The sequence below is a fragment of the Sciurus carolinensis genome, chromosome 7 (genome assembly GCF_902686445.1).
Source record: "Sciurus carolinensis chromosome 7, mSciCar1.2, whole genome shotgun sequence".
Taxonomy (NCBI): domain Eukaryota; kingdom Metazoa; phylum Chordata; class Mammalia; order Rodentia; family Sciuridae; genus Sciurus; species Sciurus carolinensis.
In genome coordinates, this window is record NC_062219.1 from 108,490,476 (window position 1) to 108,562,564 (window position 72,089).

General features: G+C 37.0%; 1 protein-coding gene across 1 annotated transcript; it reads right to left on the reverse strand.

The window, feature by feature from the left end:
* Positions 1 to 20,286: 20,286 nt before the first annotated feature.
* Opn5 (opsin 5) lies at positions 20,287 to 48,833 on the reverse strand. The gene is made up of 6 exons (XM_047557133.1): positions 48,704 to 48,833; positions 44,617 to 44,736; positions 39,671 to 39,841; positions 36,016 to 36,350; positions 23,797 to 24,038; positions 20,287 to 20,350 (listed from the first exon to the last, which is right to left on the reverse strand). The coding sequence occupies exons 1-6, from the start codon at positions 48,831 to 48,833 to the stop codon at positions 20,287 to 20,289; spliced, it is 1,062 nt and encodes a 353-aa protein (XP_047413089.1).
* Positions 48,834 to 72,089: the final 23,256 nt, after the last annotated feature.

Here is a 72,089-nt window from a genome sequence, read left to right on the forward strand (position 1 = left end):
AAATGTGTGGGTAAAGAGAAACTGACAGAGATGAAAAGAACTAATCCATTTTGTTTTTGTTTTTGTTTTTTTCCCCAGCACAGTAGTCAAATGTGTCTTTCAGTTCAACACATAACTGGGCTAGAACTAATGAGTCAAATGCTAAAACATCTTCTGAATATTCTCATAGAGAGTACTTACAAATGCTGTGTACAAGTTGACTTGACAGATTATGCTTCTAGAAGTTTCCCAGATAATATTCAAAATTCTAACCATCTACGGGGGAAGGACATTTTTACAATGGTAAATGCATCAACTGCTATCACAGCAAATGAAAAGCTTAAGCTACTCTGCATCTTCCCATTGCTCAGGGTGTCCTTTCCATCGTAGGTCACTAGTTTTTAATCACCTATAAGGAGTGAGCACTTAACACATGCACATTATATATTTGTGGTTAAACTTCAATAACAACACTTCAGTTGAATTGACCATGTATTTTCTCAAGCTTAAAAAAAAATAAATACAGATAAACACTACCCTTTTTTCAGCATTTCAAAACATGAACTGGAGCTTGCCACTTAGCTGTGAAGCCCTGGTAAACAGGAGTGGGATTTCAGAATGTAAGTGTATATTTTTTACCACACTCACCAGCATTATTGTGATTCTCTCCACCCATAGCAGGGCTATAACAGGGTAAATCTGGACCTGCTCTGTTTAAGAGAACAACTGCATTTCTGAGACACAACATATTTACTATTTCAGCATCTGTTCAAACAGCTTTCCATACCCGTTCGCAGAGACAGAACAGTGCGGATGCTTTCCAACCCCTGGACCATACTCTCTGGGGCCAGAATTATGCATGGATACTTGGTGGAAATGAGAATTGTTTGGTTTTTGTTTGTTTGTTTGTTTTTGCTTTTGGGGGTGAGGTTTTGGTTTTGTTTTACAGAACAGCAGGTTTAATGCTTACCTTAGGGAACTTCAGATAAACCCTAAAGTTGAAAGTTCAATGGGAAGGAGAGAGTGCTAAAAGAAGTGTCTGAATCCAGTTGAATTTATCACTAGAACAACCTATTGTATTGTACCCCACTAGGAATGTGTAAAGGCAGTCAGCTGCTTTTAAAATAAGAACAATGACCATAGGAAAATGTCCAATTTTCCCATTTCAGAGAACTCCAAAAATAACACAATTATTATTCACCACATATCTTGACAATAAAACAAAAATTTAGGTGGAAGATGACCTATTGTATCCAGGCATACACATGTGTATGTAAAGATTTATATACATACATACATGGATGCATACAAATATAAGTAGATGACTTGATAGATAAATACATAGGTAGGCAGATTAAATAGATAGAGACATAGAAGATAGATAGATGAGTTTTTCTCTCAAATTCTCCCATGAAGTGAACAGATATATTGTATAGCTATAATAGTATTTGCTGTTATACAATTTGGATAGCACGTTTCATGTCAAGAACCCAAAAAAGATTGAAAAAGAAAAGTAACCCTGAAATAGTGGTAAATCCCTCATCGGGTTACATTGAAGTTTCATCTCTGCATAAGAAAATCACCTTTCATTCAGGCCTTCCCAGTACTCTGTCAACTAGACAGAAGGAATAGCATGTCCGGAAGTGGACAGCTACTCCTATCCTGGCCCAACTTGTCCAAATGTGAATCTGCTCCAACCACTCCTCCCTCATTATCCCAGAGAAGGCAAACCACACACATAACAAGCATACTAAGTTCTTGGTTCCTTCATGTACTTATTTTACTTGTTCATCCACTTTTCATCCTTGTTTTCTCTTTCTATGCTCTAGAAGTCAGGACCATGATGGTATACCTTGATTTCCTAACCTTTGCATCATACAACCACGCCACAGTGATGTATGTTAAATGAACTTTAGTAAGAAGAGCTATACTAAGAAAACACAATAGTCAATGTACACAATGTACAACACCATATACATCTCTCTGTTAAGCTCTGTTAAGGAAATGGAGATGGGTTTAGGGAAGAAGTTTGATTGCCTAGCATGTGGGATTCTGCACAGGGTTGTTTTCCTAAAAATACATTCTCCTAGATATGCTTCTCTTGGTGTTTTTTTTTTTACCTCCCCAAGACACTAACCCCAAACCTTTAGTCTAGATTCTTCTAAACTAAGATTCAACAAAGTAAGTTGGTAGTTTTAGATGTCTTATTCTGCTGAAAAGTCTCAAGTACTATGATTCTTTGGTTTCATCTAATATTTTGCCTCTTTTGAATTTTTTCTTATATGTGGTGATAAGAAGTTATATGGAAGGACACATATCATGCCAACAACACTGAGATAAATTGGAAAGAAAATTGATTACCTGCTTTTATACATCTTTGTATATTATTCTAATTTGTCCAGTAAGATTATATTACTCTTTTAATTTGAAAACTTCAAGTATAAGAACTTTTAAAAATGTTTCCTAGTAATTTTTGTAGTGCCTTTCGTCACATTACACTGAATTGAAATCAGCCCGTATTTATTCTTACTTTGACATTAAAACATAAGAGACTCATAATAAGCCACTTTCATTGCTTTAAAAAAAGCATAAGAGGCAAACTTAATTATAGAGGAAATAATTTTCCACCAAGAATTCAATTTGCCATTCAAAATATTTTTAATCTACAGAAGGCTAGCTCTGGAAAAATAACTGGAAATGTTACTTCCGAGGATTTAGCAATGGAAATTCTCAAGTGGTAAGGTCACCTTGCATAGTATGATGCTAACAGAAGGGCAGTTGCCAGAAACAGAATCGCCAGAGCTTATTCTACGGCTAGGAAACCCTCCATTCACTCCCTTCCACCCTAATGTAAGACAGAAATTCCTCACAGTGTCAAATAACTCACTGTTAACTGACTTTTTTTTTAACTCACCTTTTTACCTCCCCACCAAGTTATAAGCTGCATCCTTCCCCTGCTGCTTTCCTGTGTCCCCTGGGACCTATGGGCAAGTAATCTCTTTAGTTTGGGGAAGTTATATACCTTATTTTCCTATATAGAAAGTAATTACTGCAGTCTTTCTCTTTTCTTAAACCACATCCCCACAAATCCCTCTGAAAGCTACCCACAACCTATCACAGACACAGCTACCTACCCTTGCTACTTCTGCCTCCTTTTACCTTACTAATATTATTATTGTAGAATAACAGCCATGCTTGAGATATTTTAATAAATACCCAATTATCTTCCAGGAGATGAGGCAGGTGGGGAAGCCCTGATTCATGAAGTCATCTCTACTCCATCCTTAAACATCTGTGCCGTTTGGGAAGTCTTTGGTGCAGGCCTCTGAGTCTCAGTATCTTCAGGAGGGAACCATGGATACGATGACTGATTTCCTATGGCAAGTGAGTGCACGAGACTTTCATTGATTTCAAAGTTTGGTGTCATCAGGAGTCCCAAGGGACCATGAAACGAGTGTTTTTAAACTCTGGATTATGGCAACCTAATTTAAATCCAACCAGTTCAAATGAGGTTTACTTTTTCACATCACAAAGACCATTGACTACCATTATGCATACTTGAAATAAGAAACCAGATGGCCAGGCCAGAGAAAATTCCTCCTTTCTTTCCTGTTGGTGGCACAGATGTCAAAGTCAGTACTTAATGCATATCTTGGGGTGACACCTGGTATGTGACTGGCTCGTCTGCTTTTCTCTGGCTCCTGTCTCTTGGATTGACTGGCCTTCTCCCTGGTAAAGCCAGGCGATTGCTTCAGGCAGTCCTATCTGGGAGGACCAGTTCTCTTGTTGGCACTTCCAGAGACAACTCTTGCAAGAATTCTTGCCTTTGGTTGGTTCCTTTCTACTCTGGCTTTATTGCTCTCATTTTTAAACCACTATTTTTAATAAACATGTGTTTAGGACTTTGAAAGTCCATATATTATTTGTCTACCAAAAAAAACAAAAAAACAAAATTAAGGATTTACTATTATCTCCATTTTCAAATAAGCAAACCAAAGGCTCAAAGAGACAAAATTTTTTCCTGAGGTCCCACTGTCAAAGTGTAAGAAGTGACTCCCTAAACGTAGTTATCTAATTCCAACATCATTGTCCTCTTCACTATACCATGGCCTCCACATTTTTAGTAGTAAGTTTTAAGTTTATACCTTTCTTCATTATGAGAGTGGATATAATAAACAGTAGAATCATGGTTCTTTATATCTGCCCTCTTTTAATCTCTCCAAAGGCATTTCTCTTTAATTACCTGCAATGAATGATGCTTATTACATAATTTTATGGTCCAGATATATACAGGACAAAAATTTACTGAATTACCCTTGGTAATTATAGCATGTGGAAAAAAACTATCACATTTGCTTACCTTGACCTACTTTAATGAAGTGACAATGTTCGTTATTAGCAGCCTTACATCTAAATGTTCCCTATCTCCACACAAGTCTGTCTCAGTCAGAATAAATGCCCAGTTAATCAGAAGTGTTTAGTTTGCTTGAAAAAGCTCTAATAATGCTGGTGCTTAATTCTCTGTGGCTATTATACAACTGTCCTACTTCCCATGATACATTTGAAAATAATTGCATAATTATTTGTAATTTTTTGCATGATTTGGTACTCAGGGGATAATATACCTAACATGCCATCTAGAAGCAGTACTTTGACCTTGACAAGGAAAGTGAGAGAGATAGCAAATAGCTATTCTTCCCATATTCTATTTTGCCCTCTTCTCAGCTATACCATAGATACCTCCATGAGAGAAAAAAATGAGTGGTTCCAGGGAGGCTCTCTCACCACTGATGGGACATGGACCAGTGTTTCAAAAACAGGGTAGGATTTTCCACGGTCTAAAGGAGTAAAAGGGATGTGAAGGTAGTGCATAGATTGTCTTCAGAAAACTAAAGCTTTCAATTTCTCCTTTCCAAACCTAAAATATGAAAAATATGATGTAGATGCTAACAAAATCACCAGACCCTTTTCTAAAATATTTCAAGAAGAGTATTACCACCAGTGCATTCGCCACTGTCAAGTAATTCTGGGTTAGACAGGGTCCAGCACATCCCCAGTTTACATCAAACAGAACGAACCAAGAATAGGGGCAGATCCCATTCGTCAATGCAATATTCATTGTGCAGTAAAAAGAAAATTACCCTGGCCAGGTGCAGCAGTGCACACCTGTAATCCCAGTAACTTGGGAGGCTGAAGCAGGAGGACTGCAAGTTCAAAGTCAGCCTTAAAACTTTAACAAGACCCTGTCTCAAAAAAAACATAAAGGGCTAAGGATGTAGCTTAATACCTGGATTCAATCCCCAGTACTATAAAAAGAGAGAGAAAAAAAATAATATATTTTTCCTGGACATAAATATCTCAGTTCTAATTCCAGCTCTGTAATGAACTTTTAACCATGGGCAAGATATGTACATTTTCTATGCCTTAAATGCTGAACAGGAAACATTCATCCTCCCCTCTCCAAAGACATTGGAAAGTTGATCTAAGACAATAGAGGAAAGAATAATCCAAAAAATACAACACTCAATGGAAATAAAGGACATATTATTAAAGGAAATCCTTTGCCTAGTGACTTGGACCAAATGTGTTTTGTTGTACCTTTGTTTCCCTCATCACTGTAAGAAATTAGGACAATAATAGGACCACCAAAGGATACTCAGGTCTTTCACTATTGTTAAGACTTCTTTTAAATGCATACGGTGGTGGTTAAGAACTCTAGTTTGCAGTTCACAGGGACCTGGAGTAAATCCTGCACCTGCTCACTTGCTGGGTGACCTTGTCAAGTTATTATATATTTCTGGGCTTCAATTCCTTCTTCTGAAAATGTGGTGACATATTCTTATATAAATTCCACCTAGTAGGATCAATATAAGAATTAAATCCATATGAAAATATTTAACAAAAGAACTTGCATATAGTGAGTACCTGATCAATGTTATAAATAGTGTCTTTTAACATTTCTTCCATAGGATCTAAATAGAATCTTCTGTAAATAAATGGTTCTAGATTCAAGTTTGGAAGATACTGGTTTAAGTTCCCATGTGCAAACTTCTGAGACTCATTCATGTTCTCATGCACAGGACAACTCTTCATAATGAAGAGATGATATCATTTTTCCCAAGGTATTTGTTAATTAGAATCTTTCATTTTTGCAATAACTGTGCAGTACTGAGTTAGGGAGGTTGTGCTTTGGAGAATCTTGCTCTCACAAAGCAGATATTCATAATACTGTGATGAAATCCCAGGATGTTATTCTCTTCAAAATAATGGCAGGTGATGGGAAGGGAAGAAAGTAGGTAACTGCAAATGTGAAAGAAGATAGTTTATATGTTGTTCTTTGTCAAATTTGAGCATGGATGCATAAGACTTGATTATATTATTCTTTTTTGTACATATTTGAAAATTTCTGTTAAGTTTTTAAAAATATATTAAACTAGGAAAAATTGCATGTATACAAACATGATGGCATCTCTTACTACATACAGTAAGGTTTAAGAAAAATGACTAATCTCATGGAGTTTACAAGACTCATTCAAGCAAAGGTAAATTATTTGCTGCTTTCATTAAACTTGGGATGAAATTCTTCCCACACCTCAGAACTAAGAGAGGTCACCAGTGCTGACAGTAGTCAGGAGAATCCAGCTGGGACATTCGGAGGCAAGTATCATAGTCTACTCATAGTCTACTCATAATCTCAACCTTTTCCTCACAAAACCTTTTGCATTTAAAAAATGGAATATAAATTGTATTTGCAATTCAACTTTTTCTCTTATAAACCTGTTAGATGTGCTATTGCGGTCAAAATCAACTAAAATTTTAATTGGAGGAAAAAGAGAACCAGCTCTTGAATAAATAAGAATGGAATATGTGAAACATCCAAGGGACCTGGTGCAATAGTGGACTTAGGGCCTAATGTACTCCTTCATTTTAACTGAGGGAGGGAGGCTGAGGTTTTTTGCTGCCAGGGAATCCTAAGGAATTTGCAGTTGACCTGGAACTCATTTCACTTTCCAAAATTCCTTATTTATTATGTTAAAAGAATTTTTCTCTTCTGATAACAATGAAATCATTGGGCAACTATCACTTTGGGGCTTTTTAGGCAAATTCTCCCTAACTGCTCTTTTACTCTAAATGTCATTATTTTAACAGACCTCATTATTTTTAATTATGCCCAATTCAAGGTACTTGCATATTTGAGTCATGTATTTTGTGCTTTCAATTCACTTTGTGCATTAGCAAAATCCTATTATTGTTCATTTAACCTTTAGAAAGTTCACGGATCGCTAACCTGCCTGTCACCAAGATTTGTGTTCATGCATTAGTCATTTCCCAATTGGACCATTTCACAGTCTCCTGGCAGGCCCTTTCCATTCATCTATTTTGTGTTTACAATCCACTCAAAATTTACAAGGTGCTTCAGTTTGTTTCCATCCTCTAAAGTTCCTGTTTCTGCTCACCCTCTAGTCAGGCATAATGACTTTTTTCTTTACCTAAGAGTTTAAAATAAAGGAAGATGCTTCTTGTTTTATTTCTGTTTGGTAGTTGCAAATAAAATCAAAAATAAAGAAAGATAAAATCCATTGAATTGAGTCATGGGGATGATGTTTCTCCAATCTACTCTTTACCAAAAATGAATTTAGGTGTATCTGGTTTGACTTCATATTCTCCAAAGATTTCCAAAAAGGGGATGTCCCAGGAGTATTACATGAATGGTATGAATCTACATTGTGTACAACCACAGAAACAAAAAGATGTACCCCATTTGTGTACAATGAATCAAAACGCAGGCTGTTAAAAAAAAATTAAAAGAAGTAATTCAGTTGCAAGAATTGGACAGTTTCTGCCCACTTAGAACCCACATCTGGAGCCTGCAGATGGGCTTGGACAATGACTTACACACTAACTGTAAAGAATGAGAATATTTGGGGCATTGAAAGTCCACACTTTCCTCACAGGAACTGTAGCTGGCCTGATAAAATCTCTGGAGGTGCTCAGATATCATGGCAAAACCATCAGATGTAACCCCGGCTCTCTAAACCGATGACCTTATCAGAACATCCCTTGACACTGCTCTGCCAGTCATAAAGAAACATACTTTTGCCAGTCCATACCCACTGCAGCCCAGTATGTCATCTGCAACAGAACAAATCAGATTGCAGATATGGAGTGAAGCCACTGCAGATGGAGACAGCCTGGTTTCCTTTGGTCAAACATTCTAGACCAGCTTTCACAAGTCCCAGTTCAGTAGAAAGTGAGGTCTTTGCGCACTAGACAGAGGTGTGCATTGCAGGACATGGGAAGCATAGGTATAGCACTCTCTAGTTGGTAGCACGACCACCAATCTAGATTGGAACAAGATGATTGAGTTGGATATTGCTAGGGTAAATCATTATTTTGATATTCCTTATTAAAAACTTTTCTCCTGACAGGGTAAATAGGTTGTGGGGGGGAGTCGGAAAACTAACATTTGTAAGCTAACTTATTTGCATGTGCCAGACGACACCCTGTAAGCTCTTCAGTTTTACTCTTCACAACCAGCAATTTTGTTATTCTGATTTTAGAAAAGAAAAAAAAAAAAACAGACTTCAGGGAGAAGCAACACAGCCATAAGTAGCTGTCAAAACTAAATTCAGACCTAAACATACCAGTAGTATAGGAACTGGATGGACGTTATCATTCATCAACCTCCCAGAACTCCCCCATTTTCTCAGATGCAATTGAATTTTGCTTTCCAGCTGCTTCTTGTCCTGCTTCCCCTTATGTACATTTTAATGACCACAATCCTAGTTCAGTTCCCTTTCCTATCTCTAGCACATTTCTCATCTCTCAACACGTTTCTACTCCTAATCATTCTCTAGAATGAAATGCTTTCTTCAAAGAACAACCTGTACAGCTCTCCAGGACCTACTTCCTACTCACCTGCACTCCTTCATTTCCTCCTACGCATCCTTGAATGCATCCAGTATAAACTGTTCTCTGTCTTCTGGCCACGCTTCCACAGGGACCAGACCCTCCACCTCCTCCTACACTTGAAAATCTAACTTATTTTTCAAATTTCTGTTCCAGCAGTATTTTCTCCTTAAAGCCAAACTTTCTCCATTCACTGATTCTGCCTTTCTTGCTAGAGAATAAGCTCCCAGGGGCTAAATTCATGTCTCATTTAATATTATCACCCAGTCACATAGGGGCTGAGGGCACATAATGAACCAGAGGCAGAACCCAGTTCTGATGACTCCCTGAGTCATGTTCTTTTCAATATTCCTGCTGATGGGGCTTTGCTAGAATCACAACAGGGCCTTGGGCTCTTCTCTGGTGCTGCTCAGAATAACCAAAGCAAACTGTATCGTTGAAAGGGTGTCCTCCAAATACATAGAAGGGACCTCTCATACAACTTTTGGAGTCTCTGTGACAGATGAGCTTGTGATATTATGAAGTCTGAGGATTCCATTTGGGGGACTTAATCAACACAAGCGTGGGATGATAAAGACAATCAACAAAATAGCATTTTCTCACAAAAAAAAGAAAAAGAGAAATGTTATGATGTTGGTTTATAAACAGACCATCATAAGCTCTCTGGTGGCCAATCCGCCCACAGAACAGACTCCTTAATTGAACTAAATTTTCCTTCTTGCCAGGCTCCACATCAAATTTAAAATATACTGTCTTATGTGTCAGGCTCTTCATCACAAATATATATAATTATACATTCCAACCAACTATTCTGTACATAGTTTTGAATCTCTAGGGTAGTAAACTGGGTCTCATTTCCAAACTAACTGTCATGTTTCATTTCAGAATGAACACTAAGGAAGTTAATGAGCGAGTGTGTGAATTGACCTAGAAGAAAAGACAGAAAGAGGTAGTTTCAGGTAGGAAAAAAATATTCCCAATCTCATGTCAGTAACTTAAGTCAGAATGTTTTTAATAAGGAACAACATTCCCTTTTCCATTGCTACCCAAACAGAGTTCACATCTAATTAATCACCATCTCTTGTCCATTTTTATTTCAAAAACACTTTTAAATTCCATTGGCCCTTCCTCCACAACCCCCACACCTCTCTTCAGGCCCTTGCTTGGATTAATTTTTCTCCTGTTTCTCCTTAAAGTCTCAAATTGTGGAGTGTATAAGAATCACCTGGATCAGTCATTTAGACACAGACTGATAAGCATGATCCCAGAGTCTGATGCAGGGTATGGCAAGGGGCCAGGTGATCTACAATTTAAATGCGCATCCTGGGCAGCTCTAATACCTGGGCTGCATTTTGATAGGAATAAGGAGTACCTTTACCTCAAAATGTATGATCTAAAATGGAAATCTAAAAGCAATTTACACATTCTAGAGACACATACTTTCCCACATCAAGTAGAAACAATGGAAATCACTGACCATGATAATGCAATTTTCAAAGACATTTATAACCCCTTTCCTTGTCTCCTACCCAACTTGTCAGAGCCTCAGAGACATTTATGCTAACATACATGGTGTACTCTTCCTCACAAAACTCTCTGATTTTGAAGACTCTCTAGAATTTTTTTCCTAACCAACTCTTATCAGGGGATTCTCTCTTCCAGGAATATCCCTGAGTCCCATCCTCTTACCACCCCCATATGATGTCGGGTAGCCCTCTTATGCTCTTACTACTTCCTCTGCAACCTATGGAATATCTTTCCCCAAAATGTACTCATTTTTTCACCACACCGTAGCCTCTTTTCATATAAGAAGTGTGCCCTATTTTTTTGCTTCAGCCTTCTCTATGGGAGTAGTCAATGAATAAAGCCTACTTCAATTTATCCTTAGCTGTGATCCTACCCCCACATAACTGGTTCTTTATCCCATAAGTAAGACTAGGAGTTGATGCACCTGGTCTAGACCTTCTCAGTTCTTAACTTCCTATTCCATTTTTAAAATAAACAGGGAAATAGAGGTATTGTCAGAGACCTAGTGTAGGAATTTAAAGCAAGCAAGAAGATGAAAATCTAAATATGGAATAAATCACTGTTCACCCAGATAGCAGAGCAGTAAGAGGCACAAGTTCTGGAGGACAACTGAGAGAGGGGGAGCCCAGCTCTTCTGTGTACATGCTGTGTGATTTTGAGCCAGCTAAATAAACTCTCTGTGCCTCAATTTCCTAAGAGCAGGCAAAGAATATCCCTTAGGATTGTTAAAACATGTAAAACAGTAAAGCAGATTTTGGCAGTTTTTCTGTGAAGCACAGAAACATGCACATTTTAGGATTTACAAGAGAAACAGTGTCTCATTCAACCACTCAAAAGAACAAGAAGGTATAGACACTGTGGGAACAAAGGGGCATGGTTATATTCCAATAAAACTTCTTTTGCAAAACCCAGCAGTGGGCTGGATTTGACCCAAGTGTTGTAGTTTGCTGACCTCTGCACAAGACCGATGCAGGATGCAGGGCACGTGTGAAGCTGTAATATTATAACAATTATTATTTTTCTTGGAGAAATATCCTTCTTGGCAAGTAACTTCAGCTTTTCATACACACATTAATTATGTTCCCACTATAACAAGAACACATTGTACCTATTTATGTACATTATAATCAATATAAAATGGGCTGCCATCTGAAACTCACCACCTCAGAAGATTTCGCACTATTCTTCATTTATGTTTGTGATCAGAAATAAAACCCCTTGAGTATTTTCTGGGAGAGCATAGCTTCCCCTGAAATTTCAACCCCTCTGAAGCACAGAGCAAGTTTGAAAAGCCCTGTAAGATAGTATAATGGCAAATGGACCAATAGCAACCTGACTGGTGTGAGTGATTTTGCTCACTTCAAAATCATTTATATTAAATGATAAACCGTTAATTAATAATTGTGTTAGATTAAACTCAGACAATGCTGAAAGAAACCAAGCCACTTTTAAACTACTAAATATGGATTGAATCACTCCCTTTCTTCCTTCTAGTATCATAGTTCTGCTTACAGTGCCAAAAAAAAAGAAAATGTCTAACTGGGTGTGGTGTGGTGGTGCACACCTGCAATCATCCCGGTGACTTGGGAGGCTGAGACAGGATAGCTACTTCAGACCCAATCTGGGCAAATTGGCGAGATTCCATTTCAAAAATAAAATTAAAAGAACTGGGCATAGCTTAGTGGTAGAGTGCTTGCCTAGCATGTGTGAGGCTCTGTGTTCAATGCCCAATACCCGCCCCCAACACACACATAAGAAAATCCTAATCCTAGGAATTATTTAGATGTTCTTGGCATGAATGCCCTTACCCAAGAATGGTTGAGACCAAAAACTAGATATTCCAGTTGTGGATCATGTTGTGATTCTAAATTATGGGTACAAAGACTTAACCACTTCTGGAATTTTTCTCTAGGTGATAAAAAAAAAAACATTTTTAAATGACTTCAAAGAAGCCATATCTGGTTCTTCTTTATATCAATTTTTGCAAGCAAACTTTTTTTTTTTTTTTTGCCACATTCATTTAGAAGAAGTTGTTGTTGTCCTCTGCCTGCGGAGTCCTGAGTTATGGGATCCTTCAAATGCCCATCTTGAACTCTGGGGCCTGGATCAGCAGCAACTGCTGCACCCAGAATGAGACAGGAAACACTCTTGCTCATTCATTCTCATCCACTCACATACCCCTCCATAATCTCATTTCTGCTTTATCTGCTCAACCCTATACACTCCAGTCGCTTTAACTCTTGCCATGAGTACTTTTGAGCCAGCCGCTTCTTTGAGGTACCCACCTGGTCTCAGGTAAAGCTGACTGCCGATTGCTAGGCCTGCCCAAGCACTCCATGCAACAATAGTAGGAAATAGCTCAAAAGAAGTGGGTGGGGTTTTCTATCACATTGGAGCATCCTCCCTTCCTTGGAGAGGTATCATCTTTGGGGAGTGCCCTGTTTCATCTCCATCCTTGGTGAAGGGCTTCATCCGTGCCCCACATTCAGGTTCAAATGCAGAATAAGATTATCCTTTGGATGGATGCCCTGCTAATTTCCCACTGGCAGTAAATGCCTGCAAAACACTTATCTTGAGAGTAGTTGTACAGTTTTCAAGCCTGGTCCTATATTTAGAGAAAGGTGGCAACTTATCAGATCTTTGGGAGTGTTGAGAGTTACTTGCTGCTTTAATGCTATTATTTTTCACTTCCAATCCTCTAACACATTTCACCAGCCTGGATTTGCTCCTACATGGATGTAATCTCAAAATGTGTAGGTTCAGATCTAATTCTGGACAGTCTAGATAAATCCCACACGCTTGCTGGCAAATTTGGATCATTTTTTTCAAATGGATCAGATGCTTTGTTTATCCTCTAGCAGGTTAGATTCTGTTCATTTTGTTCATTTGGGTGTGTATGTGGCACAGGTGGGTGTTGGAAGTGGATGCCACTTGAGAAGTAGAAAATATTTAGAAAAGTGTGACTTTAGAGATCAAGAGAAAATATCCTTTCTGAACAAGTTAGGTCTAAGCAAGTTAATTCTTGCTGATATAGCTGAATGTGAAAAGATGCTAATGCACCCGACAGCTTTGTTTCCCCTGCTCTGCTTCCACAGGCAGGTGAATGCACTCTGTCTCCAGTGCTCAGAGTTCTCTCCTGGTGTGCCTGACACCACATTGTCCCTTTGTCCTGATGGTAGAACACACCAAAGTGAGTGTCCTGCTCAGAGGACACTCACATCTCCAGTACCCGGGGACACTTTCAACACCCCCAAGTCCTTACTCATAGTCTGGGTGTTACTACCCAGGCAAGTTCCAATTGTTACCACAATCAGTGGGAAACCATATATAACCATGTTAGTTTTAACAGAACCACGGGCTTAACTAATGGGTATGCCAATTGTTAAATCATAGATTATGGTTCAGGTGTGGAACCTGAGTTCTACACTTCTAACCAGCTCTTGGCACTGAATCCATAGACTACATTTTTTAAGGATTTAAATCACCCTACATACAACAACATCATACATAGACATTAACAGGTTAAAAATCTTGCATAAGCCTTTAAAATGCAAACTTCTCTACTTTAAATACACTCTCCAACCAGGAATCAGAGGTCCAGGTAACTGAGAATTTCTGTAACTATCTCAAACCTCCAAAATAATCTCTGATTCTATCTCCATTTACACAAAGATTTATAGTAGGCAATTATTGAGTTCTTTTCACAGCTGGGAGTCTACTAGAAGACCAGTCATCTTGATACTCCATCAGAGCTAAACAGATAAGTTTCCCTAACCCTCTTCTCCTTCCTGCATGACTCCACTGGAATGGTGGAGACCTCTATTCTCCTTCTAACGCACTCCCTGTCACTCCCAACTATGGCTTAAATGGACAAGAATCTTCTCAAGATTCCAGTTCTAACACTTGTGATTTCCTATAGCAGGGTTACAAATGGCTATTGCCAAAGAATTTTTGTGTGTTTCTCCCCTTCTCAAATAGCTGGAATATCTCCTAGATCTATGGTCATCTTAAGGAACATTCTCCCACCACCTTTAAAAGAGTTCACAGCTGTCACTTCCCATGTGGAATGATTATGTGTGTTCCTCTAATAGTGAAAATAATAATAGCTTCCATTTATTTGTGCTTTCAATGGGCTAGAACTTTCCTAATGCCTTACAGACTTTACATTAATTATTCACAACAAATCTTAATGAGGTAAGACTGTCTCTATTCCGTAGGTCCAACAACTGAGGATGCTGAGAGATTAAGTAACTTTCCCACACAACTGGTGTTATGGTTTGGATGTTAAAAAAAACTCAGGCATGAGACAGTTCAGAGAAGAAATGATTGGGTTGTGAGAGTCTTAACCCAATCAGTGAATTAATCCCCTGATAGCAATTAATCAAGTAGTAACTGAAGTGGTAGCGTGTGGTTGGAGGAGGGGGGACCTGGGGGCATGACATTGGGGTATATATTTGTATCCAGCAAGTGGAGACTTTCTCTTTCTCTCCGCTTCCTGATCACCATGATGTGAGCCTCTTCCCTCCACCACTCTCCTGCCATAATGTTCAGCCTCACCTCAAACCCCAAGAAATGGAGCTAGCCTTCTATTAACTAAGACCTCTGAAATTGTAAGACCCTAAGTATGCCTTTCCTCATCTACAGTTATTCTGGTCAGGTCCTTTTAGACATAACAGTGAAACAGCTGACTGAAACAGCTGCTAAATGACAAAACCCAAGTTGCAGATCAGGTCTGGTTAATTCCAAAACCGTACTCTGAACTTATATGCCGTACTCCCGTGTTCTGGCACTGCTGGGGAGAGAAACATTATCATCTACAGTGCCCCAAACACCTGGAAAATCCCTTTTAATTGTGTCCTGAGGAAGAAAACCTCTCATGAAATTTTTCCTTGCTCAAGTCAGCATTCAGACATCCAGAGATTACAGATCATTGTCCCTGGCAATGAACGAATTCTTCTCTGGACCTTGCAGGAGCCCCTCATTTCTCTCCCCATCTGAAGACCAGAAGCACATATGCAAATACATTTCCCAGGACCTGTCCCAATATTTTGGACTTTCTCCAAATATTCTGTCAAAGCAAAGCCTAATAGAATACATACATCTTCATCTAAAAACTATTAAAATTAAAACCTGTGTGTGTGTGTGTGTGTGTGTGTGTGTGTGTGTGTGGCACCATTTCTTCCAAATTTCTGAGTTCCTAAAGATTTAAAATAAATCCTCCCCTTCTTTATCATCTCCCAAAATATTCAGGATGCTGTGTATTGCCAGCACTTAATAAAATTCCTGAATATAAAGTAAAATGAATGCCTGCAATATTTGCCTACGTAGATTTGGCCAGTGTTTAAAACAAAAATAAAACAAAACCAGTGAAGCACATGTAAATTTAGAATGATTTTTTCTCTCATTTATGTTTTATGTGTTCCAGGGCCTGGGGTGATGCAAGGGCACATTTGGCATGGCTAAGGAACAGATTCAAAGTAATTGAGACAAGTATTTTAAATGTCGATGTTTGTTTTCTGTATAAAATTCAAAATATATTCCACACAGTCCCATAACCTGCTGAATGTATATGTTGAAAGTTGTGCATTTTAAACATCCATGATCACAGTAGTGACACCAAATGTTTTCCTATATGTCATACACTAAAGGCTTGAGACTTTAAGCTCATTTGTTCTAACCAAGGGCATGCTTTTGATTGTGTTCTCTTACCAAGTTTCCTATAACTCTTTTAATTCTTGCCTTTTGCCACATTTTCACAAGAAGAGTACAACACTACTCACAATAACCAAACATGGAATCAACTCTGATGCCCATCAATGGTATGAATAGACAAAGAAAATGTGATATCTACACACAATGGAATATTATTCAGTAATGAACAAAAATGCTATTCTGTCATTTGAATCAAAATGGATGAAACTGGAGGACATTTCATTAAATGAAATAAGCCAGGCACAGGAAGACAAGTATTACTGTTTTTCTTTCCTGTGTGGAAGTTAAAAAAAAAAAAAAAAATGGTGGACCTGAATATAGAATAGTGAAAACTAGAGATTGGAGAAGGAGAGAGAGAGGGTGGATAAAAGAAGGCCGGATTTGATCAGTGCAAAACACATATGTGTATTGATGTGTCCCACTGAATCTCATTAATATGTACAATTAATATACATTAATCAAAAGTAAAAACAGGAATAGAGAATGGTTATCACTTTGTCCTTCTGTACAATAAGGTCTGGCTCCTTCCTCCCAGAATTAATTATTGAATCAAAGACTGATACTGTCTTCACTAAACCTCTAACTGTAATGGCATACTCTCTATAGAATGCGTGTTGAAATTCTGGCAACCTTGAAGACACTTCCTTACACTGGTGTCATGGGTCCCTTAACAGCCAGCTCACCAGTGCTCTCTTGCTCTGTTCCTCTCTTGCTCTCCTCTCCTTTGTCTTTTCTTCCTCATCTACACTAGCTTCATGAAGACGTATCCGCATTCAGGGGTCTGTGGTTCCTATCATGAAAGACCATCAAAGATAGTGGGATGTTTTTCAAGGGAAAATTAAATGGGTCAAAACTTTCAGCTACCATTTCAGTTGTAAATAATCAGCATGTTTGATTCTTGAGAAAACTACATTTTAAGACTCAAATAATTGGATTTCACTGTGAAATATGTTCTTATTGCCTCACCCTACTTGGAAAAAAAATCAAAATATATTTGTATTTTTTTATGATTCTTGAAATCCAACTTTCCGAAAGAATAGGGCATCTCTATTCTTAATTCCCATTTTATAAATTCATTTCTTCATTCATTTATTAATCAGACAGGCCATATTTAAATAACAGTCCATAGAAACAAGGGAGTTTAAAATGAAAAACCAGGGATTGAGGATTTTATATTATCAATTCAATAGTTCATCCCATGTTTCCAAATCTGCCCTGATAGTTGCTTGTTTGATTCCAACCACTTAATTTCCAAGTTCCCTTCACGTGTCACCCATGAAAGCCCAGAGGAGATGCACAATGCCTGCTCAAAGATTTTGTAGTCTCTCTCAAACACCCCCACCAGCACACAAAATGCAATGTCTTCCTTTTTAAAAAAAATCTAAAGCAAACTTAAATCAAAAACTGCAGAAGTGTTTGGTAACTGCACAGAATATCCTTAAATTATCAGATGGCCCAGGGGAAGCATGACTCACTCAGGAAATTATTCACTCACAGCCAGGTAAGTGCAGGCAACCCTCAATGGCTCCTCATTACTTTCTTCCTTCCTTCTATTCCAAGGATCAACTTTCTCTCTCTGTATCAATAATGGCAACAATTCTGTGCCTCCCAGTTCTCAAAGTATTACTCAAATTAAAAATAAAAAAAGATTTAAATTGGATAATTTAAATCGTATGTTTTAAATTGGTAGCAGAAATTAATTCTAGGATCTCCCCCAGAGGATTCGAACTCTCTCTTCCCTTCTGACTATGCTACTTCTGCACAGGCTTTCTTTTAAGCTGAGTAAAAAGCTACATTTCAGTTAAACAGTTAATAAATGAAAAGGTATGTTCTATCTTCATTATCCATATTCATTATATAATATCAATGTCAAATTTTACCTTCTAGACAAATCTACACTAACTTGAATGTTCTTTTCTCCTTCTTCTTCCTTCTAATCTCTCCATCATTCACTTCCACAATTATTGCCTCAAGAAAATGAAAAAAGAATAAAAAACAAAAGTTAAAATTAAAAACTCTTTTTCTTCCTTCAAGTCAATTGAAACCAGCAATTATTCCTTTAACTTTTCTTTTTCTGCCTGACTCTCTAACTTTATAATCTCCATATTATTGGGTATAGCCTCAGATTATGGCTTCAGATTATTTTCAACTATTTTGAATAATTTAACCATGTTGCAAATACCTCGTGTTCAACACATCCAACATATAATTCATTCTCTCTCCCCTCTCTGGAAACTTTCTCCTACAAACACCATTGTCCGCACTATTTCCTGAGTAGCGCCCCCAAGCCATCCTTAACTCTTCTGCCTCCAAGTCATCAATTGCCAAGAACTATGTCTCATACAATATTTTACAGCTCTATTTTCAACTGCATTTCCATTGTCATTCCCTAATTCAGGTCCTCATATATTGCCATTTCTTTAAAGGCTGCCACCAGACTGGTCCTTCTTACCCTTGTCAGCCTACTTTGGAACTGTCACACCTACCTTAAAATTAACAACAGCAATCATCAATGTGCAGGGGATGTTCCTGCTGTTGCAAGCATGGTGCTAAGTGCCTTTTATCTCACCAAAGACTCACAAAAACCCTGTGATACTTCACATTCCTAGTTTACAGGCTTGCCAAAGGACACACTAGGGTGCAAACCCAGGCAGCCTGACTCTGTACTTTACAACTGTGCCCCACTCCACGCCCCTTCATGCCTCTATAATTTACACATCTGCCTTAAAGTCCCTTGCCTTTCTATTCTAATAAAAATTTTGTCTCTTTTCTCAGACTTTGGACAGCAATCCCAAGTCCCATTCAGAGTTAACTTTTGCTTTATTCATAGAGCATGTTTTGTAGCATCTATTTGACACTTATCTTAAACCAATGACAATATCAACCCATTCTTCATCCCATACCCCAACTCTCAAGAAAACGAAAAAAGAACTGAAGGTGCCAAACATAGAGGGCTGAGCCTTGGAAGTGTGTCTGATTCTCCATAACCCTTCAAATGGAAGGATGGAGAGATCATCAATGTCACAAGTGACCACTCTCTTCCCCTTTCCTCTTTCCTCACTAGTAGTTACCAGAAGGTAGAATCGGAATTGATGAGCAAGACTTAAGTTCATAGCAGAAGGTGGAGGTAGATTCAATGAAGGAGCATAGAGAATACCTTCCTGGGATCTAAATTGGAAGAATAGCAATGCAGATGTTCCTGTTCCTCAGATTAAGAGAGAGGATCAGATTGACACCGATTTTACTAATACTATTTGAAGCTAGTATTTACAAGCCTTCCCCTTTCATTAGCTGTGAAGGGACAAAAGTCTGCCTTTCAAATTTTTCTATCTCATTCATAATTGCATCTCTTTATGGATTTCAAAAGGTATTCAATGAAGAAAAGAATGAACAAAGAAAGAACAAAGGTCACAAAGAACAAACAAGGAACAATGATTACATATAACTATTTTCACTAAATTCATTTCTTAAACAACTACAGCTAGTAGTACCATGCTAGATACACTATTTCAGTAACTAGACCCTAATGTGAAAAACCCACCTGGATAACATTACCATCAGTGGGAATTATTTTTGTCCTCAAATTCAGAGATACAAGAGAGTTTTCATTTAGTGATTTCAGACAACACTGATTTCCCTAGAGGACTCCTTTGCAGAATCATTGCCATTGAGTATGACTCTCTATCAGCATGAACAAAGAATAGCTGTGAGAACCAGAAGCATCTACCAGTCAAAGAATCATGGGTCAACACATAGTCCTGATGACCATCCACCTAAAAGAACCCCAGAAACTGCGTGTCAAGAAATGATAATAATGATGATGTAATAAAATTAAATAACAGCCTAAAAAATAAAATATTTGACATTTTTCTTAATATCTCAGACTTATTACTGTTTAGCATGACAATAGGTTTTAAAGCATAATTAAAAAGAAAGTTCCAGGGATGCTCATTCTAACAGTATTCCTTCAAGTAGTATCCTCTCTAGTTTCCATTTGGCTGTTAGAATTTTCCAGCAAACCCTGGCTGAAGGAAAAAGAGAAAAAAGTGTACACAATATAAAAATATAAAGAGAAAATGTGGCCGCAATCAGATGTTAACAGAAGTGGAGAGGTGAATGACTGAATCAGTGTGTCCGTGAGTGATGCTATGTCCATCTTCATACCTCTTGATGGATTTCCAGCACAGCAGAAGACTTCCTAACTGTGGTTACCGTGTGCAGCCTAGACATTGGAAAAGGAAAATGCAAATTAATATACATATATATATATATATATATATATACACTCACGTATCCACATATATGCATATTACATATATATATATAGAGACACTCATGTCACCTTGACTACCTTGAACACCATCTGCCTAAGACTTGAATTAGAAATGAAAAATAATATTTTAATTTAGAATATTCAAAATCAAGGAATCCCTTGGGCAGAGCTTTCCAAAACCAGGATGCTTTTTTTTTTATAGCATGTCTGGACATCTCTAGAACAAAATCCATTGCACATCTACCTATCATTCCTCTGAGCCCTGGGACTGACCTACTAAAAGCGCATTCTTTGGAAACAGAGCACTGCCAACTAAGGTGGTCAAGGGAGATTTAATTACAATAGCTATGCCAGAGTTTGGGGCTTTGTTCTCCCTTGTTCTTTATCTTTACTAAAATACTAGGAATGTGAAATACCTCTGTCCTTCACTGCCCTGCTCCAGTGTGTCTCTTGGACACTTCTTTTCCATCTAAGACTGGTCCAGCATCTGATGTCTCTTTCCTCTGTCACTGTCCACAGGTGGCCTCAATAGTCTTTTTTTTTTTTTAAGGTAGGATTTTATTTATTTATTTATTTATTTTACAGACTGCATTTTGATTCATTGTACACAAAGGGGGTACATCTTTTCATTTCTATGGTTGCACACAATGTAGATTCATACTATTCATGTAATCATACATGTATATAGGCTAATGATGTCTGGTCTCATTCCACCATTTTTCATACCCCCTCCCTCTCATTTCCCTCTACCTGATCTTCATGGAGGTGACATTAAAGACCTACGACCATGAATTGCACAATTTTTCCTTTCTCAGCTTCTGCTGCCTCAACTTTCAACAATGACTATGCATGAGACTCATGTGGGAGAATCAATCAAACAACTGAAGCTCAGGTCCAGTCAGACCAATGAAAAGTTGAATCTCTGCAGCAGCGTTTCAAAATTCCCCAGGTGTTTGGATTACATGGCTGTAGTGAAAACGCATTCTTTGCCTGAGACTACATCTGAACACCTAAGTATGAAAATAATATATTCAAAAAGGGGTCTTGCCATATATTTTCCCTGTGGTTCATCAACTTCCACTAAAATCTCAGGTAATTCAATTTGAGAGTGGGAGTGAGTAGGGAGGGATAAGTTTAACTTTTTATAAACTGTCAAAATTCCTCAAAATTTATTTCCACCATTTCATATTCCATGCATTAGCTTTTTCATTTGAATTCAAAATTATTTCTTTCCCAAGAAGCTTTCCCCTTATAAACAAATGTGTTTCAGAGCTCAGAAAGAGAACAAGTGTATCAGTTAGTCCAGTTCAAATCAACTTAATTACACTAGCAGTAAGTTAGCCATGCTGAATTGCCTTCATATCACTCCATCTCATGCTATGGGTCTCCATAGTACTCACCTGCTTAGCTCCTAACAATTACAAAGATAAACAAGATTCTGTTTTGTTCATTATAAGGATAAAAGTAAGTCTTCTACCTTTCTGCTCTTCTCTGAAGTAGACCCTTCTAATATCTGCCAGTCAGCACGTCTTCCACAACGCCTCCCTGAAGAGGCTTCGGCCTCTAGAAGCTATGGTCTCCCCCATGCTTCAGCACCACTGCCTGCTACTCCAGAGGAAAAGGAAATTCCAGAGCAAGGAAATAGACCTTGCCTCCCTCAGCAGAGCAATTGCTGTATTTCGTATAATAGCTAATGAGAATAAGTGAACTGAGCTGTCTCTTTTCTGGCTGAATTTTCCAAAGGTCTGCTGCCCTAAGTCACTTTCTTCCACATGAATTTCCCTCTTCCCATTGTGGAGTATTGAATATTTATGTGCTGCTCACACTCGTGAGTGAATGTACAGAACACAGAGCCAGTCTGAGGAAAAATTATGAGGCAGGCGAAATTTGCTTCCAGTCATTCCTGTCAAGTTCTCATCTCCTTTAGATGAAGAAGTGCCCCATTATTTTCCCCCTAAACTGTTCTTTTAAAATTATTCTCTGTACATGCATTCATAATGAAGTATCGATAGCTGATAAAGGTAAAGTGTTGTTACTTCTTAAAGAGATGCATTTTAGCATTTGAATTTAACTATTCAAAGTTCAACAGAGAAGGTGTTAACCACTAATATGAAAAAGCCACCAATAATTCTAGGTCTTTTTCATACATCCATTTTGCTTGTTTCAATTTCCTATTCTAATCAGCTCATCCCACTCCTAGGCTCTAGGTAGTTAATTTGCCCCAAAATATAAAACTTTTGTAAACAGCTGTCTTTAACAGTGGTCTTTCATCTCCGAATTGTAGATTCCCTTACCCTGTATCACAACAATGAAAATCCCTTTGTTTATTTGAACATTTTTATAATCTTTTTCATTTAATTATGTACCTACATGATAGGGAAACTAAAGGTTAAGAGATTTGTCATGTGCTCAAGCACAATGACAGAACAAGACAGAAACCATACCTTCCCAAAGTGATTTGACCTTTTTGTTTTTTTTCATTGTTCCCTACTTATTCAAAGAAAGAGATATTGAAAAATATCTGAACATCAAGCAAGAATTAAAAGGGGTTCATAGAACATGGAACCCTTTTCTAGAGCCTTTGTCTCAAACAGTGAATTCAGGTGCCCACATCACTTTTTGTTCTAAGATGGGCCCTGAGTGGACTCAGAAGTCCCCCAGGCTGAGTCACTGATTCAGCCTTCTGGGCCTTTGGGGTAAATGATGATGGATTCCCAAGCCTTCTTATTCACTGTATAGCATAAACAGTGTAGCTAAAAGAGCATATTTTAAATTAAGTCCCCGAATTTAAATCTCTACTCTGCTCCTTCCTGGCTGTGTAACATTAGCTGTTTACTTAACCTTGACCTTACTCAATCTCAGTTTCCTCATATGACAAGCATAAAGAATAACTTGGGCTCTGGTGAACATAAAGTAAAAGAATCTGGCACTGAGCAAAAAAATTATCTCCCTTCTCCCCTTCCGGTGTCTTCCCAACACCTGTGCTCTTAGCTAGCGGTTGTGATGTCCCAAACAAAAGAACCATCTGTTGTGTAAACTAAATTTTGGATCAATGCCAGATGGAACAGTGCTCTTGGAGTAAAACGGACTTGGTCCTAGATAAGAAATTTAAGAGTCACTGACACAGTGACTGCTCCAGTAGACACCGTGTGCATCATCTTGGTTGTTCCAGAATCAAAAGCAGATCACTTTTCTCACTGTCTACCCACATCATTCCAACATATCTGATAACTTGGTTTTAGGAATTTTAATGGACGGAAAATAAAGTTCTTATTCTACTCCTAGGCACTATACTCCAACCTTGAGGAGATAGCACACCCTAGTGGCTTAAACCCCTCCCCCAAAGGATTTGAAACAAAGAATGCATGAATCATTTCTAGCTTCTGAGATTTTACCTGAAGTCTTCCAAAGACTTCTTCTTAGTTGCTTTCAAACCACCAGTTTGGCAACAGGCAAATTTGTAATCAATAACCTGGTAGATGATCGGATTGTACATTGCTGCAGATTTTGCTAGGAGGGTTGGCACCACAGAGAGTTGTATGGGGATGGAGTCTGGCCTTCCAAAAGCTGACCACACAGAGACGACTGCGTAAGGGATCCAGGCAATCAGGAAACCAGCACAAATCAACATCGCCACCTGACAAGAAAGTCAATGAAGAAGAGAATGGAGAAATCTAGTGAGTAATGAGAGTCTAAAATGACGGGTGTGGAGGAGGAACAAGTCACATTTTCACTCCCAGGAAGATGTGTCCACTGTAACCCATTTATCATCTTCATAGGAATCATTTCATATGGACTTCTCCAAAGTTCAGCTAGTAGAAGCTTTATCCCACTTACCACTTCCTGTCCATCCTCCACTCTAGAATTTGAAGATACCCACAGACCCAAAGTACAACCCTTTAACAACTGTCAGGATTTCCCTGCATTTTGAGCAAGAAATCATAATGAAAAAGACATCTGTTCTCCTGAGATTTCCAGACTTTTCGACCCACATTCACTTAAAACTTGACAGAAAATACATTCACCTTGATGAAATTTTAAATCATCCCCATTTGCCTCAGGAAACTGAGAAACTTTATCCAGGTTTGAAATTCTAATGTGCATCTTCTTCAGAGGTTTCTATTAAATGTCATTTCTTTTAACTCAAGTCTTGCTCAAGTTTGAGACATAGAGTGTGGAAATTCACTAAGTATAAAGTAAGACAGAGTCATGGCACTTCAGCCAAAGTGGGACGATTGTACAAAATGAGACTTTTCCAGAAAGCACTTTTCTCTCACACAAAATTTAGGCTGGGGAGATCGCTCAGTCGGTAGAGTGCTTGCCTTGCAAGCACAAGGCCCTGGGTTCGATCCCCAGCACCAAAAAAAAAAATAATAATAATAATAATAATAATAATAAGCAAAATTACGATCACCTGAGGTCTCTTCATTTTCAGACCAAAGAATATTAGAGATACAGTTTAAAACACCCTTGAAAGTTTCTTACCACCTGCAGTTTAGTTCCTTTAATAATGTAGTATAATCAGCGCCCTACAATGACCTACCTGGTTTATATAAGTCATCTCACTCACTTCAACAGGACTTTTTAGCAAACGCTTGGACAAGACACTATGCCAAGTGCTGTGAGGAATACCAGTGTGGTTGTATGCCTGCATTGTCTCCCTCTAGAATACAAATAAATACAGTACAAGGCTAAATATGATCTAAGCTCCAGCTCAAAGGAGAACAAATTGCATCCTATTGGGCAGATTAAGAAGAGTTTCATGAAGGATGTGACATATAACCTGCACTTTGGCAAGTGGAAATAAAAGAAAGAGTGAGACCAGCATGAGCAAAAGCTTGGGAAGAAAGGGTGATGTCTACACTGAAATTACTAAAGAGCTATGGGTACAGTGGTGCACGCCTGGAATCCCAGCAACTTGAGAGACTGAGGCTGGAGGATTACAAGTCTGAGGTCAGCCTCAGCAATTTAGGGAGGGAGGGCCTATCTCAAAACAAAAAATAAAAAGTGCTGGAGTCTTCCAATGGTAGAGCATCCTGAGGTTCAATTACTGGTACCAAAAAGAAAGAAAAAAAAATTGCTAGTGAGCAATTCATTTTGGTATGGAAAAGCAACAAAGGGAGATGTGGCTAGGAAGAAAGATAACATCTATGCATTCTGAGTTTTATGTAACACATTACTGAACTTGCACTTAATTCTTTATGCTTTGAGGCAGCAGTAGGTTTTGAGCAAGAAATACAAGAGCTCTACCTAAGATTAACCTGTAGAATGAAATGTTGCAAGAAGAAAGAGCAGCCTTTGAAGGTTTTGAAGAGAAGATCATTGTTTATTCATTCGATCAACAAGTATTACTGAACATGTTTGTGTAAGGTATACTGCAAAGAACAAAGAAAACCCATCCTGCCCTCATTGAATCTCCACTCTTAGAAAATTGTTGGCAACTGTATGAAAAAGAAATAAAAGGTGATTTACTTAGAATACTAGCACTGGAAAATACAGTCCAAAATTTGTTTTTTGTTTTGTTTGGTTTGGTTTGGTTTTGGTTTTTGTTTTGTTTTGTTTTAATTTGGGGGGAAACTTATTTTTTTAATTATTTATTTACTTTTTATCTTTACAGACTGCATTTTGATTCATTGTACACAAATGGGATACGTCATTTCACTTCTATGGTTTTACACAATGTTGTTTTATTTTTGAAACAGGGTCTCCCTAAGTTGTTCAGACTGACCTTGAACTTTCAATTCTCCTGCCTTGGCCTCCTGAGTAGCTAGAATTATAGGAACACACCACCATTCCCAGCTTTGGGCTTTATTTTAAATTTGAGCTATTTCAGAGAGAGAGAGCTAATTGAGAGAGAGTACACTAACTTCCAAGTATTCCTACACTGTTGTCTACTAGAATAAACTTTCTGTAAGATAATTAAACTATATTTGAAATCAGTCCTCTAATAGACATCTATCTCTTGTCATTTTGTTTGAATATTTTGTCATCATCCCAGTTATCTTCTGCATTAGCATTCCTAGCATCGTTCCATCTCCCGTTTTATAGAATTGCCATCAAAGGCATCAGATGACCCAAATCTGACCAATCAGAGGACTACATGCCCCTGGCTACAATGTTATGAACAGGGAGCTTGATATTCATTTTGAGGGTTTAAAAGTGTATCTTCCTTTTATCTCTGAGTTCCCTAACACCTTGGAATTATGTAAGAAAGGACCTATCTGAAGCTGCTTCACTTCCTCCTTCTCCCTTCCCTTAATTTAAGGGGGGAAAAGTTATGTGAAAAATCATTGATGAGGAGTGAAACACAAAATGTTTCATCAATGATGGTTAAATCAACAGTGTTTTTGGAAGTTTGATCAGAAATATTTTACTTACAACAAAGTCATGCATGTAAGAATTAAGCATGGCAAATGTACTCTGAAGTCACAGACTGAATTTCCACCCCAAAATTTCAAAACTCATCTACAGAAATTAACTGCTGCCAAAAACAAAACAAAACAAAACAAAACCTTAATAATATTCATTTTGCTCCACTTTGCAAATAAGAGAATCTTAATTCCCAAGAGATGAATCAAGTGAACCCATCGTTCCTGTGCATCCTGCAGCCTTGATTTAGTGTCCTACATCAAAGTTCTGGCCTGTGTTTAGCAGTTATAAACGCTTAAGACCTAATGCACACATGTGGCTCCCTCCCCTGTTGAGTTTGCTTTTCTATCAGTTAGCAAAAGCTTATCCAGAAGAAATTTTCATTTGGTTTGGTCTGTCTGACTTTTGTTTGCAAATGGAATGGATGCCTCAAGGCTCACAGTGAGGGCCTTCTTTTTCTAAATCTCCAAATAAACACTAACTATATAAATAAAGCTTGCCTTAGCAGATGTCTAGGGACTTAACATAGCCCCATCCTTGCTTCTCTGGTGAGTCATATGATGTTTCACAGAGTCTCAAAAGCTGTTTTCTATGTTGCTGCCAAGTCATTGACAAAAAATAGATTGGCACTTAGTCCATAATATCTTCTACATTTTACATGTTTTCTACTTTTTTTTTTTTTTGAGTAGTATGCAGTGGAGGAAAGATTTCAAGTATTTGTATTATATTATCTTTTTTAAATGGATATAGGAGAATTAAATATGCACATAATCATAAATAAAAAGCACATAGCAAATGGATCATTGTGGGTTTTCTGGGTTTAGAATAAAGCAGAATGACTACAAATTAAGTTTAAAGACGAAAAGGGGACAAAAGGCTAAATCTAAAAGGAAATGAAGAATGTTATTTGCATTCTGAAGTGAATACAAAGTTAATATAAGGCACATTTGTTTTCTATAACCTTCTCATTTTAAAATATACTCCACAAATTATTAAGTATTTTAATATTAAAACCATTTTATGATATACTCCATAAAAGTTTCTAAAACTTTCATATTGTACTCCACTTTTCCAGATTTTTCTACTTGGCTTCAAATGAGTTTAATCTTTCCATCAGTTTGTTCCTCACCTTCCTCAATTCTAAGTGCACCTTAATTTATATGTTCCAAAATAGACCTCCCAAATATCCTTAAACCAATTCTAACAAAACTATCTGTGCCCGTCAACTTTTCTAAGTTCTTTACTTTGTTTAATTATTTTACTTTCATCTCTGCCTTTTGGTTCACTGGCAAAACAGTAAAACTTCAAATTCCTAAATTAGACAATTCTTGTGGGAGGGAAGTCACAGGATTCCTGTTTAGCTTATCCAAAAGATTCGCACATCTGCAGCCCAGTTCATTTTAAATATATCTTGCTTCATAGGACCAAGGGACAGCAGTGTTTTCCAGCTCTAGTTCAGGCTAGCATTAAGTGTCACAAAAACAAAGTTGTACATCCTCAATTTCAGTGAATTGACCAATTAAAGCAATCATTGAGTAGTGTGGTTGAAAGTAAATTCTCCAAGTTACATATGGCTCTCCCTCTGGGTTCAAAACATCTGAACCTTTCTAACAAACAAGGTTTCTAAGAAGGAAGGTCCTATCCTCTCTCAGTGTGTGAGGCAGTATGGAAGGGCAGAAAAGTCATTGTTTAAGATATTTGGGTCTCTCTACTGACCATCGTAAGTAGGACAAAATTCCTGAAGCTCTTTGAACATCCATTTCAAGAGAGTCCAGTTCCTCCCACCAGGCTCCTTCACCCAGTCATGAGTAAGACTTAAGCTAATGTTAAAGGTTGCAATCTTAAATAATGAAATAGAAGAGGACGGTGGAACTGATGTAAAAATAAAGGCTTACAAGGAGGGTCAAAGAGACGTAAAAAATTCCCCATTGATAACAAGATTTAATTGCATTACGAAGCCAGTTAGACTAGTGATAACAAAGACATTTCAGTGAGTGGGGGGAGATAAGGTGATGAGAAAGGAAATCACCACATCTGTGCACTGAAGGAAGGGGAAGGAGGTGGAGGGTACTAACAGCTTTAGGAAAGAATGTAATTGACAGGAGTACAAGATGAAAAGATTTGAATTTTCTGTCTTGGGTCTAGCTAGCAAGTACATGGATTTGCTGCCAACCAACCAGTAGGAAAATGATACTCAAGGATAGGAATAGGGTAATAAACTCCAGTTCTGAGACTACGGTCTTCCACATGTGGAACTGCCAGTCATTGAGTGATACTATCAATAGCAAGTAGAAGGAGGGGCACTCGACAACCGTGACTTACCTTCTCTGGCCCTCAACACTCTCCTGTATATAAAAATCAGGGTGGTGATGCTTGGTTTTCACATTACCTTTTAAGAAATTAAACAATTCGACAATCTTAGCATGTTTTCCTTGATTTTTGTTTCCTTCCTTCTGTTTAATCCACAGAATGACAATGAAGGCCAACCATCCCAGACCCTCCTCCACAAACTGACGAAGAAAAATTTTCTGAGATTTTTGGTGCACTGCCATATGTTAACCCTGGTTGCAATCCAAGCAGAAAATATGAATTCATCCTTCAAAAAAAAAAAAAAAAAAAAAAGAACTCCACACTTTCCAGATGCAATTTTCTCGAATCTTAAAATAACACAACTCTAAAAACAAGCAAACGCTGGGATTGAAAAGAGAGGAGGCAAACCAGGTCACGGCGGCACTCTGAGCGCCTGTGTTGGGAGTTTTGGTTCAAACTAAACACAATATACCCTGACCAGGCAGTGGTTAGCTTGAAAAAAAAAAAGAGGAAGTAATTTACAAGTGTCTGGTTCAACAAAACAGGGACCCTTCCCTATTCATTGTGTGTGATCCAAGACCCTGAAGTGGGACTGTATTTCTTAGAGGGGAGCAGATATTCACGTTGAGAAACCAGCTGGTTAAAAGCCATCGCCATATACCTTTAAATAATTGAACCAATGTATCCATTTTCACAAAACCTCAGAGTTTTGAAGGCAGTTAAGCTATCATTTAAATCCTCTCCCTCATCCCCTTTCACAGATAAGAAAACTAAGACCCCCAAAGATCTACTGGTTTGCCCAAGGTGACTCTGTCAATATTTCAAGTTGCAAGTAACAGAAATTGATTTTGACTGAGTGAGGCAGAAAGAGAATTTCTTTAAAGGACCTTGGTTATTGCAGACAGCATCACTGCAAAGGTTAATAGGTATCTAGTGAACAGAAATGATACTCAAAACCCTGTGTGTGAACTGGTTTTGATGAAGAAACTATTGCTGCGGCAGCCCTGGGCTCAGGAGAGCAGTCTCTGCCCTTGATTCCCTGTCACAGGGCTCCAGACAGCCTGATCTCTGGTGCTGGAGTCCTTAGCTGTGCTCCAGTAAAAGGGGCATCATAGGAAGCAAATGATTGACTTTTTTCAGTATTTCTTAAGAGTTACATAGCTCCTCCCCTTATCCCCAGCAAGACACAAAAGGTTGGCAATTCCTCAGACACAGAAGGGATTCAACCACTGGGAACCAAAATAAATAACAAATGTCAATTATATAAAACCTCTCAGGCAACTACGGATCAAACTGGAATTGACTGCTAGTTTGCAATTCTTTTCATTATTAAGTCACACTGCTCTAATCCCCCTTTCCTTTAACAAATATATAGTAAGCACTTGCCATATTTGACACATTCTGTCCTCAGGACACAAAGTGATCAGAAAGACTTGGTTTCTCCTGCAGGCCTTATTGACTAGTGATAAAGATGAACATTGATCAAATAAACACAAAAATAAATATGCAGTTTTAACTTAGTTTAAAAACTAACAATTTCCAAGAAGGAAATAGAGAGGTCATAATGAAACATCACAATCCGAAGTCTTGAATTCAATTTTGGAAATGTGTCTCTGGGAAATGATATTTAAGCTAGAATAACCAAGAAGAACAAAGGGAAGCAATTAATTATTTGGTTTTAAAAAAACAAGCAATACAGTTCAGCTTTCCCACAAACTGCCCTGTGTCCACACCAGGGAGTAACCTGAACCTGAACCCTGGTTGATAAATAACATTCGAGGAGCAATAAAGGTGAGGAGTTCTGTAGTTTAAGAGCTTTATAAAGGCTTCACAGTCAATGGGAGAGAAACAGAAAAACAAAATGTCCTATCAGGTTTAAAAGGAACAGAGGCACTCCAGCCAGGGGTCAAGAGACCTCTTAGCAGTCATCAAGGTGATTAGATTAAATTGATTTATTCACTTAGGTATTCATTCAAGCAATCTTGATTAAAGGTCTAGCAGGTGGCAGGCCATAGGGTGCAGAAGCAAATAGAATATGTAGCATTCGTCTTCACCTCATATCCTATCTTGCTTAAAAGAGCGACAGACGCATGATTTGGTTAACAAGTGAGGCGTAAGGAAGGGCTCTGATGACCCATAGCAGGAGGACTTTCCAGTAGAAATAAGAGATACCAAGAGAAATCCAGGTGCCCACAAGTTCTGGATACCAAGGCTCTGGATGTCTAGGTGACCAACGTACGTTAAATGAATGAACATGAAGTAGAAACACACATGGCATAACAATATTGGGAAAAATTGATCTATACTTCTGGTATTGCCTTCCTGTCACTCCACCATTCCCCTCATTAAATCAGCAGCAAGAATGTTCACTGCATTGTGTGAATATTTTTACAAGCAGAAATACCGAAAGAAATAAAGCATTCATTTCTCAACTTCTCAGTTTCAGAATAGAAATTTGAAACTTACAGAGAGAAAATAAGAGTAAAGGGTTTTGAGCATGATGGGGATTGGGAGAAATGACTTTTGAGTAACCACAGTCAAAGTTCTTAAGGACTCTGGGTGTTACTCGTGAACAATTTAGAGGATGAGCCTGTAAAAGTCAGTTTTCCACTCTGACAGCAGAAAAGAGTCTACAGCTCAGAAGGATAACATCGGAAAAACTGGTAACTGATTTTTAGATGGTGTCCTTAATCCACCATACTGAGCTAAGCACCAAGTTAATATGTGACAACAACCAGACCAGGACCCCCAAATCGTTGGCACCGTGAAAAATCTCCCTGGAGCTTACAGATTGCCGTGGGAAGAAAGGGACATCCCTGGGTGTGCGGGCGTATATGTGTGTGTGTATCCATGTGTGTGCGTGTGTGTGTGCAGAACACTTCTATTTTTGGTCTGTGAAATTTCAGACTGCTACAAGTTTAATGAAACTATCATTCTTTAAGCATTAATTAGAAGGAAACTACAAAGTAGAGAAAGGTTTGTAGATGAATGCCAATTTTTAGCTTGACAAGATCAGACCAGCAGAAAGCAGTCCCAGATAATAACTCAGCTAGAAATAATTAGAGTACACAGAGAACTAAATGATTTTGATCCCTGAATCCAGGAAGGTAGACTTTAAGTAATAAGCTTTTAGACCAAGCTGTTCTGAAGATCAGAAGCACCAAGTGAACAAGCAAATTGTTAATCCTGAGCAGTAGCTGAATGGAGGAAAAGATTTCAGAGACTATGCAAAGGCCCAGCATGAGGTTGTTTCTTCTATTACCTACTAGGAGAAATTGAGGTCAAAATTGAGTAGTAATTGAAAATAGTGTAAATTTAGAACAAATGTCACAACAAAGTTTTTTTTCAATATGGCTGAATTTTGATGTGAATTTTTTCACAAATATTAATAACTAGAAACATTTTAAATTTAGGATATTTAAATATATGTCATATACAAATGAAGCATAGACATGTTACACAGACTATTATATAGGATATTTTAGGAGAATAAACTTTATATAAAAATAAATCATTTGCAAATATACATATGTGTACATAAAGATGTAAGTGTTCATGTGTGAATATATATGCCTACACTTTTCATTTAAGGTCCCTTTATTTTATCTGGTGTAGGGTAAGCCTAACCATTTGATCAACACAGTTCAAGTCAATTAGAATAATAACAAAAAAATAAAATTAAATCATATACACCAGCCTATACCTCATATGTATAATGGGTTTTAGAAGTATTGGCAGAACAAACTGTCCACCCCTCAAGAGTACACAATGAGCCAGGCGTAGTGGCACACGTCTGTAAGCCCAGCAACTCAGGAGGCTGAGGCAGGAGGATCATGAGTTCACAGCCAGCCTCAGCAACTTAGTGAGGACCTCAACAAGCCAGTGTGACCCTGTTTCTAAATAAAATATAAAAAAGGGTTGGGGATGTGGTTCAGTGGTTTAGCACCCTTGGGTTCAATTCCAGTACGAGAGAGAGAGAGAGAGAGAGAGAGAGAGAGAGAGAGAAATTGGTAACTGATTTTTAGATGGTATCCTCAACCCACCTTTCTTTTGTTCAGAGTACACAATGAACAAGATTCTGGACGGTGAATGGGTTGAACTGATTGAACTGAGCAATTCAACTAACAGAAGGGAAGATAATGAATAACAGAATCCAAGAAATTACAAAAAAGACCTCTGGGATTAGGACCCAGATGCACTGAGCAAGACCAGCAAAGTTTCTCATGGCCAAAACCATCACTGGGAGTTGAGAAAAGATATGAGGGTTGATAAGAAAAGAGTGTATGATGGCACCTCTCAACAACTTTTTGACATATCAATACATGGCCACAAAGTGGATTTAAACCCTCATACTGTCATGATGGGCACCATACCTCCATAAACTATTCAATGGGGAAATGTAATCATTGGTACACTCATACGGTTGTTAAAACAGCACCAATTACAGGGTAGGATTTGGATTAAATAAAATCCAAATTTAACTTGGATTAATTTGTTTTGATTATATTTTTCTTTAAAAAATCACAGATAAGAGCTAAAGTAAGAAATAGAAATGAAGAACCTAACCCATGATGTTGCATTTTATGGAACTATTTTCCTACTTCAAACCACTTATCAGACAAAAGTAGATTATGTTTCCTAATTATGTATCTTCATTCAAGAATTACTCTATTATTGTTATCAGTATAGATTTAGAGAGAGCTGAGAAATCTTTGTAGGTCCTCAAAAGTTATGAAATTTAGATGGAGAAATATTGTGAGAACCAAAGGGCCTGACTTATTAGAAGTGATCTCTGGTCTGAAGGTAACTATGCTGCTACAGGTCCCTGAGACATATGGTCTCCAAAAGGGGCTGTAAGGACACTTGAGAATTGGATACCAATCAATGCAATTGATTAGGATACAGGAAAGAATAATTAGAACTTCAATCTATATTTATTTTATCTTTAAAATGTAAAATAGAGAGTATACTAATATTTAATATAGTGTATTATGGTTTAGATGTGAGGTATCCATCAAAAGGTTATGTGTGAGACAATGAAAGAAAGTTTAGAGGTGAAATGATTGGGTTTTGAGAACCTTAACCTAATCAGTGCATTCAACCACTGATAGGAATTAACTGGGTGGAACTACAGGCAGGTAGGGTGTGACTGGAGGAGAAGAGTCATTGGGGATGTAACTTTGGGGTATATATTTTGTTCCTGGTGAGCACAGTCTGTTTCCTGGTGGCTATGTTCTTAGGGTTTTCCTCTTCCACCATGATGTTCTGCCTCACCTTGAACCCAGAGCAATGGAGCTAGCCATCTATGAACTGAGACCTCTGAAACCATGAGTCCCAAATAAACTTTTCTTCATTCGAAATTTTTCTTATCAGTTCTTTCGGTCACAACAATTAAATAGCTGACTAAAATACAGTGTTTGATTGTGTTATCTATATGTTATTTTTATTTACTGGTAGGTGTGCTATTATGGTTTGGATAGTGTCTCCCAAAGGCTCATTTGTTGGAAGCTGTATCACCAATGGAGCAACATTTAGAATTGGGGCTTTTGGGGCATGACTGTATCATGAGGGGTGATGACCCATTGCTGAGTTCATTGTGGATGGGCTATTGGGAAGTGGGGTCCAGTGTGAGGAAGTTGGTCACTGGGGGCATGACTTTAAAAAATACATCTTGTCCGTCCAGGACCCCTTTCACATACTATCTATCTACCTACCTATCTATCTATCTCCTTCCTAGCTACCATAAAGTAAGCAGCTTTTTCCTGCCACACCCTTCCACTATGATGTTGTGTCTTACCTTGGGTCCAAAGTAATGAAGCCTCAGAAATTGTGAGCTAAAATAAGTCATTCTTCCTTTAAATCTCAGGCATTTTGTCACAGCAACAGAAAACTAACTAACATACGTGCCCCCCCAAATTTTTTTTTCCAAAGAAAGGCAAGACATCATGGGAGTATAAAGAGCACTGCTTTAGATTTTACCAAGGATTACTGAAAGGCATAAGGAAAATGAGAACCTATGCTTTCTCTAACAACTACTATGTACCATGTGACAGAATAGAATGTTTTATCTCTTTGTATCTCCACCATATCCTACTGAGATAGAAGCTGCTATTTTTATTATACAAGTTAAGAAATAGAGATTCAAAGAAGCTAAGTACCTAACTCTCAATCAAACCTGGAATTAAACCTTTGCAGTCAAACTGTATGCTTTTTCCTTATACTACAATATTTTAAAATCTACTAACTCATTTACTAAGGGACCAACCATGCAGAAATTGCTGTATGTTAAGACAACTTGCCCATCAGAAAGCATGTGTGGTAGACTCTTTCTCTGTGAGTAGATGGAGTTGTAGAATGTCCTTAATAATGCCCACCAAGGCCCATGAGAAGCATTATATGATTCATAAGTTATTCTTACTATTGAAATACTGAGAATCAATATTATCCTACTTGATAGGTAAAATTACTCCCAGTGGATCCATTATACACATTTATAAGTATTAAAAATGTATGTGGCTGGGTGTGGTGGCACACTCCTATAATCCCAGCCACTGAGGAGGCTGAGGCAGGAAGATCACGAGTTCAAAGCTAGTCTCAGCAACTTATTAAGGTCCTGAGCAACTCAGTGAGACCCTGTCTCTAAATAAATATAAAAAGGACTGGGGATGTTACTCAGTGGTTAAGCAGCCCTGGGTTCAATTCCCCATACCAAAAAAATGTATGTGGCTGGGCTCATAGGTGAGTGGTGGAGCACTTGCCTAGCAAGTACAAGGCCTTGAGTTGGATCCCCAGCACTTGCAATAAAACAATAAATAAATAAATACAAAACATCTGAGAATAAAATAATATTTTTAAAATGTATGTGTATGTGTGTTCAGTGGGGTAGAGACAGAGGAAAGGGATGCTATAATGGTTTAGGTAAACAATGACTATACCTTGGTCAGTTTCATTTCCAGCACGTGGCTGCTGTGGATCCGACTGTCAAAATGAGCCACCTCCTTGGAAGAGGACTTAACTTTGGCAATGATCTTCACATAGGAGAACACGATCACAGCCGTCGGGAGCAACAGGCAGAAGAAGAGGATGTTCAGGATGAAAACCTGACCCCCAACTGAGGCCTGGGCCAGCCACCAGTCCAAGGTGCATGAGGTTCCGAAGGGCTCAGGTGCGTAGTCCCCCAGGCCCACAAGGGGCATGGTGGTCCAGAAGGAAGCATAGGCCCAGATGACTGCCAGGCAGATGTAGGCGTGCTTTCTCTTCAGCCAAACCCCTGGAGGCGGAAGAAGAGCGTTACCCAGATGGAATCTGCCCTGCACCCAGACACCTCCCCTCGATATGTCAAATTCCACCTCCAAAGATTTATTCCATTGAATTCTGGGAGACGTGGGCAGATAACTGAAGCCTGAGGGAGAGTGGAGTGAAGCAGGGAAAGTTCCAGAGCTTGGGCCTTTCTCCAGGAGAATGACACTTTGAAGAGATTTCACAGGGAAGGCTTTCTCTAGACACCTGGGAGATTTGGGAGGGAGAAGTGACAAAAACTTGGAAAAGGGGAGAGTAAAAAGACCAGAGGATGCTGACAATGGAGGACCTTGAGAGAACAGTTCTCATCTCAACAGCCTGTGTTAGAGGGTCATCCTAGGATCCGAGGGAGAATCCTTCAGGGAAGGTGTGAAATCACAAAGCATCACTTGTGTCTTTAAAATACCTTTCCTCTTGAAAGCTTTTGTGTCTCTGATCTCCTTTGTCTTCCTAAGAAGTCCTTGAGTGGGGGTTGAAGTATCATGCTCATGACACTGGTGTGAGGCTAAGTGGGTGACTGTGCATGTGATTTGTGGAGCAGATTTATGCACCCTGGACTGAACCTTCAAACTCTTCCCACAATGGTCGCAGTCACACAGCCATGTTGGGAGAGATAGAGAATCTAAGCAGGTTGCATCGTGTTCTGCAAAAGTAATTCTGTGAAACTATTTTCAGGAGGACACACACACAAAAAAATGAGCTGTTTTGCAGTACTGACTTCTTAACTAAAAGAAATGAAAGAAAATGGCAAGAGGAAGAAATAATACAGTCATCTAAAAAGGGCTGTCAAGCACTAATGATCATTTTCTGAAGTTCAACATAAGCAGCAAAGATAAGCTAGCCTGACCTCATGCTGAAGCCGACGGAAAACGACCTTCACACCCCACTCATCACCTTGGACGAAGAGGGCCGGGGAAGTGGCTCCTTACTGCTTTGGTTTTGTAGTAGTGAAGAAGAAATATCAAAGTGTATTCAATAAAAGCTAAATGATTATTTCAACATAGACTCAGGGTCTGCCTCTGCTTAGGGTAGTGTGAGAATGAAAAAGTTGGTGAGCCCTGATTCTTTTCTGTTTCTAGTGTTTGAATGCTCATGTCGCCTTTCCAGATACAGTGTTCCTGACAGGAAAGTGGAGGAAATAAGAATATATTGCTTACTGGTTAAATAAAATAACGTAAGGAGCTTACTTTGCAAACTATTGAAGCACTACATATAGCACGAATTTTTCCTCCTCTGTAAATGTGTCTTGTTTAGTACTAACAAGAAATATAACAGAATGTTATATATAGCTCTATTGTCTCCATTTTTTTTTCAAATGCATGGCATCTTTGTATCATGAAGTATAAATTTCTCAAGCCCAACCAGATAAGGGTAGCAATCATGTAGCCACAAAATATGTCAGCGCTTGATTATCTGTTATAACAGATAAAACATTGGCGGGGAGAACCACATATATTCATGGGAATGTGCAGAGGCATACGGATAAGCATTCATGATTAGGGTTACTTAGTGAGGTGTTTCATACTTACATTCGAGTATGGTGAAAGGCTGTCAAGTACAGGAGGGAGTAGATTAGTAGATTGGTTCTGTGTTGCTCCAGAAGTCAGAACTAGGACCAATGGGTGGAGGTTACTGGGAGGCAGTTTTGTCTCAATATAAGGAATAACATTGTAACAATGAGAGCAGACCAATCAGAGAATGGGCTGCCTTGTACAGTAGTAAGCTCCCCGTCACTGGTCACTGGAATTATTCAAGAAGAGGCCAAGTGGTCATCTCTCAAAGATGCCTTAAAGCGGTCTACCACATTTCATGGGAGAAAGGTCTACATGTCCCCAAGCGACCTTCTAATTCCAACATTCTAGGACACTGTGTGGAGGGTTTAATAGTGCATCAGATTAAATGGTGAAACCATATGACTGAGGTTCAACCTTAAAGAAGCTGGAAAATAGACACAGTTCCCATACTGCTGTGATCCTGGCGGTGGGCAGCAGCATCTCTTTAGTAGACACAAAGCTTAAACTCAAGAAAATACTTAAAAACAGAGACATCAAGGTTTAGTATTCCTCAAGTACTCCCAGGAAGTTCAAGTTTCTGCCTTCTTGTCTATAAAGTTTATAGTTAAACTTAAAATCTGGTTGGCCTAACCAAACATAAGCTTACAGAAAGAATTAGACTGATGTCATCCAGAATATGTATAATGATATTTTTAATCTTATCAGAAATTTTGATTCAAGCTACTTCTGTTGGAAGTTGTAAATGTTCAGAAAAGGAGATAGTTTTTTTTTTTTAAATAAAGAAGTACTATATCATGAAGATGGTTGTTCACACCCTCCCCCCATGTATGGTCTCCTTGGAGTCTGGGGGCTGTAAATTTTTAAAATATGAAGGGAAATTCTGCCCTAATGAAATCCAGGTCTACTTGATCTTCTCCACCTCAGTATCCTTTCGTACTCTGTCCTCATACTCACAACCACTCTGACTGACAGGTTGACAATCAAAATAGCTTCATACAGAGAGCATCAGAATTACTCCCTGGTTTTACCTGGTTCTCAATATTAACATAAATGCCCTAAAGCTTCTTTTTCAGGTTCAATAAATTCCCAGAACCATGAGAAGCAAAACTACTACAAATTATTTTTAACCAGTAAATGGTCTAATCTTTAGGGGGAGAAAAAACCCCTTAGGCTCTGCAAACTTGTTCATTGCTGGCTTACAACTCACTAATTCTCTTAAGCAGTCATTTTTCTACCTACCAATACCAAAAAAAAAAAAAACTGTTAAGTGATATTTCTGTACTTCTGTATGTGTGTCCTTTCATAAAGGAATAGCTGCATGTCTCTCTAGACCTGGAGGTGAACATTTTGTAATTCCTCATCTCTGAAATCATAGGGAGATGAGAACCTAAAGCAAAATCAGGAACAGCTTTTCTTATCATTAAAGTTCCTATGCAGGGAATCAGTTAACCTTGCAGACCTCAGGCATTTTTGTATGTTTATTCATATGACAAAATATGGTAGAAGCTTACATACATTATACAAGAAAGCGATAATTTTTAAAAGCATTGCAACCAAACACCAGATACTATTTAAAAAGTAGTATTAAAAGAAACGTATATTGACACAGGTCAAATCTTTAAGCATATATTAGAATGAGATAGGCTACAAATAGAAATACTCTTGATCTCTGAGGTTATTAGCAATCTTTATTTATTAACTGTGTAAAATATGTACAGTTCTGACACTCAAGCCATCTAACTTTGACTATCAGGGAAGGAGAAACCTTTCAACTTACCATAAGATAAGTAGCAGATTTTCAGGTAGCGATCCAGGCTGACAGCTGTCATGGTGATGAGACTCCCACAGCCAAAGAAAAATCCAGCCCATCCATACCAGCGGCAGCCAATCCAGCCGAACACCCAGCGGTGACAGAAGCAAGAGATGATGGTGAACGGCTTGCCTACAACTGAAGGACCAAGCAGGCTGTCAAGTCGAGTTCTCTGCAGTTGAATTCTCTCCACCTCCTCAACTCACCTGTCCCCACTTTACTGAAGCATAGGGACACATGCAAACACACACACACACACACACACACACACACACACACACACGCTTCATTATGTAAAACTTCATGTAAAACTTCTAGGTTAATAAAATGCTGGCAGGTGCCCAGAGAGGTTTTCCAACATCTCAATAGCCAACGATAGTGAAAGAATAGAGAAGGAATTTTTTAAAGTAAATATGACTACAAAGAACTGTCTCAAAGAAACTCAGTTTTAGGAAACAAAGAGATGTGATTTCAGGAGACAGTGCCAGCCATCTGGTCATTTTTAATGTTTTGTTGAAATGGTTCATTTGAAAGCTAAGGGAAAAGGGCAATAGATCCACAGTGTAATATCTGAAAGAAAATGTTCTCTTCAAGCACAAATTTGCTACACCGATTTCCCCCTAGAGTGCCCAAGACTTCATTACTTTTCTTCCCTCCAAAGTTAGACATGCAAGCTGGAGTGATCAAAATGCATTCACAGGGACAAGGTTTTATACCATGTACTTCACCACTCATTCAGCCACAGCCAACTCCCTAGAGATGGAGGTTCTACAAAACAGTGATTCCATGAGGCGATCTCCAAAACAAATACCAACATACTGACATAATCAAATAATACTGAACAAGGCTACCTTTTATACATTCCGTTTGGTAGTCAAAATGAAAGCTCATTCAATTTCCAAAATTCAAAGCTTTGGAAAAATTTTCATTTGCAAAAATCTGAAAAGTAACTAACATTGCGTGCCATAGCATTTCCAAATGTATTCACTCAGAAACTTATTTATTTTATATTAATTATTCCCTAGGAAATGCTACTCCATAAATTACAAAGTATGCTCTCATTTCACCAGGAAAAATTCCTTAAAATAACATATCAGGTCTGAACTAAGAAATAACTGATGCAAGGAATTTTTAATTTATGTGTGTGCTACATATATATCCAATCAGAATAGCTGATTCAATCTGTTAAGTAAAGAAATGATTATAGGATATTAGGTAGACTCATGATCTTCTAATAATGATGGTTTTTAACTCATTTGATTTCTTTTTTTTTTTTAGTTGTTGATGGACCTTTATTTTATTTTATTCATTTATTTATGTGTGGTGCATAGAATAGAACCCAGTACCTCACAAGTGCTAGGCAAGCACTCTACCACTGAGCCACAACCCCAGCACACTGATTTGATTTTTTTTATTACAGCGTCAAGGGTTTCTGGTACAATGTTGAATAGAAGTAATGATAGTAGGCATCCATGTATTGTGATGAATTTTGAAAAAAAAAAGCCTTCTAATGCTGAATCATTGAGTGTGACATTTGTCCAAGTTTTTATTAGTCAAGGAGCTCTGTTCTTATTCTGGTTTGTTAAGAATTTTTAAACCAGAAATAGATGTTAAGTTTTATTGAATGCTCTTTCTACATCTACTGAGGTGATCGTAAGTTTTTTGTTCTCATTAAATCTGTTAACACAGGTTATTAATAGATTTATAAGGTTGATACATACTTACATTCTTGGGACTAATGCCACTTTTTTAAAATAAAAAACGTGCACAAGGTTGTCTGCCAATAGAGGAAGGAAGAAATGAAGGAAATGAAGAATGAAGAAAAAAGATTAAAACAAAAAAGGAATTCAGAAGAGGAGATTGAATGGACTCTGGAGAATGGATTATAAAGTATACCTGAAGCAGAAGGTGTGAGTTCCACACACATTGTAAAGAATAATATGAATAATTTTCTAAGAAAATTAAACTTGTCCTTTTATTGTTATATTTTTGCTTATATTATTTTCTCATGGCTATTATCAATGAATAAAATACACTTCAATCATTTAGTCACGGTATTTAATCTTTAGCCTCCTTCCAAAGACTCTGCTGAGGAAGCTCTTCACAGTCTGTATCTGATCTACATAGGAAAAGAAAACTGAGTGATATTCACAGTCTGCAGGTGCTAGCACGTCCCACTCCCATAGGTCCTCTTCTTGGTTAGAAAGGTATGCCAGAGTTCCTGGTAATTCAGTCAATTCACAAGTATTTACTCAGCTTTCTGTAAGCTACACAGGTCTTCTCTAGGTGTCTAGAGAGTGACACCATCCAACTTACTACACTAGACACCTTTACACTAAAGTCTTCTAATCCTAATTAACCTAACCCCATGGTCAGGGAGGAACTGAGGTGTAAAAGAGCTATTCTTTTGTTCAACAAATAATCAAACAGCACCTACTATGTAACAAGCACAAAGCAAGATGCTAGAGACCAGGTAGAGATCATGATTGACAAATTGATTTTCTAATTGGGAAATCAAATGAAAAACCAAATTGGTTTATATGATTTGGTATAACGGAATGATAAGTGGCGATTAATGATGTGAAGAAAAATAGAATAAGGAGACAGACGTTGTTTTGAATAAAGGGGTACCATTCAGGGAGATGCCCAGATCAATGGGAGAGAATTTGAATGGATATGTAGAGGGAAAAGATTCCAGGCAGACAGAGGAGACAACAAACTCAAAGACTTGAGGGAGAGGAGCCAGCTGGGTGGGTGCCAAAGGCAGCAAAAGACAAGTGAAAGGGAACCAGTGAAATGGAATTAGCATCTGTTGTATCTAGGACTCTGATTAGTCCAAGTCTCAGGCTCCCGTCTGGAGTGGAGATTTTGATGAGCTTCAGGTATATTATCTAGAATGTTGATCTCTCCTCCATCTGCTAGGATGCTTCTGAAGCTGACTGATGTCAAAAGCACTAGAGAAGGTGTTTCATTTTGTTTGCTTCGAATGGCAATGTCCTAGATGTTCTGATTTTATCTGGAGTGATCTCAGGCATCACTATACTTTTAACTCCCCAGGTTAATTTACTATATATTCACAGCTGAGAGACATTGGTACTTAGACAATACATGTTGGTTACATCGCTGTTATACATCTGGTCTCTAGGATATGCCTCTTCAAGGTGCTTATAATGGAATACAGCAGGAAAAAAGAAAACGGACAAAACATTTTAAGATTTATTGCAAGAGCAAACATACTATAAATGTTCAGAATGATCTAGGTTAATCAGGGAAAGATGTCACACGGAAGAAAGTGTTTTCTGATGAATTACTCTAGAGACATGAAGAGTAATGAGGTGATTTGTGCAATTTTAGAGCAGACTTGCTTGACTGGAAGCATTTTCAGCTTATCAGACCAATTAAGGACATTTTTATTCAGACCTAGTCTAATTCAGCCTTAAGCATGAGTCTGGTTTTATTCACTAGTGAAGGATGTAGCTGAAATGACAGATTTCATTCAGGCATTTCGCGTTCAGTACCAGGAGAGAACCTTCCGAAACCAGCTGGCTGAGCTGGCTGGGAAGCTACCATTCCTGTTGTGGCACCACCATCGTGTGGCAAGAGTTGAAATGGCAGCCATTGTGCAGTCTCTCAAATTCCCTGGGGTTCATCCTATTTTCACAGAAAAGGACCTGGCCCAGCATGTACCTCTTAATGTACCTGTGCATTTACTATGAGATCTCATGTTACTCAAGCCAGTCCTGAATGTGTAAAACTTTCCCAAATAACCAAGACTAAAGAACTCTCTCCTGTTATGTGATAGTGATTCAACAGGTAAAGGCTTATTATTGGGTCTTGTTTTTAGAAACTGGTAGCAGCAAAAAAAAAAAAAAAAAAAAAAACACATTTGAAGAGAGAAACAAACATTATTAGAAAACATTTTAAAAGGGAAGCTACTGATGAAAAACTGCTTAAAGGTTTCTAGACAGAAGAAGGAACCAATGTGTCAGGTTCCCCGACTCTAACAAGTCAAGACCACAAAACTAAATAGCAGATGTTGGAATTCAAAGAGATATTATTGTACAGATAGAATTTTGTAGAAGTAAGCAACAAGATGTGACTTACCCAAAGTCATTCATATTTTTAAAATCAGTTACAGTTAAAGACAATTTTTATTTCAACTCCTCTTTTCTGGGGGTATCAGACAATCAAAAAAAAGTGGGGGGGGACAAGATAGAAACCCATCATGGTTCTCAATTTTGTTTGCAGGTTAACTTCCCTGGACATTTTAATTTAAATATCCAAATGCCAAGGGGACATTCTCAAACATTTAAATCATAATTTCTGGTGTGGAATCCATGCATGAGTTTTTTTTAAGTTCCCCCAAGTGATGTTTTCGAGCAACCAACATTGACAACCATGGAACCAGAAGCTTCCTCTATTTGCAATCAGTATGTAAGTCGCAATTAAACATACCCTCAGCAGGGCAGTCTTCCCGTAATCACCTCTCAACTGTCTTTAGCTGTCATTTACCCTTTAAGACCCCTCCCCTTCAGTGTTTATTTTAAACAGACTTCCATAAGGGTGAGAGAAGTGCGACGGGGCTCAAAACAGTGACCTGAAGTCTGCCTATCAGTTTCTGAATTCTGAATCAGTTAGCCCACGACACCTTGAGACACGTAAGGTAGCATGTGCTATTGCAAATTGTACCCTCAGCATCTAAGATGCCTGGCACATAGAAAATACTCAAAAAATGTTAAATAAATGATTTTTCTAGCCAGACAACATACCCTTGACAATCACGAGTACTCTGAATATGATTTACAATTGGAAGAGCAGAAGTAGGTTGGGGGAGGAGTGATCTCTGAGTCAATGAGTGTTCAGAATAGGGATGAGTTTAAACGCACAAAGAAAGAACAGCATGATTGTGTTACCTGAAATACCCAGGTCACAGACTGCTAGGTTGATGGTCATTATTTCAGCAGGTCTCAGCTTCTTCTTTCGTCTAGAAGACATATAAAGGACATACCCATTTCCAAATGTGGACAGAATCCCTACAAAGAAAAATGAAAAATCCCATCGTTAAAACTAGGATTTAGAGTTCACTTGGATATGAAACACTTCTCAATTTCAAAAATGGACACCATAGATTTAGAGGGTAATGAGAGGACTCTAAACAAAAATCTAAATTAAGAAGATGAAATAAAAAAGCATGAGTTGTGAGTAGCAGGCATGGGATGGGTTGCCTCCTAAGGGATAGGAGGCAGGGATTATAAGGCTGAACTTACCCAGAACAAGGAACGGCTAACTTCCCAGGTAGGCTCAGGAGGGTGTGGGTATCCCAATGGTCAGTTCTTGTACTGGCCCCCAGGGTGGAGTATTTTCCTCAGCCATTTTACAGATTATTGGCTTTATAGAGCCTCTCCCTCTGGTAAGTAGGATCAACCCCTTGGCCTTTCATAAATTTCGTAGATGAAGTCAACCTTGGAGGTGACTTCAGTGTCACTGCAGGCTCCTGAGGGAGCACCAGCATGCAGGAGAAGCAGGGACCAGAGAAGGCTGGCATGACCTCCTGCAAGCAAAGGGTCATTCCCTGGAGGAAGATCCCAGGACGAACTCCTGAGGAGACTTGGACGCTGGGTGTCTGGCAGACAGGACAGCTTTCAGCTGCTCCTGGACTAGGTATCAAGGGTCAGTGGGTGACAAGTGATAACATGGGCACTCCCCTCCCACCAAGGGGAGAGACAGTGACCCTCAACCCACCAAACCTACCAACAATGGCATAAATGTGTGCCCACTTTTTATATCCTTTTATTAATGACTACTTGACTTTCGCATTACAATGAAACTGTTCAAAAAGTTCTTACAAACCCAGTTTAAATCCAAAAAGACCCAATCCCTACTGACTTTAAGAAAAGAATACACCTACTTCCATAGCTTAACATGTAGAGTAGATTTCCTCAGGAATTCTTGCTTCATAGTGTAGCTGTGTATAAATGAGAATCTGGTACAGCTGCCTTTGGTAGTAAGGAATAAGGAGAGTATTAACAGGAGAAACCCAGATTTTTTCTATTTTAATTTCTATTTTAATTTCTCCACCACAATTCATTTGGGGGGGGCAAGGAAAGAGGTGTGTGTCTCCACTGACGGTATGAAACCACCAGGAACTGACTGCATTGTGCTCTTAGGAGATTCTGACTCTCTGGAGTCAGTGCTGCTTCATGATTTATTGAGACCTCTTTAGCTCTCTTATAGCAGAAGAGGAGAAAAACAGAAGAGATGATGGAGGCCTAGAGTAAACCAACTAAAATGATACTTATGTCTCATTAAAGGAAACCATCTAGCAAGGAACACTGGGAAAACAAAGTGTGAAAATATGGGCTGAAAAACAATAAAACTAATTCCAGCTCTGTTGTTTCCAAAATGAGATTTAAAATGTTAAGTGTGTATATGCATTCTGTTCATGAGGCTCATTGGAACGCTCTTTGTCATCTACACCTTGTTGGAGAATATTTGTTTTTGTTCCTTAACTTTTCTTTACCAGCCCTATTTCATAGGGTTTCACCCAGTGCCCAAAGCATGACCAGAAATAGTCAACTCTCTCTTAGTTGCATGTAGATTATTTTCACAGGCAATCTTATCTGCAGCTAAGTGTCAAGAAAACGCAAATGTATTTTTAATACTAATCAAAGGAAAACAAGTTTATGAAGATAAGAACCATGAAGTGGATATTTTTAGACTATCAAAATTCTTGATTGTTTATGAATTTTAAAAACTATCATATGTAGGCAGTTAATGAACTAGGTATTTATATTAAAAAGTGGAGAGTGGAAAATGGGTCTTTAATTTATTTCTCCTGCATTCCAAACTCAGATTTACATTTTCTTTCATTGGCTCCCCTAAGACTCATAGTATTTAACAAAGACCACTAAGAATCTTATTCATTTCACCCTGGCTCCTTGAGAGGAATCTGAACATATCTACACAGCCTATCCTAAGAGAGGGTAAAAACCAGACATGGGCCAAACCCAAGACCTGCATCTAGGATGAGTCCCAGCCCCTCTAGATGGCCTTTGCCTCACATAACTCTCTAACTAAATGAAACACATTTGCTTCCACCTAGCAGCTCCCTGATTGATCTGATGCTCCCTTTGACTGGGAACTCTTTTTGGACCAGATTTTCTAGCTCTCACCCAGCTTGCATTGTTTGAATATGATCCTGACTTCCCTTCTAACCTCACAGGCAGCAAGTGGGGCAATCTCCTGATTTCTCACCTACTCATCCTGGTTGCCTCTCCTCTTGCAACCCTTCATGCTAAGAGTGGAATGGACTAATATTCTTCCCTATACTGTGCTGTCCAGAGAGATTGGTCAGATTAAAGACATTACTTTTTCACATTCCTTGCAATTGATTGAGATAAATTAAATTCAATTGCTGAAATGCTTACTTGTCTGCCTTTTCTAATCACTGAAAATATGCATTTAGTAAAAATGTGATGTGAATTTTCCTACAAAATAATCTGTCCCAGCAGAGTGTTTGGCATTTTATTCACTGATCTATTCCCAGCAACTTAACAGTGGCAAAACGTGGGTGCTCAGTATATATTTGTGTTTAAAAGGACATGGGAGTGCACTTGGAAGAAACAGAATTTAAGTGAGTAAAACACTAACAAAAAATGAAAACAAGAACCCAGGGAATCACTTTGCAGCAGAATTTCTGATTCAATCTCATAGATTCCTTTTGCCTCAAGCACTGACCATAGAGGGATCTCAAGAATTTTCTAATGAGTTTTCTAATTTTAGGAATCAAATGAAATTCTTTGCCAGGAATAAATAGATGAGAGAGGAAAAGGAAGAGAAAAAGAAAGGGAGGGAGGGAGCCAAGGAGGAAGGAACAGAGGGAAGAAGAGAGAAAGAAACAAAGTAGAAGAGAGAGGAGGCTTGACCCAACATCTGAAAAGATTAAAGGCAGATAAACCTAAAAACGTAACCCACCTGCACACTTGCCACCCAAATTTAAAATGGCAATTTTAAATTTAAGAATAGTATTGTGATTAAATCCTAATTTTCTAGGTTAGTGCAGTTCAATAGAAATATAATGTAAACCAGAAATGTGAGCCAATATGTATTCTAAATTTTTACCTTAAGCAAAATAAAAAATATATAGGTAAATTAATTTTAATACTTTAATCATTAATTTACTGTGATCTATCCAAGGTACTGTGAGTTCAACACACATTCAATTTTTCAAAATTGTCAATGACATATTTTGATGCCATTCCAGTACTAAGGTTTCAGTATGTGGTTTGTGTTTACATATAGCAGGACTCATTTGGAAGTCAACAGTTCATGTGCTCAGGAGCCATATGTGGCCAGTACTTTGGATAATGCAGTATAGAAGCAGATACACCCCTGTGTGGATTGTGCACATAAAGTTTTTGATCTAAGACTGACTTCCATTTATCACGATCACATTTTCTCAACACTTATCATAGTAACATAGCTATTCTGATGTGATGGAACTTTACATTTAGGTGAAGTAGATACAGTATGTCTATTATCACCATTTCCCTGGGCCAAAGTTTCCTCAATTGTAAGAAAAGGAAGCTGAACTAGATGATTTCTAAGGTCCATTCTTAGTCTAAAATCTTTTGATTTTTTTGAAGAGTATCTTTTAAAAAGTTTTAAAAAACTGTTTAAATAATAGAATATCATCATTATTTTTGGTATTTAGAAGATAAACTTACTAGCAAAGAAACCAAAATGAAATACTGTCTCAAGATAAATAATTTTGCTATAAGAGTTCTTTAGATAATCAGGGGAATATTTATCCCTAATAATGACAATAACAGTCATTTCTATGAAACATTTATTGCATGCCACAATGCCACCCCACCTTCCCACTCTTTAACTCCACTAAAATATCCAAATAAGTGTTGAAATAATTTTTTGCAAAATCAACATATCAGCCTGCGAATTCTTTTAAATCAGTCTTTGCATAGAAGAATTAAGAATGCTTACCAATTATCGTCAGGTAAAAGCCAGCCACTAAATCCGCTTCCCAGGAAAGTTTGGAAGCAAAGGGATCCTCATCCCGAAGGTAGTGTGGCAGGTGCTCATCCTGGGGCAGGGCAGTGTGGTTTAATGCCATGCTGTTCTCAAGCCACCAGGGATCTGAAAAGCAATTTGGTAGAGACCTCAACAGACCTGAATAAGTCAACTTGAATCATCTCAGAATTGTGCCTCCTGTTTGAAAACAAAAAGCATGTTCCCAGCATCATGCATGATACTATAATAAATACATGGTGAAGTGTTTAGCATTTTTCTTCAATGATCTCATTATGTCAGGGTTCAATCACTCAGTTCACAGCTCCTTCATGCTACCCTCTGAGCCATTCCATCCCTCCCTGGGATCTACAATAAGTTGAAATCCAAACAACTGGTGTATTGGTTCTTAGAAATGTTTGTGAAAGTCTGAATTAAGAAAAGAGATTGTATGGAGTGTGGATATGACATGTACTTTTTAATTTGCCATAGCGAGTACTTTTTAATTATTCAAATTGCCCAGAAAAGCATTGGCATTCACTATACGTTCAGTGAGTTTTAGATTTTTGCCACGAGAAGATATAAAACATTGAGTACAAATGAACATGGATGCTGTTACTACATAAAGCTAAGAACTGGGAGACTGTCCCAAGTGGCCTAGAATTTGGGGGTATTTAGCAAAGAATTTGATCTTGGTTGTAATACGCACGTCTTATCCACTAGAAGATTTGTTCTAGCATTTCCTAACAGAAAGCAATTTAATTATTTCCCACAACCACACCTTCAAATCCAAAATAAAAATCTTGAGTTCTGAGAACTCCCAAAACACAGTTCTTTGTACTGTTTCTTTTGAAATTTGATTTTGTTTTTACAAAGTCTTTGATGCGAACTTTGCAAGAATAAAAGTCACATGGTATCCCTCAGAATGAAACCTAGCACGGCATGTTGTTCCTGAGATAAAACATGCTGTTGTCACCACTTCCTTCAGGACAATTGTTGTTTGTTTTGAAAGGAGAAGTACTAATGCCCATGTTTCAACCACTTTTGAATTTGCTTGTTTCCAACTGAACCAGTAGATGTCACTGTTCAGCCCTCTGGGAAGTCATCCCGAGCATAACAGATCAGCCTGCAAGCAGAACAGTGTCCCTCACAGCTGGTGACTGCGTAATCAGCACATACCAAAGGATGCAATTCTCCTCTCCATAAAGACAGATTTCAGCCCTTTCTAGCTGCCAATTTACAACTAGGACTTTTAAACAGACAGTGGCCAGTTGACTGAAGCTGCCTGCCACCTGCTTCCACGCACAGTTCGAGGACAGTCACATGACTAATGTGCCTTCGCAAGTCTTCTCCCAGGAACTATAGAAAACCATAGGAGAAGTTACTGGCTGCCAACCCCACACCATCAGACCTGTCCCAAGTTCAAATTTATATTTATCTTTCAAACTCTGATTTCTCTCCTGGTAAATTCTCTCATCACAGATTCCCCCATAACCTCTTGCTGTTCAGTCCTGTCCTCCACTTTAGATTTGGAATCATAAAATGAGGGTGAGTCAGCTTCAACACTCACCCTCTGATCTTGAGCAGATTAAACTCTCATATCTACAACAATTTCTGTAAAATGGGTACTTCTTATCATTCTTACCCATCACTCACACTTTCTATAGAACAACAAGATAATGAATTTGAAAGCTCATTGGAAATGAGGGTAGCATAGAGTCCTGAATAGTTTTTACATACTGGGACACTTACTTTTCTCAAACTTCTCATCCATCAGGATGTAGTTCTTGTAAGACAGATTTTTTTTCAAGGTCCTATACTGAACAAATATATGTATGTTCATTAACTCAAGTTTTTACTGAATATCTACTTAAACCCAGGACATAGAGAGGGAGGTACACCTTGTCACCTAGACTTAAGGAATATAATTTTCACTCTGGACAGGCAAAAGATCCAACTAATGGTCAGAAAAAATAGCAATAGCACAAGAATATAAAACAATAAAGTGTTGCCTTATTTGGTTTTAGACAATGATTTTCTTAAGCAAGGAAATAATTGTTATCTAAAAAATTAACGCGTGTGTGTGCACGCACCCACATATCAAGAATGATTCTTCTTATAGCCGGAGGTCCCCAGGGCCTTGTACAGCCTAAGGCTCCATATGTTCATCTTGATAATAATGATGTAAAATTCCAGGTGTACCCCAATAGGCTTTACTAGGCTGTGCGAACTGTGGGTTTTATTGCAGTGAGGGAATGACATGTGCTAAGTTTGGGAGGCACAGATAAACACAAAGTATGTAAAAAATGAGGGAAGACTGGCTCCACAGGAGTAGAGTCCAAGAAGTTGTGGGAGGACCTCCACCTTGGATTGTACATTGAGATCGTGCTCTGTAGAGCCTCAGATGCCTCACAGAAAAGTTGTTTTGACATAATTTATGTGGGCTTGGTTTCTTTAGATGCACAGGCTAAATTTCTACTGTTTTCAAGTTTGTAAATAAAATATTTCAGCTCTGTTCTAAAAGACAACTGAAATACTTCCCTGAAACCAAGTGAAAGACATAGAGAACCTTAAATATATGGTTGTTTGGGAATTCTTCCCTCTTCCTCTTACTTTCTCAAGTTCATTCTCAACTCCTGCCATTACACATATTTTTCCCTACATGAATTCACTTAGTTCTTCCTCTTCTTTGCCTACACAGGTCTAGGATAACTTTTAATACACAGAAATGTTAAAGAGAGTGAAGAGTAAGCTCAGGATCATTATTATTTTGTGTGGGGCTATTTCACTACCAATGCAGACTTAGACTTTTTGTTAAAAGCAGACTGTAACAATGTTGCCATTATAAGTGCTTCTGCACAATACCCCTAACTGTACCACTTAATAAATGCAACATACAATCATGAATATATTCATTCAAATATCTGTTTTAGGGAATTCCTTTCTCCATATTGAATGGACCTGAGTTGTCTCATTGTGTAGATAAAACAAGGTCACTTGGTTGTTTCCTTCCCTCTTTTCCCTCCTGCTTTTGAAGATTGCCTATGAGCCATTGTGTCCCACTCTATTTTCTCAGCGGTGCAGGACAATCATAGCCACACACCCTAGTTGCCTGGGATAGCATCCATGACCACAACCTACGGTTCTCAATGAGTGGCACATCTAAATCCCTTGTACATTTATTTTTGCTTTGTTGTATATTGTTATTGTTATTTAGCATTCTAGTAGTTCTTTAAATATCACAATCTTGGCACTATTTCCATAGATCATGACATCTAAAAAATATCATTTCCAAGAAGATCTGATAGTTTTCACAAACTGCTAAATTTTGCAACCATGGAAGCTTTCTTTAAAAAAAAAATTATTTGTTCTTTTTAGTTATACATGACAGTAGATAAAGTCTATTTTGACATATTTATATAAAAATGAGGTATTTTCTGTTCTTACACAATATTTCATAATAATAGTGCTTAGAAAGACTGCTTATGTGGGGGAAATGCTGCTTTAGTGAGACTGTACTAAAGAATAAATAATTAAAATAATATTTTCTCGATTTGGAGTTCTAAAAGCACATTGCAACTAGAGAAACTTTAAATTGGAAGAAGGGAGTTTGGGGTTGCTGTTGAAATACTGCACAACACTGAAAGTGCTTTCTTGAAGACCCAAATATTTCAGGGAAGGTATAAGGGGTTTGAGGGAAAGTATTCCTTCTGAAAAAGGAGAATAAAATAAATGACTTCACAAGATCACCCCTGAATTTATGATCCACGCAAAGTTTCAAATGAAACCTGTTGGTGCAAATTATAAAGTGATTATTCATGTTAGCATTATCCTTTTAGCAATAAAATAAATTCCCCCTGCTCTCATTCCACTAATCAATGGTCCTTCAACTATGAATAAAGTCTCCTAAAACTGGTCTCATAACAGTTTATTACAGAAAAACTGAAAACATTCCCACTCATTATCATACATAAACTTTTAAATTAGTTACAAGAATTAACCTAAAAAACTCCTCTATGATTCCACATTTAAATATTAAAGGATAACTCAAGGCACAATCAGACTCAAGTTCTTATATCCAATCTGAAAGGACTACACAATGGCTCTGTAGCAGTTATAAGAAAGCGAATGGCATAGGGTCACCTCCAAGGAGAAAATAAACACAAATTAATGTCAAGGGAAAGAGCCCAATTCTGTTCAACTTTATCAAATCATAAAATTATTTTCAAAAAATATTAAGCAATGAATTTTTCCTTTGACCCACTAAATTTTCTCTGATGTCAAACAGGAAATAGCAAAAAGCATGGCACCATGGGTAAACAATATGTCCAAAAGTGTCCTTCCCCAGGTGGTCTTCCCCCATGGCCTGTTACCAGTTTGGGTTTTAAGGCTTTATAACTGCAAAATTTCCTTCTAAGGATAAATTATCTGAGAACATGAAACATGAATTTATTAGCACCAATGAAAACTTTAACATAAGGAGTTCAGAGTTCATGAAAGCTCCTACTTGGTACTTCACAGAAGACAGACAGCCTGTAAATAGATATGACACAGGTTGCGTGCACCATGGCCCAGAGGAAGAGCTGGGAATGTAGTAGTCCACAGGTATCTCTGACACAACATGGAAGGTCACAAAAGAACAAAGGCGCACTCAGGAACCAGGGAAAGTGTGGCAAATGAAGATGAGCAGCCACAGTTAAAATAGCCAAACTCTAGGGATAAAATGTACTTGATACATGCAAGCAAATGTACATGATAAATGCGAGCAAGAAAACTGCTTATTAAAAATTTGGAGGTGGTATGGTTTGCCTACCCAGACCTTCATCTATTGGGTGATGGCCCATTTTTACTACTGTCCAGAGCGATTACCCACAATAAGCCAACAAAAGAAAGGGTTTGTGGTCAGATGTATTTTTACATAAACTCCAGAAATTAGTGCTACAACTGAGACTGGTTAAGGGTCAAGAACCTGGGCATAAACTTCCCTTTACCTCCACCCTGTGGAATCATCCCATATGGGCCCTGGTAATACACAGGAAGGCCCTTAAGAAAGACTGGGAAGGGCAAATTTTCTCTGGCTCCTTTACTCTAGTTTTTCCTCTCCCTTTCCACTTCTAGCTTTTCCTTTCCCATCTGAACCTCACAATTGATTCCATGCATTTTTCTCTTCCCTACAAATTATTCTCTTAAAAAGTGAGTTGATAAATTTTGTTGACAAAATGATGTTGATATTTTTAATACGTTTAGTGGCAAAACACTCATTATCACAGTTATAAAATATTTTAAGTGAAAGAACAGTATAGAGAAATATATTTGTAAATATATATACCAAGGGTTTAAATCGATTCTTGTTATGTATAGTGATAGCATAGTTATTATAGATAGTAATATTAGAAGTTGCTTTTTCTTGACTTTTTATTGGAGGTGTGTATTTGATGTTATAGGCATTCCCCAATTGTTTAACCACTGCATGTTATTTTTTCAATATTGTTTATATTTTAATAAGGAAATGCTACAGATTATTTCTGTGAGTGAAATGTTACAACCATCCATTTATTCAATCATATAAAAACTTACTATAGATTATGTGCAGACCTCTACTGTGTCTATGAGTTGCTTCCCTTGGGGATTTGCTATTAATGTATACCTTACCAGAGGTGAAATTGAAGATTTTGATGCAAGGATTCTAAAAACAGTCCTGAAATTTCACTACACAGGTAGCAGCATCGGCTCATATCTCTGCTCTTATTCTCATGTCAGCACTGCTGAGGATGCATGTCAGTCACAGGTCAAGACCCCAGATTGCATCTTGGAGATATTCTCTCTGATAATTGTCTCTTCTTGCTCACTGAGCATTCTGTAAACTTAATAAGCTTAAGCCTGCTCTTCATAATGATTTTTTTTCTGTGTCAGCAGCTACAGGTGTTTAATGTGTATTAAGCCACAATAATACTGTGCTAATATGTCATAGATCAAATATGTATTCATTTATTCCTCAGGTTTGGATTATTCTGGCATATATAAGGATGTAGTATATTTCTTTTATACTCCAAAGTAACCTGAAAGCACTTTAACAGGCAAAGTTGCAATCGAGAAGCAAAACAAAGACTTTGGGGACCCACATACCCCAATCTAGGTCTCCAGATGGATAATCTTTATCTCTTAGCTAGTGTTAATGAGGTTCTTGCCTTCTCTACAGGCAAAGTATTCACAGCCACAAGGAAAGCTAGCAAGCAACTGAGGCTGGCTGCCAGAAAAGCACATACATTCTCCTGGTTTTGTGAACATCATTCGATATGATACAAGAGAAGAAAGCAAAAGAGTAGTGTGGATTTTTTAAGCCCATTTAAGTGAAATATGGTAGAAAATATGAAAAAAGGAAGAGAGGGAGGGAGGGAGAGAAAAAGAAGAATAGTTGCCTACATAAACAAGCCAGCTAGAAAGCAATCAATATAATTCAGTATCTTCTAAGCCATGTAAAAAGGAGGGCAGACTTGTTTATTAAGAATAATAGCCTACACGTCAATTTATTCCCAAGGCAGTTTGAAGCAAATTTGACAAGTCTAAAGCAATTAGAGAATTGTAAGCAACAAAGAGATCTGCTTTAATTTTTTTAGATTGTTAATATTAAAGTGTCAACTGTCATGTAACTACAATTTCATCCGCCTCCTCCTCTGAAAGTCTGAGCAATAAGTTTCAAATAAATTTAAGCCCACATTGCTTTTAACCCAATTCTCCCAAGCAAAAGGGAGGAAGTATAAATTAATGTAACCATTCTTATTTTAATTGCTGGCCCTCAAAAATTTTAATTCACAAAATATGAAGTATTTTCTACTGAAATAACCAGATAATATTGCCCACCTCTGGCATGGTATCCATTCCTGTATTTCTCTCCTGGAGAACCTTCCATACATCCAAGAGTCTTTCCTGGGAAAGTAATCAAATGACCCACACCTCTGCATGTAGTAAAGGCAGTACTTGACCTAAGACTGACTCAAGAGAAACTGTAAACCTCAGAAACAAACCTGCAACCTCAGAATTCTCATCAGCATCATCAAAGAACACTGGATCGGCAAATCCTTCTCAAAGTTGCAAGCATCTTTTGACATCACCCTCGCTGTGGACATTTTATCTCCTTCTCAGCCCTCAAAGAATGTATAAAGGAACTTGAGAAAAATAATAACTTTGAAAAAAGGGCCAAAAATCACCTTATTTCCCCAGTTCAAATATTCCAGCTCTGAGTTCACACATCTGTAGAGACCACATCAGTCATAATTTGTAGTTTCAAAAAAAAAAAAATAACTCTAAATGATAATTGGTAATAATAACAGCATGAAACATATGCAGAATTGATACTAATAATAGTCAATGCAAAACACAGAATTTTCAACAATAGAATATGTTCATTCCTTCTCATAAATAAATAAGCCATATCATACCAGGTTTAAAAAAGAAACTGAGAGGAACAAGCAGGTTAAACACATTTATTTCCTCTGTCAAGAAAACTCAAAGTTCTTTAGAAAACATCAGAAATTACAATTCTACAATCATATTATTTTGCTGCTGGTTACCTTCCTAGTTTTATTTCTGATCTGAAATTATGTTCCTGAGATGTCTGTTTAAGGCATAATTTGATAGATGTGGGCCTAAACTCTACAGGGAAAAAAATCCAATTAACTTCCTCAGTTACACAGTGGTATGCAGAATAAAGGTTCTGAACAGTTTCTTCTTACAACTACAAAAGAACCTTTTGGGAGATAAAAATCTCTCAAAATTGCATTAACCACCCCCCCAAATTGAACTAAAATCATTGCTTCTTTGCCCCATGAATCATGCCTATCTATCCTGGTAATGCCTTTAGCTGACCTTTCAATGCAAAGTTCTATTTTCCAGACAGTCAATATTAGAATTTATTGTCTCTTAGTTGTTTTATACCCTTGTTAAGACTCACCGATTTAAGGGCCTGCCAAAAAAGAAGTTTCTTTCCTGGGCTTCTAGCTGGGTTTGCTCAGATCTTGCCACGTCTTTTTATTGGTTCTTTCCAAAGCAACACTAGTTACTTTGCACTTCTGCTGATTTTAAACATTATCAAGTGAAAGGTATTCATTTCCAGACTTTGCTGTTCTCTCCACCCCTTTGCTGAAAGGACCAATCATATCTTTGGAAAAAACAATCTCATCTTATTGAATTATGAGGAGAGATGCAATTTTTGGAAGCTTAATTTATCGGTGATTAAAAAGCCAGCAGCAGCCACTTGGCCCTTATATTGATTAGAAACCAGAATAATGCTGTCTGCTGACTGTACTTTAAGACACCATATACTTGCTTTTTCCTCTTCAGATTTAAAAGTCTTGGATTCATCTTTCAAATAATCAAGAATTAAATCGTAAAACCTTTATTCATTATTTGTCTTCCTAGGCTATCTTTTCAATCAAGATACATTCTCTTCAATTATCTAATATAATTGCTTGAGAAAGGCCCCGAAAATGGGAAAAGAAAAACTCAAGCATAATTTTTAAAACATAAATGTTAATGCTTGTCCAGTCCTGGTTCACAGTCCTCAAGTTCTGCCAGGATTAAAAACGAGTGTCTGTTTTTCACCAAACTTCAATGTCTACCATTCAAAGAGCATACTCCCTGAAACTAACACCACACTTAGTTGTTACATATTGCTTATTTCAGCTAGACAACAATGAAACTGTGAAGTTGGTTATTATTCTTCTCAAAATTTTGTCAATAAGAATGTTCATGACCACAAAGAAAACTAGTGATCAGCTGAGGCTGACTGTTTAAAAAAAAAAAAAAACACATATATTTTTGTTAGATTTAGAGAGTTTAAGTAGTCTCTACAAGGTTTGGTACAAACTACTCAGCTCCTACTAAAATCTTGTTATAAATTTTTCAACTAAATCAATGAATGAACACTTAAGAAACATGTAACATTGTTTTAAATAATAATTTGTATGAAGAAAAGGGAAGAAATTATCTGTTAGATGCAACAAATGTAATGTGTCAATAAACAATTATTTTAGGAAACTTTCCTTAAAATAGGATTATTCAGACCAGTACTCTCAAAAGAAATGTTCCCAGATCTTCCAATATAAACTCAAGTTTTAATTATCCTTTCCCACAAACACTAGGATTATGCTTTTCAGATGATTTGATTCTTGTGTGTGTGTGTGTGTGTGTGTGTGTGTGTGTGAGAGAGAGAGAGAGAGAGAGAGAGAGAGAGAGAGAGAGAGAGAGAGAGAAATACAGGGGGATTGAACCAGCTTTCACTGAGTTTCATCCCCAGGTCTTTTTATTTTTATTTTTATTTTATTTGGAAACAGAGTTTGGCTAAATTGCCAAGGCTGTACTTGAATTTGTGATCCTCTGCCTTAGCCTCCTGAGTCACTGGGGATTACAGGCATGTGCCATCTACAAAAAATGGACAATCCCATTTATTAGAAGATTCTCACAAGTCATGTCTCAACTGATCTCATATTCACAAACTTACCCTCTACCTAGAGCTAAGATACTTTGTTTTCAAAAACTTCAACTTGGAAAGATTTAAAAATCATTTGCACTCAAAAAGAAAAAGACTGGAATGAGAAATGTGATAAATAGATGCTTAAATAAGACAGAAAGGGGATGTTGAGAGGAAACAGTACAAGAACAATGAACGGTACAAAGAATTCTTAATTTGCATATGGATTCTCTACCAAAGGCAAATATTGGCCTTGTTATGTGGATTCATGCATGCTCAAAATGAAATCTTTAAATGGGAATTTAGTGGACACAAGTGTCAGGATTATTCACACTAGTTACCAAGCTGATGATTTTACACCAGATGCAATGATCTTTTTAGCTCCAACCAACCTAATTTCAACAACTCACTCTCAGGGCCATGCCCTAGGTTTGCAAACAACTTTGAACTGCTCCACTTATGGGAGAAGGAAATTGATATACTACAAGGATTGCCTCAAGTGTTTATGGAAGACAAGCAGTCCCAAAAATCTTCAGATGGCAAGATGGAAACCCAAAGGGACAATGGTGTAAGTTCTAGTCTAAAATCAAGTTCAGAGGAAGGAGAAGACTGATGTTCTAGCTCAAAGGCAGTCAGAGTATTCCTCTACTCATAGAAAGATCTTGTTCTATTCAGTACTTCAGCTCTTCATCTCTTCAATTCACTGCATTATGGAAGAAAATGTACTCAGTCTACTGTTCAAATGTTAACCTCATCCTAAAAAACCCGTACAGACATGACCAGAATGGTGTTTAACAAACATCAAGGCAGCTGTGTCTCAGTTAAGTTGGCACATGAAATTAAATACCACAGATGGGTTAAGTAAAACACAAATAGCAAAATAGGAGATTTAAATTTAGCTGTATAAAGAATCATATTAAATGTAAATGATCTAAACACCAAAATTAAAAGGCATGGTCATGGTTATTTCAGTACGATAAAAACATCAATTCATTTAAAGAAAATAAACAAATAATGTAGAAAAGAAAATTTGCATGTCAATGACCAAGATTCCATCTTAAGAAACTAGATTGAAAAAAAGAGCAAATGTAAACAGAGGAAAGGAAATACTAAATATAAAAATAAAATCAATGCAGTACAAACAGAAAAACTCAATAAAACTATTAGCAGTTGTTAAAATATTTCCTAAATGAAAGAGCAGCCTATGGGACAATTTGTCAGATGGAATTTGCATCTCAGTAAATAGTTGAACAGTGAGAATATGTACATTTATAATCCTTTCAGTTTCAGCGGTGAGTTAAAACTTTAATTGGGCATTAGAATTACTTTGAACTTGTTCAAAATACATTTTCCTGGGCTTCCCTGGTGATCTTAATCCAAGTCTGGTTATTCATATTTAAACCTCCTCTGGTAACTCTGATGAACACACATCCATAATTAAGAACTATTTACCTGTATCATATGAGATGATATTTGCCCTTGACTTATTTTTCATATCAATGTGAAGAAGTAAGGAGACAGAGCTCTATTACAGCAAAGATTTCCTCAGAATTAATGTATGTGATCAGTGACAAAAAAACATGAGAAATAGCAAAAGCTTGCAACTCGAAAGCTTGCCGTATGACCTCAACTACAATGTTAGCTGCTGTTCATGACAAACCATTGTCTTCTGGGAAGTTGCTACAAACATAATTGAATATGAAACACAACAAAACACGAAATAAGTTACATACATTACATCAATAAAGGTCTAAGGGTCCTATAGGTTCTTCTAGGTTTTTGAAATATGACATTATCATTATCTGTAGTCACCCTATTGTTCAAGAACACATCAGGATTTCTTGCTCCACTCTGTAACTTGGTACTCATTGATCAATCTCTCCCCATCCTCTGGTAACCACCCTCTACTCCCAACTTCTGTGAAATCCTCTTTATTAAATTCCATGTATATACCCACAGTTCTTTATTCTGACCACTATTATATCACTTACTTAATTGTATTTTAGGTAATCCTCTATACCCTATTTCACTTTCACCTTGCCTACTTTCTCATAAACATTCTAAAAGGCATATTGAGTGAACAGTAATGGCAATCAAATCTTTCATACTGTGCATTACACCTGGGCCTTCAGTTCCCCTCAATCCAATCTCTGAATCTTTATTGCTGACATCCACACCTTTTATGTATATCATAAATTAATGGTCAGAAAAAGAATTTCCAATACCTGAATGGTTACATTTCATTTAGAAGTTTTATTCTGATTGCATTTTCCTGATTTATCAAAAGTGAGAAATGGAAGTTAGCATGTGCTTTCCCACAGCTTCTTTAATTTAAACCTTTACACCCCCAAGCTAGGTATTAGCATGATATTCTGGAGAAGGCATTCGAGGAACATAAGATACCTCCTTCTCAACACCAATCATTATATAAAGGTAGGAGTCCAAAGTTCATCTTCATATATTTGAAGGATCACCCACCTTTGGAAGTATTGACTTGTCTATGATCTTTCATTCTCAAGTGCTTACATTTTCATAAAATTTTTCAAATTTTAGAGAGACTCTTACTTTTATTGTAGCACTATGCTTTTTATTACAAACATAAGATCTCATTAGCTATTTGGTCACAACTATCCTTTAAATAACAGTCCAATTAAGTACTTGGCTCTTCTTCATGTTAACTCTTCTGGTGTTTTACTGGTATCTTTTATTCTTTGAAACCAAATTTAAATACATTAATTAAAGGACAATGCCCATATCCGCACTGAATTTTATTTATTTCTGGCTATTATTCTGTACTGCAAAGACTTTATTTTTATCTGTTTCATACGGTCATTACTCCCCTTTCCCTGAAAAGGATGATAAAGATTGAATCCAACAGTAAATGTGTAAACAATGGCATACCCCCAACGTGGAATACTGAAGGTTAAAATTTATGTTTACAAAAATTGCAAAAATAGCATGGAAAAATGTTTATGATGTAATATTGTGCATATAAATAAAGCTTTTAAAGCTTTAAAAATGCTAAGGTCACAAATAAATATTCATGGAAGAGACTATAGCAAAAGGTCAATTCCAGGCTAGTAAAATAGCGGGTGACTTTTTTTCTATTCTTGTTCTTTTTTCCAAAATGCTCTCTACTCCTCTGTTGATTTTTAAATCAAAGAAAATATTTAAAGGAAAAAAAATGAAGATTTTTAAATCATTGTTCAGAGAAATCGAAAAAAAGCAATGTTCCCAAAATTATTTGGCCAATTCTGCTGCACTGAAATCTCCCAGTCTAGCAGCGACCATCTTTTGCTAAATGTCCTCAATGTGCCATCCAGCCAATTCCCACTTTCCACAGAACACCTGTGGCCTATCTATGAGGCATCAGTGCTTCCTAATAATTCATGTTTTTGTACCTCTAACCTCCAGCACATGTGCTTTGTCTGGAATTCTTTCCCCATCACTCTTGTGATCCTGTATGTCACTGGAGGTTCATTTCTCCTTGATAAAGTCCTATACCTTGCCCAGTTGAAGGTGTTTTCCCCAACCTTTCTTCCTCAGTGTAGCCTGCTTGGCCTTTTCATTTCTACATTTACCTTATGCCCGACCCCATCTACACACATACATTTAATGCAGTGATATTGAGTAATAAATTTGCCCTGGGAGAAAATCTGTTAGAAGAGTGATTCAACGAGGTGATTGTTAATTTGTCATATGGTGCTATTTTGTTGAGGGTTAATATATTTATTTTTCATGAAAGAAAATAAATTGATGTCACATAAAATAAAATGAGTAAGAGCAAAAATGAAGTGATGCTCTCAGGCTATCCTGTCTATGAGGAGGAGCTGAAAGCCTGCTCTATAAATCAAGAAGCAGGTGGCTGGAGTCATATTTTCAGCTGCATCCCAAATCCTCAGCTTCAGATTTCATGAGCACACCTCACCCTGACATGCAATCCTGCTCCTCCCACCAGCACTGTTCTTGACCTCTGGTTCTTTGATGACTGGTCCAGGATCGGCTTCATCTCCATTCCACTCTGAATCTGTGGACCATTTCCAACTCCTCCTCCTCATCCCCTCCTTCAGTCTCTGACTCAGAAGACTACCTCATTGGTTACCCCAACAGCTTCTTCCTCTCAGTCCACAAATGTGTACTCACATAACAAAACTCTTGCCGACGATTTTAAATCACCCAGGCTTTCAGTGATGTTTGCCCTCCAAGGTAGCCTTCAGTTTCAAGTTTGCTTCTTTCATCTGAGGGCCAACTACCAAATCTTACAGAATCTGAGTCTGGAAATTTTCACAGAGACATTTCTTAGTAGCCTTCTTCTATGAACCTTGGACCAACTTCCAAAGGGAAACTACATATATTCCCTGACTAACCCTTGAGGCCCTACTCTTCCAGGAGCATCCTTCTTCTCTTCTGTATCTTCTAGTCCCTCTAATTTAATCCATTCTAATTTCCATTTGCCCATGAGCCCAAAGTCCCATTCCCAAGTTTTCCTCTTCTCCCAGCCTTTCTGTGGGTCCTAAGGAAAAATGAAATACCTCAGATCTGCTTTGATAGTCCAGAGTTCTTGTATAGCAATGTCAGTTTAGTTGCACTGCTGTTTAAGGCTATCTGTTTTATAAACTGGACTCATAGAAGCAAGCGTAAGGCTATGGTATATTGATGATCTAAGAAATTGAAAAGATATAATTTTTCAATATATAATAGATTACAAATAATACATTACATATCAACATATTAGTATACATTATTTGTAATATATTATGTTTTCAGTTAGTTTAATTTATATATATTTATATATATATATATATATATATATATATATTCTTAATCAGTTTTTTTGCTGCTGTGACTAAATGATCTGACCAGCAAAATTACAGAGGAGGAAAGGTTTATTTGAGGGCTCACAGTTTCAGAGGTCTTAGTCCATAAAAGGCTAGTTCCTTTCCTCAGGACTCAAGGTGAGGCAGAACATCAGGGCGGAGGAGTGTGGTAGAGGGAAGCAGCTTGCGTCATCAGGAAGCAGAGAGACAGAGTGTCTCCACTCTCCAGATACAAAATATATACCCCAAAGCCAAGCCCCAATTCCAATCTCCTTCAGCCACACCCTACCACTTCATTTAATCTCATTAGGGATTAATCAGTGATTGAGTTAAGACTCTTATAATCCAATCATTTCTCTGAATCTTCCTGCATTGTCTCACATGTGAGCTTTTGGGGGGCACCTTACATCCAAACCATAACATATATATACATATATAATATTTTTACTCACTTTAGGCTGCCATAACAAAATACCATAGACTGGATGGATTAAAGAACAGACTTTCACTCCTCACATTTTTGGAAGTTAGAAGTACAAGATCAGGATGGCAACATGGTCAAGTTCTGCTGAGGGCCCCTTTTCTGGCTTTCCAACCATCACTATCTTCTCTCTGTATTCCCATGAGGTGGAGTCAGTCAGTAAGTTCTCTGGTTTCCCTTCTTCTTCTCATGAGGGGATCTCACATTGGTGACTCAATTCCCTCCCAGAGTCTCACCTCTACCGATTACCATTACATTGGGAGGTATAACTTCAGTATGTGAGTTTAGAGAAAGCACATTCAACCCACAACATATATGTTAAATGTAATTATCTCTGGAAAAATAAATTATGATTCTCATATTTCTGGACCTTCTATAACTTCTACAGTAAATATGTATTCTTTACGTAATCAAGGGGGAAAATTCACAGTAATTGCCAGTTTCCATGATTTAGAAAGACTTCTGCTTCCAGATAAAAACGGATTAAGTTGGAGAGCACTGAAAATAAGAAAGAAAGTTTGTAAAATGACGGGGTAAAAGTTTGAATGAAGGTATCAAAATGCTAACAAGATGGCCAGGAGTAGAGAGTCCAAGATCACAAAAAGGAAACTCATTGATGAGATGCGGAATTTTTCTAGTGCTTTTCCCTTGCCCACATAAGTATGGGCAAGAATGTTTAGAAGCTGAGAAAAAAACTTTATAGTAGAAATTTTGAGTAGAATTTTTAAGTCTCAGAAGTTGGGAAGACATATTTGGAATTTAAAGCTACCAACAGTCTGGACTTGAGGGCCCAGGTCTCATGAAGAAGGAAAGCTTGGAAAAGTGAACTTGATGCCTAGGGTGGACAAAAGTGCCTGCTAAGAGGTGAAAAATCTAATCAAAACTCTTGGTAATCCCATTGCACTGAGCAGAGAGAAGCAGGAGTTAAGTGTCTGCTTATTTGGAGGTACACTGATAAATGTCCTCAGTCCTCTGAAAAACTGCACCCTATAAATTAAAGTGAATTATAAATAGTCTTTAGAAAGATTAGCATCAGTTTAAACCCAAATCAATTTAATATAATCTGCTTTTCTCTGAAGGAAGATAGTCATCCAAAATCTGTACAATATTTCATACATAATGTCTGATAGTCAATGAAAAGTTGTCAGGCAGCATTATTCCCTAGTTCTTTCCCTTTCCCTCCCCTCCTCCCTCATCCTTGATCCCCTTCTTCTACTCCACCATTCTCCTATTTCATAAGATCCCCCAAAGTTGATCAAATTACACCATGTGTATATGTGAATATATCACAATGCATTCCAATTTTATCTATAACTATAATGCACCAGTTAAAAATAAATAAGTAAAAGACCAATAGAGTAGAGAAAGGGGATCAGAGGGAGGGAGAAGGAGAGAGAAGGGAATAGCACTGGGGATTGAAATGGAGAAAACTATGTTATGTGTATTTTATGATATATCAAAATGAACCAGACTATGATGTGAACCAGTCTATTATGTGTAAATACAAGCCTCTAAAAAAAAAATCAAAAGTAAATAATCAAGCACACATACCAGGAGGAAAGAGCAAAACATAAAGCAGATGACAAAAATAGATGCACAGGAATACAGATACTCAAATTATTAAGCAAGATCATTTAAGAAACAGTGATTTCCATGTTCAAATTTTAATAATAGGATTTCATCAGACAACGAGAATCAATTAAATATAAAATAGAAATTCTAAAAAGAAAAATAAGTGAACTTAGAAATGCAACAGATAAAAAGCAAATCAGACAATGCCAAAGAGCACTTTAAATTACCCATAATTTAGGTAAATAAAAATATTCAGGGCTAAGGTTGAGACATATATTTGGGGTTCCAGAAAATAACAAAAGATAAAAGAAGTGAACATTGAAGACATAATGGTCAAATTTTCCCAATAACTATGAAAGACATCAAACCATAGACTTGGAAACCATTATGGACCCCAATCATTTTGAAGAAATCCATTCCAACATATATCAAAGAAAACCAAGGACAAAAAGAAAATCTTTAAAGCTGTCAGAAAGGAAGATAGATAGATAGAGAGAGAGAGAGAGAGAGAGAGAGAGAGAGAGAGAGAGAGAAAAGGAGAGAGAGAAAAGTGAGAGATTCCCTTCAAATCAGCAAAGGGATAATAATAGGTGAAAGCATCCAGAAACCACTTCGGACACGGGAACTCACACAAGAGGTTTTATTAAGCAAACAGGCAGAGTGTCTCCCTGCAGGGTGAGAGAGACAAAATGAGAGGAAAAGAGAGAGAGAGAGCGTGCACTCAAGAGAGAAAGAATGAAAGCCAGGAGGAGAGAAAATGGCGGGGGAGCTAGTCTTAAGTAGTTCGCAGGTTAATAACAGACCAATGACTGATGAGAATGTTCACAGGCTGATGAGTGGACCAATGACTGGCTAGGATGCTTGCAGGCTGACAATCTGGACCAATGACTACCAAGAATGTTCACAGGCTGCCAAGCAGGCCAATAGCTGGCTGGGATGTTCACTGATTGACAATCTGGGTTGTAAAATGGTGTGCAGAAGAGGGAGAATAATAGCAGATATGATGCCAACAATAGGTATCATCTCAATAGAAATGATGGAAAACAGAAAAGCCAATCTTCAAAGCAATGAAATAAAATACCTGCTAACCTGAAGTTCTATACCAAGAAAATGTACATTTAAAAATAAAGACAAAGGGACTTTCCAAATAAAAATAGTAGTTTATTTCCATCAGAATTTTATAAAAATAAACTCCAAAGTCAGGTGCTTTGGCCCTCACCTATAATCCCAGTGATTCAGGAAACTGAGGCAGAAGGAGCACAAGTTCAAAGCCAGTCTCAAGACTTAGCGAGGCCCTAATCAATTCAGCAAGACCCTGTCTCAAAATAAAAAACAAAAAGGGCTGGGGATGTGACTCAGTGGTTAAGTGCCATATCCCTAGGGTTTAATCCCTAGTACCAAAATAAATAAATAGATATGTAAGTAACAAGAGGCATTCTTAAGGCAGAGGGAATATGATTAGAAAGAACCACAGACATTTAAGAAAGAATAAGGAGCAATGGAAAGGGGAAATACGGTGGTGATAGCCAAATGGATATAGTCTTATAAAACAGTTATAAAATTGCCTGTGGAGTTTAAAATTATAAATAGAATATTAAAATGTAACAAAAATGACCACCAAAAAAAGGCAAGAAGGAGGTAAACATGATTAAAGTATCCCGTGGTACTAGCATTGTAGAGGAAGTGGCAAAAATACTAGAGTGAACCATAATAAGTTAAGAATTAATAGATTTAATCTCTAAGAAAATAAAAAAAGGCATAACTAACAAGGTACTTGAAAGAGTGGATGATGTGGTAAAATTTATTCATTTTGTAAAAGTAGAGAAATAAGAGGAAAGTACACATAAAGTGAGACATATATAAAAAAGAATGTGATAAATTTAATCCAAGTATTTCAATAATTACATTAAATGTAAAAGATACATCAAAATTCAAATAAAAATGTTATAATAAATACTATAAAAAATGTTCCTTAGAAGAAGAACCCATAAATATATTATATATGTATATATATACACAGATTGACAGAAATAGATACACAATCAGTAGGATATTGAGGCAGACTCACACTGGATAACAGAAGCAATTATTAAATTTATGGAAATAATGTGATCCTTGTCATGTTAGAAATGTTAGACGCTTGAAATCAGCCTTGGGGGAAGAAATTACCTCAAAGAAATTGGCAAATACCACAAATCAGTTTTTCCCTCTCATTTGGGGAGAGCTGATTGATAAGAATTTACAACATACTGTGGTGTATAATGGAAACATTAACCAAAAGAATGCTAGTATAGTTATTCTACTATAAGACAAAGCAGACATTAGGCATAAGAATAGGACCAGACATTAAGAGGGACATTTTAGAATACTAAAATGTCAATGACCCAGGAAGATAGGACATTTCTAAAAATATACACACTCATTAACACAGCTTCAAATATATAAAGCTGACAAGACTCAAAAGAGGAATAAACAGATTCCCAATCATAGTGGGACATACCTCTCCTTTTTTGTTAAAACAAATGCAAAAAATATTAATAAGAATAAAGAACCAAGCTGTTCAATTTGATAGCTGTTAGGCATAGGTGGTTATTAAGCACATGAAATAAGACTAGTGTGACTAAATGATAGAACTTTAAGTTTATATATAATTTTAATTAATTTAAATTAAAATTGAAAACAAGCACTGTGAATATTTATTGCTGTTGTTAACCACAGGCTTATTGTTTTGGGAGGGTTTCATTTCACTTTACTATATTCAGCAAGATATTGTTCTGTGTGTATTGAAACATCACATGGTAACCAACTGTTATGTACAGTTTTGTGTTTTATGTATTAGTTAAAATACATTTACATATTTTAAAAAGAAGAAAGATATTATTGATATATTATAGTTAACATGTTAGCTGCCTACACATACGGGTAGCATCAATCCAATTATAGTCAACATATTGACTAAGTTGGAATGATTTTTTTTCTATACGCTAATGTAACATTTTAGTGTGTTTTAGTTATTTTTGCAGTCGTATTATAGTGATAAGTATGTTGGTTGTATGAGTGGTGAATTAAAACATTTATTTTAAGTACGATATAGTTAAATTGTTTCTCTAATTTAAAATATAAAGATAATTTTTTAAATTATGCACCAGCAGATTCGGAAGTAAGTAGAGATGCAGAAGTAGTACTGTAACTTAGAGAACTTTTTTAAAAGACTGAAGAAAGGGAGGCTGCAAACTTTACAATTAATTTTACTTTTTTATGACAGAACAAAGGAAAAAGCTGCTCATTTGTTACATAAAAATTTCATAATGAAATGAAGAACATTGAGACATATTCAGCCTTATATGTTTACTTTTAATAGGCGAAAGTGAATTAATAAAACTAGCCACCTGAAACCAGAAGTGAATGTTGAAAAAGAAAGACAATTTTTAGAATTATCTAACCTTGTAACTTTGAACAGCTATAAAATGGCTTGGAATTTTCACAAAATAGAAAACTGTTTTTAGATGGAGATATGAAAACATAAATTATAAATTTATATAGGGAAATTTTATTTAAGAGTTTTGAGAAGAGTCTAAAAACAGGATGCTTTACCTCAAGTCCAAGATACTGAATTAAGCCACAGAATCATCCACTAGAGCTTCCAAGACTTTTTTTTAAATTTCAAGAATTAATCGATTGAAAATTGGGAAAATGATGAGTATTTTTATTTATCTTTAGATAATTTATACAGTATGGCAGATTTGGGTATATATTTGGGTATATATTTTATCAAAGGACTCCATAATTAAAAAGAAAGAAAGAAAGAAAGAAAGAAAGAAAGAAAGAAAGAAAGAAAGAAAGAAAGAAAAGAAACAACTTCACAGCCTAAAACTTTGAATTCATGGCATAGATATTCTTGATCCCTTTCCAACTGTCAGAGAAAAATTAGTTTCTATCACAACAGATGTTGCTCCAGTTATTGTACATCAAAACTCCAGACTTACTGGAATTTTGAACAAGAGGTTCATGTTTTCCTCATTACATGTATTGAAATTATTTGTGGTAATTTTTTTAAACGGTCACTATGAAGAGGGCTATTTGTATATTTAAAATGGTTTAATTTGAATATGCATAATGCTAGGAATCATCACCAGTTATAAAACTATTGGAAAGAAAAAAGAAGATAATGAATTTGTTTTATCTTTGCCAGTATTCATTGATTGAGTTGTGGAAGAGTTTTACAAGTATTTATTATATTGGTAATTCCAATCCAAAAATTTCTTAAAACAAAATAAATCGCTGTCGAATATCCAACACTCAAAGTTTCAAAGCCCAGTGGTTTGACTTGTTTCCTCACTAGTATTGCACTGCATAGAATGAAGCTAAATTTTCCAGCCCCAGAGAAGAGACATGTTTATTGTAAACTAGCAAGACAGGTACGCAAACTTATGTTGACATTGAAACTTTTTACTACAAATCAATAATATAGATTTTAACATGAAACAACATAGGGAAGATTTTAATTGCAATTGAATATAAAATGTAAAGCACTTCAGGATAATTTAAATAATGCTTTCCTGATATTGATGAATTTAAAGTTGTTTTTCAACTTTCATAATACTTCTCTGAAACTAATTTTAATAGTACTGAGTTGGTATGTTAGTAAATTTACTTAATTTGAATAGACATAGTTTTAAATATTATATACTTTTCCTTCAAAAGTCAAATCCAAGGGCTGAGCGTGTAGTTCAGAAGGCAGAGTGCTTACCTAGCATTTATGAGGTCTTGAGTTCAAGCCCCAGAAGCACAAGGGGAAAAAATTTAAAAAGTCAAATCAAATTTTCTAAACCATGTGCATCCATTTTTGTCAATGTGGATGTAAATACTAAAGAAAAATTATTTGATTTTTTTTTTTGATGCTTGATGCAGGAATTGGAACTTTTAAGATTGTTTAAAATAACCTGGATACGTCAATTTAGAGTCTACGTTTTCAGCAGTCAATTTTGTTTTCAAAATGTAGTATCTCATTATTTAGTTAACATCAGTAATAACCAGAAAAATTTGGCTTAGATAAATATGTAGGTGTAAAATTAAAAAATAAACTGAAGGTCTTGAGATCTTAAAAATTAGTATCTACCTTGAGATGTGTTAAAAGTACAATAAAATATACATCAGATATGGAAAGTTAAATATAAGAATTTTTCCTTAATCATCTTATATAAATTATATGTTGAAAGAATGTTTCAGATGTAGTATGGTAACTAAAATGTGAAAAAAACTAGCTTCACCTCTTCTTTTGCTTTATAATGTGGGCTATTAGAAAATGTTAAAGTAAGAATGATGTATCTGGAGAGCATTATATTTCTATTGGACTGCTCTGATACAGAAGATTTGAACAGCAAGAATGAACAACCTGGAATAACTGATGTGTATAAAACACTACAGTCTACAACTGAAGAATATGCATATTTTCATAAGCATTTTGGACACTTATCAAAATTTATCATGTGTTGGACCCTAAAGCAGTTTAAATAGTTTTCAAAAATCAAAATTACCCAATTTGCATTAATAAGCTTATGAGGATATTTGCTGTACATTCATAAAAAGAGGGGAAAAAACAAAAGCCATACAAATAAATGCCCAATACCATTATAATATTCAAGCAAAAATATGTCAGCTAGATATCTTATGCAGTCATTAAATCAAAAGTATGAAAAATACAAAGCTACGTATATCAAATGTTTCATAAAACAGCACTCAAAATAGTATGTAAATCTATACATGTGTAAACAATATGCATTTTCAAAATGAATATTGTACAGAAAGATCTTAGATGGTATTTTAGATGTCAATTTCAGTAAAATTGTTGAAGACATTTTTTTAAATGTATCTTTTATTAGCTTAAGAAAATGAGATCTTACTCTAGTAGTATTCCTGAATAATAAAAAGGGGGGGGGCAAGAACTAACAATGAGTAGCAGAATAATTTGAACTTTTTCAATGAGATTTTTTTAAGGCTCAATTTATTTCTAACTGACAAATTATTTCTAACTGACAATGGTGTATCTTCTGAAATAATCGTTGAGTATTTACCCACACAAAAAAAAATAACTTTAAACCACTGAATATAATACAAGGATTTGCTTTGGGAGCTATCATTTAATGAAGTAACAACTATACTTAATTAAAGAAAGCATATTTTATTTAATTTCTAGGCCCATTGATGAATGGTTGAAAGAGATTTTTTTTTGCCTTATTTTCTTTTTCTTTTTTTCTTCTTCTTCTTTTAGAAAATAAAGTAGAAGCTAATTTAGAAAAAAAATGAGCCATTCAGGTTATTTGGGTTCAATACATGAAGAAATAGGATAGGAAACAAGCCATTATAGAAATGACACTTTGCTTTATATTTGCACGTTCAGTACTTGTTTTGCAAAGACCAAGAATGTGTGAATGTTGTCCACCTGTTGGCTGATTTAGAAGTACTGTGCTCTCAAAGTCCCTAGTAGCCTAAACTTTTAATTGGATGCTGAAGAAAAAAATCACTTGCAGTAATCAGAAAGTTCAATATTATAAGTAAAAAGATAATAAGCAAGGAGCCTTCAAAAAGCTATATTTATTTAAAGAGAAAAGACTAAATTGGCTTACTAGGGAGAGTAAAGTGAATTACCAGCAAACTCTTCTGCAGAGCACCATGCTCCCAATGACCAAGCTAGAAGAGGTATTTGTAAGAGGGACCACAGAAGTCTTTTTGCCCACCTTGACTTTGCTCCTCATAACTTCAGGATGGTGAAGAACACAGATTCCTCTGTTTTCTAAATGTTCCTCCATCTGGGCTTTCTATTTTATCAATACTTCTCCTAGCCTATTTGTTTTATGACTTGACATTTTTATCATCTTTGCCTTTAAGTTGTCTTAATTCTTTTGTGAAATAGCATAATCTTTTTGCAAAGAAAAAATTTCAAAATAAATATATTACATGTTGGATTTTCTAGTTTATTCTATAATATAACTCTGTTTCTCAGTAAATGAGTCTTCATTTCTT

Excerpts from the sequence above, each read along its gene's own strand:
- Opn5 (XM_047557133.1), bottom strand. The coding sequence starts at position 48,833 with ATGGCATTAAACCACACTGCCCTGCCCCAGGATGAGCACCTGCCACAC. Across the intron at positions 44,737-48,703 it reads CTTTTACCTGACGATAATTG|GGATTCTGTCCACATTTGGA; the intron begins GTAAGCATTCTT and ends TTTTCTTTGTAG. Across the intron at positions 24,039-36,015 it reads TGGAAATGAAACTGACCAAG|GTGGCGATGTTGATTTGTGC; the intron begins GTATAGTCATTG and ends CTTTCTTGTCAG.